The sequence below is a fragment of the Azolla caroliniana genome, unplaced genomic scaffold (assembly GCF_043228905.1).
Source record: "Azolla caroliniana isolate FFs.n. ecotype wild unplaced genomic scaffold, voAzoCaro1.0.p SCAF_3, whole genome shotgun sequence".
NCBI classification, from domain to species: domain Eukaryota; kingdom Viridiplantae; phylum Streptophyta; class Polypodiopsida; order Salviniales; family Salviniaceae; genus Azolla; species Azolla caroliniana.
The window spans coordinates 3,034,461-3,105,561 of NW_028230438.1; the positions used below are offsets into that span (position 1 = coordinate 3,034,461).

Here is a 71,101-nt window from a genome sequence, read left to right on the forward strand (position 1 = left end):
CTTGTTGCGATTGCCGAGATGTTCTTGCTATCTGAAATCTTTTTTGGTTGCACAACATTGGCTCCCTGTTTTTCCTTTCAAAAATGTCTACAATTCTTTTGGAAGTGCCCCAGCTTCCCACAATAGAAGCAAGTAGGCCTTCCCCTTGACTTCAACCTCGTCTCTGACTTATCTCGATTTTGGGGACTTCGATTTCGGCCTCTTCCTCTATTCATGTCACTTTTCGTGACAAGGGCCTTCAGGTCGGTATTGGACTCTCAATCCTTCCAGCGAGCTTCCTCATTCAATCAACTCGAGTTCACTTGCTCTAAGGATAAATGCTTCCCTTCCAATCCGGTGTTGCCCAATGTGACAATGAGCGTTTCCCAACTATCCGAAAGGGATCCCAGCAACAATAATGTTAATACATGGTCAGCTAGAGGTACTTCTAGAGAGGTGGTTTGGTTCATCAGTCCTTCGAAGGCATTAATGTGATCCGCCATGCTGGAGCCATCCTGATAACTCAGTCTTACAATCTTTCGAAAGACTGATACTCTGTTAACGACGTTTTTGTTTTCGAACATTACACCTATCTTCTTCCATAGGACATCCGCTTCTGTTTCTTCACCAAAGTTTTTGTATAGACTCATGTCTATAAAACACCTTATATATGCAGCCGCCTTCAGATGCAACACTTCCAAAGTCGCTACATTGATCTTGTCTGGCCTTTTATCTCCGAATTGCACCAGTAGCTAGAGGTCTTTGCACACGAGCATGTCTCTCATCTTTGACTTCCACACTGAGTAGTTGGAGCCGGTTAACTTGAACATGCCGCGAATGAGTCTTCCATCGCTCTGATGCCACTTTGATGAGAATCGATCGGCCACAACTGGTTACTCGTTTACGTATTCAGGTGCAAAATGAAAAATGATAGTGCACAAACATCAAGAAAATAGAAAGTAATGGGATAAAGTGACACCGGATGTTTTACGTGGAAAACCCAAAAGGGAAAAAACCATGGGGGTCCATAAAACCCAAGAAACAGAATCACTATAATGAGAGGAGAAGCACAATAAGAAACTCAGAGGCAATGACCTCGACATCTTCTTTGTTAATAGATCGACAATTGCAAAGTTACTACTCTCTCTCTCTATCTATCTCTCTCTCTCTCTCTCTTACACAGTTACAAAGGCAACTACCTTCTTTAACGATGTAACAATGGTCACAACTACCCTATCATAAAGTTTGCCCTAGTTGTTTATATATTGAAACAACTTTCAGGTTATTTACAAAATATAGCCCACAACGGGAACACTTAGACTATTTACAATTATAGCCCCTCAAATCAGTCATAAATCGATTTTCGGTTTCGGTTTCGGTTTCGGCCTCGGTCGAGCATCCCACTTACTCCATCCGATTCAGTTTGTACTCTCCTTCCCATTTGGAGGGACCTATTTCCCAACAACGAATACTATGAAGGCCATTGGACAAGGAGGCAGCCGAAGACGACGTCGATACAGAGGAACTGATAGGTCGAGGGGCACTAGTACCACGACAACGATAGAGCTGAGAAGGTCCTGAAGAGTAGATGCACCGACCATAGGAGCGTTGGACCAAAGGGGTCGAGGAACATGGGACCAGACCGGACAAGGAGTGTGAGCAAGGCGTGAAGACGATAGGAGGAGCCGGCAGATACTGACACAAAGAGCCAACCTTGAGTTGAGCTTGAGGGGGAGTGTTGAGCGAGCAAGCTCAACATGGGTCAGATCGGCTGAAGAAGCCGAGAGCTGGATCAGATGGAGACCGATCGATGAGGCCCTGATCGGCTTAATAAGTCGGGAATCAGAAGGTCGTTGGACCGATATTCCTCGAAGGAATAATTTTGGGAGTCAATGTCAATAGCTCACTTATGAGCATTAAAGTACTTGTCAGTACTTCTATCAGTCCGTTAAGGACTTGTATAGAAAGTGCTCACTGAGCACATTGTATGTATAGAGCACCATTATTTTGAATGGAGTTTTTGTTGTATGCACTATTTGTCTCTCTGGCCTTAGAAGACATTAATATTTCTTTCTTTCTTTCTTTCTCTCTCCGTATTGTGTGTCTCCATTCTTTGTGTATACCTAATTGTTGTAGTGTCAAATAACCAACTATGTACTCTATTTCGCATAAACTTTCGCATGTAATCTTTTACAAACACTATGGTTAGGAAGACAGTTGACCTATAAATGGCTTCGTATATGCGGATGTGAAGCTTGTGCATTCATCCCATGGGAGAAAGGGACGAAGTTGGCGCCCCATTCAATGAAATGTATATTTCTCAATTATGGAACTGATGAGGAATTTAGTTATTGGCTATGGGGACCCGGAGAACCGGAAATTGATCCGGAGTGGTGATGTGGTCTTCAATGAAGACTCAATCCTCTCCAACCAATCCCAGCCGAACATTGGGAAAAAAGTCACATTCAATCTTTCAGACAAAGAATCTGAAGCGGACATGTCGATTACCAAACACGAATCGGCCATCTAACAAAATGCCAAAACTGAAGCGGCAAAAGGTCCAACAACTGACTCCAAATCGGCTAGAAATTTGATCAGAGCCGAACTAGCTAGGATGTCACATGGACGACCCAAATAGCCAAGGCATCTACTAACTTGTCAATTCCCAAGGAAGAAGAGGTGGATCTTACACCAACGCAAGAAAAATGCTAATATAAAAAGTATGGACAAGTGGGAAAATGAAGCCACAAGACTATTTCTTTCATAGAAGGTAGGCATAATGATTATGTAGGAATGTAACTACTCTAACTTGAAACTCATGATAGCGATAGAACATGCATCATTCCCATAGTGATTGAGAGTCCACATTGTGAAAATAGGAAAGTTGCATGTAAGGACAAAATCAAATTATGTTTGGTAAATAAATGTGAATCTCGTTGAAGGCAAAGCATGGTATCAAACTATGATATTGGGAGTTAATAAAGTTATTCAAACAAAAATATGCATAGACATGTGGATGCTAGACAATCTTTATCATTTGAATATTGACAAATCCACATACACATGTCTATGTTATCCATATATTAGTATAATATTTAAAGCTGGAATAAACCAGAATTGGGATATAGGCTATATCTTGATTGGAATAATTGTTGCAGACCCTGAAAATGGTTATGCAAGTACGATAACCTATATCCTTATTTATATACTCACTAATCTCATAACTTTTGCTTGTGTTACTCTATTTAGTTTGCGAAGTGGAACTGATAATATTCAAGATTATACGACATCATATACGAAGGATCCTGTTCTAACACTCTCTCGGTTTTCCGTTCACCATCCCTCGGAGGTATTCCTCCACTATCTGGTTTTTTTGGTAAACTTTATATTTTTTTGGCACGGATGGAAAGCTAGTTTGTACCCATTAGTTTGGGTAGCACTCATCACAAGTGTCACTTCTATTTATTATTATTTAAAAGTAATAAAATTGATGTTCATTGGTAGAATTAAGGAAAACGACATTTCTACAATGAATATAAAAAAGTCATCACTTTTGTCAATCTGGATATCCAAGAGTTCTGCTGAAACAGCTATGTTTGTTTGTGCATCAGCATCAATCCTATCATGTATATTTGTAGACCCCATTATCAGTATCACACGCAAAACACATACTTTTCAGTAGTATAGTGGGCTAAGTGGGGTATACAACAAGGAACAATTTATTGAAATAGTGCTTATATATATGGTAGAAATTCAAAAGTACGTTTGCATATTTTCAAATCAACCTTTATATATACTTGGTTCACATCGGAAAGCCCTTAATCACAATAAAGTACTTAACGAAAGTGAACAACAATAATTAAGAATAATCATCCAAATTTAGGGCTCTCCTTCTGCTTCCCTTCTTCCTCCTCTGCTCCTCTCCACCCTTCCTCCTCTGCTGTTGACTACATACCTCTTTCGATCTTAGCTCTGCTTCATCGCTCCGCCCGCCCTCACATCGCCAGATCTCACGAATGTCTCGACGTTTCCCTCCTCTGCTCATTTCTCGCTGCTCACCTATTGCCTGTGTGTCAGCTCGAAACTCAACGATTTGCGTGTGGGGCTTCATACTCTATTGCCTGTTGCTTTAGCAATATCAGGTACCCTACTGAATCATCATGAAATTCATGTCTAATACTGTTTCTTGAGTAAGTTTTACCCTGTTTTTAAGAGTTCCATTTTTCGCTTGTCTGATGCTGTTATCTCAAAGTTGTACATCTAAGGGTGTGGTAAGCTCTTTGTATTGTGTTAGGTACATCTTGTCGAATGTCATATGATGGGTGGCTCCGGTATCTACAAACGGTGAAAGGTCGAAACCTGTTGTGTTGGTTGAAGTGGTATTGAATACATTTCTTCGCCTGATGATGGTGGATTTTGTTGAAGTTGTGCCATCCTAGCTTGAGACCGTTGGCCTGCTTCACGTTGTTTTGTTGGACATTCCCTTTCGAAGTGTCCTTGTCTGTTGCAATTATTGCATGTCATTGCTTTGGTGCTTTGATGATTAGATTTGTTTCTTTGCTTGGTTCTACAATCTTTCTCCCACTGACCTGGTCTGTTGCAGTAATTACAAAGAGATGTTTTTATATTTTGGTGGTTGTAATTGTTTTGATGATTGGTTGGTGTCAGTTCAACGTGGGAATGGTGGTTGTCATTGCGATCAGAATTGTTGATTGGTTGAGATTGTTGCTGCTGAGCTTGGAGAAGGTATATTCTTGGCGCATTTTGTTGATGAGGATTGGGTTTGATAGGATTGGGTTGTGACGAAAGGTCACCAGGTTGATGGTAGTGCCGCTAATAGCACAAACTACATGTTGATTGTCTGTGAATTCCAGGCCTGTGATGGTGCCTTGTTCTAGTAGTGAGCGCCATGATTGTAGAAATGTTCCAAAATCATCACTGTCTTGCATGTGGAAGGTTGTGCGTTGATGAAACAGAGCGATAGCATGAATTGTATGTTGGTCTTTTCATATTGTTCGCTTAGATATTCCCACATTTCTTTGGCGGTTTCTTGGTTTGCGATGAGGTACATAAGTGAATCTGCTACATGGAATAGGATTTCAGATTGTTATTCTCAGGTTTAGCTTTGCTTCCATCTATGTATGCCCATAGATGTAATCTGTGCAAGTACATTTTCATCTGTATTTGCCATTTACGATAATTTGTGGCTCTGGTTCATCTGTCAATTCGGATAGATCTAGATACTGATGTGGAGGAGAGTATTGTAGCAGCAACAATGTCTGGGTTTTCAACTGTGGCCATGATTGGTTTTCTTTTAGTTTTGAAGTAAAATTTGAGTTTATGAGGTTAGTGTTTCTTATTTTAGAAGTAAAGTTTGCGTTTATGAGCCTTGTGTTTTTTATTATTGATGGCTTCTTTAATTGTCGTTTCTGTTTGCTGTTCTTTTGTTCTTGTTTTTGCTGCTGCTGATTTTGAACGTTCTGGTACCATGTGATAATGAATGTATATGAATAGTAACTGATAGAAGTGTTAGTTTTGTTAATGAGTATGAGACTATTAAATAGTCAGATACAAGATATGAAAAGTTATTTTGGGCAGATACAAGATATGAAAATTTATCTTGAGATATGAACGGTTATTTATTGTTCACAAGCATAACTAATGTTGCTGTGGATTTTGCTCTTATTTTTAGTGTGCCAGGAAGCCCTCCTGACAATCGTGCTGGGAGGAGAGCATTTAACGAGGGCTTCCTTGCTTTCGTTAGGTTAGGCAGTTAATACATTCGGGCCCTTCTGATTACACCATTTCTTGCTATTGTTCAGGTGACGGGATGTGTATTCCTTTCTGTCCAGAGGACGCTCAATTATTGCCGCATGATGATGATCATTCAAATTCGAGTGAGCATTTTGAGGGTGTGGAGAACAAAAGGCTACAAATTGAATTTCAACATTATGTCCCTAACCTTGATTCCTTCAAGGGCTTGCGAAGCATATCTAAGCGTGTTGTTGAACGAGTAGCTTCAGAAATACAATGCGTCATTTTGAAGACTCTAAGCAACGATCAGGTTGATACTTATCTCATGTCAGAATCTAACCTTTTTGTGTATAGTTACAAGATCATCATCGGAACATGGGGGACTACTAAACTTCTCGATGTTGTTCCTGTGTTGCTTGATCTGGCTTCTGGGCTGTCTTTGAGATTGAAGGGATGTATATATAGCCGACCAATGACTGATCTTCCAGAAAAACAGCCGTTTCCTCATGGAAGCTTTCGTGACGAAGTTGAGTTCTTGAATGGTTTCTTTGGGGAACTTGGATCAGGTAGTAAAGAGCATGAGTTGAATGGTCCCTCCATACCTCTAAGTTGGCACCTCTACTCTTCATATGTGAATTTTGATGATGATTTAGATGGTGAAGCTGCAATCCTTTCATTGGAGATGTGCATGACACAATTGAGCCGAGAGAAAGCAGCCACATTCTTCAAAAACATGTGTAATTCAGCTACGGAGGTGACTGAGAAATCAGGCATTGATAAATTGTTTCCAAATTCTAGAATTTGTGACTTTGCCTCCCCTTCACATGGGTACTCCATGAACTCAGTGGAAAGAGGAGCTGTGTCGACTATCCATGTAGCTCCTGAGAAAAGGTATAGTTATGCAAGCTTTGAAACAATGGATTATGGCCCAGAAGATGTGGATTTTCCTGTTCTAGTTAGTGATGCCCTCCGATGCTTTCAGCCAGGGGTTCTCTCCATCGCTGTTCGTTTTAGTGATTTATCCTATCTTTGGAAGAAGACACGCAAGTGTTCGTGTGTGCCCGCTTATACTTGTACTTCTACCACTTTCAAGGAATTGGTGCGTGGAGGTGGGGTAATTATGTACCGCACCTATATGAAAGATTGATCATGGCAAAGGAGTCGAAACATTAGAAAGGATATTTGAAATCGATTATATGATTATGGTGGAAAATGAGGCCTAACTTTAGAAAGGTTATTTTCAAAAGTGTTTAGGGTTTCTCAATTTGGAAACTTACATGAAATTTCTGTTGGAAGAATATTGAGATGGCGTTTGTCCATCTTTGTATGTTGAATTTTGAGAATTGCAACACAGTGAAGTGCTTGTACTAAAAAGTTATCTGTAGCTTTAGCAACATCTTGAGTAATTTTTACTGTGTTTTTATTAAAAGAATCTGTAGCTTTAGCAACATCTTGAGTAATTTTTACTGTGTTTTTATTAAAAGAACCATTTTTTACTTGCCATGTCTATGAAATGCCCAAACAAGAAATGGTTGGGGAAAATGTAGCTTAGAAGAGGATTCTTGTATGTTACTTTACAGTTTTCACCACAAGAAATGTTGTTTCAATCTACAAATCAGTATCACAAGGCATTAAGACCTTTTGGTGTCATTTCACAATGCATGTGTCACCTCATTTATTTGCTGGTCTCCTACTGCCTTGCTATGTCACAGTGCATCTTAATTCTCACATGGATGAGAATGCATGGAATTGTGAGGAAATAGCTAACAGCTTTCTGAAGAGTGTGAGAAAATATAGTCTGTCACATGGATATTCACACATCCTCATTCCTTATCTGTATAATTTTCTTACTAAGCATCACTAATGTTGCTGTGGATTTTGTTTTTACTTTTAGTGTGCAAAGAAGTCCTCGGGTTTGGCTAAATCAGTTAAGCTGAAATTGGTTGAGGATCTACTTTAGCTAAGCTGATTAAGTATTAATCAGCTTGGTAACTGGTTTTGTTTAGGCTTAACCCAAGCCATTGCGCATTCTTAGTAACATACTCTAATGCATTAGCAAACATTCTTTTTCATATGTTTGCAAACGAGTGCATATGTTGTAAAAACATGCTTATGTTTTTTCTTTGTTACATTTTTCAGCTTAACTTTCTTACCTTAAAAAATGTTTTAATCTATAATAAATAATGAATACAAAAGTATGGTATTTACCATACTTTGAGAGAGATTTACCATATACTCAAATGATCAAAACATACTCGAATGCGAATACACATAGGCTACGGATGGTTCATACTATGAATGACACAAAGGAACCTCAAGGATGTTAGAAAGAAAATGTGTAGTGGTTGTTGGTGTCAATTCTCTCTAAGCATAGCCAACTAGGGTTTAGGATTTATCATGGAAAAAAGAAGCTTGGCTCCCAAATCAAGTAGCTTGCATATCACTTGATCGCCAAAAGAGATTGTGCATATTTTCATTCCTATCTCCCCCCAATGTTGGGCGAATTCCTAAGCACAATATTAATCATGCCGTCTAGGGAGGGACTTTGTCAACTAATATGGGGGAGGCTAGGAAGAAGTTCTAGCTAGAGTTTTTAAAATATTTTGAATCTAGCTGGTCCACATTCTTCAAACTAGCTATTTTAGCCCCATTTGACCTATTTTACAGGAAAAATTAACATTAAAAAGAAGTAAAAGTTTAGAAAAAAAAAAAAAATCTCTAGTCCCCCCTCCTCTTGTTCTCTACATTTATTTGATAAAAAGGAAAATTGAATGTTACTAAATAGATTTATGGCTCAAAATCTCCCAAGACTCTTCCCATGTAATATCCCAAAATTATGCCCAGAAACTTTGTTGGGCCTATCTGTTTCCAAGGGTCATATACTTCGAATACTACTAACAAATACTTATTCGCACATTTGAAGATCTATATGTCATTCTAGCATCAACCATAAATCTCTCCTAACAAAATTCTTAGCACCACTTATACAAATGTTCGCATAGATAATTCACATCATTAATGGGTTGATCTTCCCAGAGGTGTATTTAAGGTCTAAAAGTTTGCCCAACACTTCTCCTCTCTATCCATTTAAATCTCTACTAATAGAAAGATGGAGGTATGGATTGTGTTATCATCTCTAAATCTACATTTCCATATTGATATATCTTCTTCTAAGGGCAAGAACCCATAGAAGTATGAAAACTAGAGGAGAAGCACTTGACCTACATGAAAGTATCAAGTCAGTGTCCACAGAAGAAGAATAAGAAGTTTAAGATATGGGTGACAATACCAACAAGGAAATCAATCCTACACTTCAAACAGATATGGCAAAGCTTACCTCTTGTAGCCATACAACTTCCCCATTGGGCAACTTCATCAAAGATGAATGGAGATATTGCATGAAGGAAATCATCAATAATGCTCGTAGAATTGCACGTGACAGAACGTGGATAATTTCAAACCCTCCCCAAATATCTGCAATATAAAGCCAAGATCATATTATCATCAAGTCCTAACCATCCTCCAATTGTGTCAAAAGCTAGAGAGTTTCCGTAATAGTTGTAATGCATTATGTGTGAAGAGATTCATGGAAACGCATGGGATATCAGATGTGATTGAACCCATGCAACACCTCCTCCCTTACAGGCATGGTTTAGCAACAACTATTTTGGCCTCCCCGATACAGCTTGGATTCGCACCAACTTCAGTTCACTGCCGATACCATCTTCATTCATGATTTCTTGCTCTGTGTAAGGAATCATTGCAACTGCCAACATAAGACAAGTGGGCAACATATACATTTTTTAGTTCAACAATGACTTCACATACAACCAAGTATGGAGGGACTTGACTTTGATAGGCAACCAAATTTTCAAGTCATTTCGAATGAAGATTTCAGAGTTTCCAAAAGAACCCGACTTCCCATCAGGTAATCCAAACTTTTCCATGATCACTACCATTCTTGTCACATACAATCCATTCTTCAGGAGCCAATTTAATGCAAACTATTGGGTGCCAAACAGAAATTTTCCCAATTGCATGCATCCACTCGATTCACTCTATTTTTCCTGCACAAAAAACATTCCTGCAAGAATCTAGGAAATGATCTGTTTCTAAAGAATCCGCAAGCAAATCTGTTATTCCATGTTTCTCTATCAGGACAGACTTCCAAAGGAGGAGTTGAATTAAATATGTGTGTGATCATCAGCATACATCGAAAGACCAGAGGATCTCGTAATCTTGACACGGGGTGCAAGTCATAGAGAACCACCAGAGGACCGACATGTGCATCAATGCCAAAGATCGGTCGAGATGACCCATTGGCTTGTCTAGTATATGGAGTTTCTGCGCACAAACTATTTTTTCTCGGCCATGGCTATGGATTTCGATCCATGCGGCGCCTCTACTGCTCGCATTGGCGTTACTGCAGACAATCTACACAATCTTCGCCTCTATTGCTTGCATTGGCATTACTGCAGACAATCTACACAATCTTAGGTTACTACCGAAAGCCCTAAATTAACATTACCTTAAACCCTAGAGAAAAAAATTAAGTAGTTCAAGAGTTAAAAGCTTTGTTCATGCATTTGGGCTATATTTATTTAGGGCCATATGTGAAAAAATAAAGTAGTTCAAGATTTAAGAGCTTCATAATTTTGGAGGACGAAGTAGTAGAAGTAGATTTAAGTCACAAGTTGTATAATATTCTTTTGGATGACCAACCAGTCTTCATTCTCAACACTTTGATGTTTGGTGCTTTTGAAGTCTCTAACATCAATAAAAAGACGAGACGAAAGATACTGAAAACCTTTCAAAAACATTAGTTGTTGAGGCACAATGTGAATGGATAGCCTTTATGCACTACATAATCATGTGCTTCTCAGGTTCTCACAATTCCATGTTGTCATATATGCAAAGTTACCTCATGGTATGTTACATAAGAACTTGTGCTTTTAAACTTATATTTACAAGCTTAAATCAATGGCGTTGACGTTGTATTTGCTATAAAAATTCCTCGCAATTTTAGTTTTAGGTCACCTAATCTAATCATTTGCTTCTTAACAATGTCTTTATGCCATTGAAAACTTTTACTCAACACTTGGAATGAAAATGATTCTATTGCCCTTTAAAAGCAAGGTTAATATGATTATGTTCATTGGTTGCCATAAAAATTATGGCTATTTTCACATTAGTGAATGGTTCGAGAGAAAACTTATAGTCATTGCAATGCATATATGCTTTTATGGCCCCTTCATTATAAAAGCTCTTCGTGCTTTTAGTTTGTGATCATGCACTAATAGTTTCCTCCTACACCATTTGTATTTATAACATTTTCATTTCTCATTTTTTTCATAACACTCCATCAACCCTAGTAAGGAATATGGCTTCCACCCCCTATAAATGGTCTAAATTCATCCTCACTAGGGGAACCCCATATATAAGCCTAGCACACCAACCTATCACATCCAAGGTAAGCTTATCAAAAGGCCCAAATGCAAAAAGTCGTAACACGATGTCGTGATATGGGAAATGCATAGGAGGAATTAAGTTAAATCAAGGATATGGAAAAGGTTGAGTGGTAGATCGAGGGTGTAATAAGACAGGTACATTGTGAGTTGGAGTTTACTACAACAAAAAGGTTTAGCTCAATAGGTAAAAGCATGTGCTATGAGTGGGAGGCCAGATGTTCAAGTGGAACCATAGAAGATTAAGTGGATAAATTAATGTGATTGTAAACATCATGATAATCTTTTTGCTAAAATCAAACCAAAAGGAAAGGTAGGCCATGCAAGTAAAAAGAAGACAAGTGTGGATCACGCAAAAATAAAAAATAAAAACACCCACTTTTATTTGGGAGAGAGCCTCTTAAATCCTATATAAGTTTGAATTAGGGAGGGAAACAAAGTTAGAGACGCGAAAGTGTTGCCGAAATCTAAAAAGAGAAAGTTGGTGATCTTATCCTTTCTGTTTATTCCCGTCTTCTTCCTATCTTTCTTCTATTGCTTGTTCACTCCATGTAACAAAATCGAGAGATTTTCTCGTTGTATTTCCACCCTCATAAACTTATTCATGATTACAAAAAATGAATATAATATACTTTTCTCTTGTTTGTGTAAATCATTGTTTGAGTATCTAGTACAAAAGCTTCGCCATGAGGATCGTATTGGGATGTTCGGCTTAGAATTCCGAGCTCGGGAGATAGTGTTATGCGAACTTTGCACATGTACATGTTTAATTTCGTGAAAACACAAACAAAAATAACAGCTCATGAATTGAAAGCCAAGTGTTTGAGCATATATGTGATCGAGTCATGAACAATTCAACAATCCTAGATCATTATGAAAAGAATCTCAACATAGATCTCAAAATAAGCAAAATGAGAACAACTACAAGTGGTCTAGCTACCTAATGGAAATTCCCTGTGATGAAAACCAATTTGCAAATTGCTGCCCGTAGGAGTGTACAGGGCAGTGTAAGGGTCAAAAACGATAAAGGGGTTGTGGTATATGTGTAATGTATACGAGTGTGAGTGAGGATAAATATTATGTCATATTATGTAACCATTATATGATGTACTATATAAACCTCTTATGGGGCATGTAATGAATATAGAACTTTTCCCTCTCATTTCTATGTCTCATTGTTTCTCTCTTTCTCTCTCTCTCCCTCATGCGTAACCTCCTTGGGAGGGGGGTGGGGTTGTTCTTGGCTCCAACCCCACCCATAAACATTGGTACGCCCAAAAGGACGACCCTCCCTTGAGAAGAAGTCTCTCTCTCCCTCTCTGCTCCTCTGTGTCTATGTGTTGGTGTAGAAGGAATAGTGAGTGTTCCATGAGAGGAGCTTCTTCAATTTCCCCCACCCCACCCTTCCCTTGAGAGGAAGTACTCTGATCTCCCTGTGTCCTCAGAATGCCTTATTTCAGTACTCTAATAGACAACTCAAAGATGTGGTTTTGTCATCCAAGGCTTAAGGAAAGGAAAGCTAAGGAGGAGGATCAAGAAGAAGAAGAAGAAGAAGAAGAAGAAGAAGAAGAAGAAGAAGAAGAAGAAGAACAGAAGAATGACGACATGGATTAAGAAGTATCTGTAGAGGAATTAGAGCTTTGATCAAGTCATTCTCAAAATAACATATCTTAGATCTGCTTCACAAAGCAACAATGTCTAATTCTAGGGTTTTGTCAAAGATAAAGACGCTTCCGGACAAGGATATAGCACACATGAAGCTTTTCATTAGAGGATTAGGTTGGGAAATGACACCCGAAACCCTTAAATCGGTTTTCGCATAGTATGGAAACATTGAAGAATGCTCTATGATCAAGGACAAGAACACAAGCAAGAGCAAAGGCTATGGTTTTGCCATGTTTTCTGACAAGTTCGCAGCTCAAAGAGCTTTAAAAGAACCTAGCAAAGTCATAGAAGAAAGTGTTGTGAGATCAAGCTCAAGTTAGTTTAGTTAGGTAGTCAACCATGTAACTTCATAGTTACCTAGATAGAATCTAGTTAGAAGTGTTGACTATAACGCCTTAAATAGGACCTTGTACTTAAGTGGGATATTCTAGATCCTCCACTCCTAAGTACATTTAATATAGGACTTACACATTAGTACCTATATTCTACTTACACACACATGAGATGTATATATACCTCATTGTGGGTATTTTTGTATTTGATGATAATGATGATTATAATGCTAATTTAATATAGTTACTCATCCCCCATCTTGTGGTGTTCATAAGTGTATCTCTCTCTCTCTCTCTCTCTCCCTCTCACACACATACACACACATATCACTCAATCTTCCGCACTTAACTTAATCACATAATTAGGTACTAATTAACTCTTAATTACCTACCTAATTCTTAACAGGAAGAGTAATCGTATCCATTAGCATCAGTGGGGCCTACTACATCTTCCGATGGAGGAGGAAGTGATCATATAGGAAGAAAAATATATGTCGGAAATGTTCCACAAGATGTGAATGCAAAGAAGATATTATCAATTTACTCTCAGTTTGGTGAAATTGAAGAGGGACCAATCGCATTCCTAGAGTCAAGGAAATCAAAAGGATATGCTCTCATCATATACATGTCATCGGCATCAGCCAAAAAGACTCTGGAAGGGCTGGCCAGACGGCCACACAGCCGACGTTTGACAATCAATCGGACAACTGGTAGAGAGACGGTCGATGAAGGGAGACATCCTCGGACATACGGATGGCCGGCTGGACAACCGTCAAGATGACAACGATCGAGGTCCAGACAAATGGCGATGGTCATTGTTGGACTGACGGTGACAGCTGACGTTCGACATCCGGCGATAGACGGCCACAGACAGAGCCGACGTCTGACAATCAATCGGACAACTGGTAGAGAGACGGTCAATGAAGGGAGACATCCTCGGACATACGGATGGCGGGCTGGACAACCGTCAAGACGGCAACAATCGAGGTCCAGACAAATGGCGATGGTCACCGTTGGACAACTAGTTGGACTGATGGTGATAGCCGACGTTCGACATCCGGCGATAGACGGCCACAGACAGAGCCAACTAACCGGTTAGACAGCTAGCCGGACAGGAGATGGTCAGACACAAAAATGGTCAGATGAAGAGCAAGATAAAAGGAGAGGAAGGAGAAGCAACAACAAATGAAGAAGAAGAAAGTAGTAAGGAGAAAGAGGAAAAGAGGAAAGAGGAGGAGGAAGAAGAAAGTGATGCCGAAGAGGAAAGAAGAAAAAGAAGACAGACTCAACTAGACTACAAAGAAGAAGAAGATAGGACGAGTTGATTGGTGTGTGATCCAATTGAGAGGTGTGATGACCGAACAAGAATGTTCGGGTCAAGCAAGCTCTGATCGAAGTTATCGATTGTAGAGTTGTGATCCACTCAAGGGATTTCCGACTAACGAGACTACTGATGGAGTTCTGATCGATGCATTGTCCCACATGCGTGCCATGTGTGCCCGTAGGAGTGTACAGGGTGGTGTAAGGGTCAAACATGATAAAGGGGTTGTGGTATATGTGTAATGTATACACGCGTGAATGAGGATAAATATGTGTATGAACACATGCACAATTATGTGCATGTGTACAAGAATGTAACGGTCATATTATGTAACCGTTATATGATGAACTATATAAACCCTCTATGGAGCATGTAATGAATAAAGAACTTTTCCCTCTCATCTCTGTGTACCATTGTTTCTCTCTCTCTCTCTCTCTCTCTCTCTCTCTCTCTCTCTCTCTCTCTCTCTCTCTCTCTCTCTCTCTCTCTCTCTCACATGTAACCCCCTTGGGAGGAGGGTGGAGTCGTTCTGGGCTTCACCCCCCACCCACAACACAAATGACACTCCTAACATAGTTGGCACTCGTGGAGAAACTCGTCGCAAAAACGAGAGAGTGATGTATGAATTCAACAATGGGTAGAGAATGCCCATGCATGGCCTAGTATTACCATGGTTGGTAACTTGAACACTCCCCCCCCCCCCCCCCCCCCCCAATGAAGCCAAGCATATAACTAATATTGTTGGATGCATATTAAAATCTATATGGTTGACCCCGCACTATAACAATATTGGGTGAGCATGAGTGCCATATATTTATCATGAGTTCTTGGTAAACTACATGCGAGTATGTAAGAATGGTGAGTACAAAATATATATGTGGATTGAAGTAACAATATCTAAATACAAACATGATTTGGTATGTTGTTACATTCCTCGTATACAATCCAATTATTATAATTTGTATGAACTAGATCAAAGCGATCCTTTTAAAAAATGTGTGTTCTCACATTCTTACATATGAGAAGATTGAAAAAGTATTGCTTGTGAAAGATTTTAATACTAGAGTTGGAACTTATCAAAATATGAAAGTTGATAATAAGGTAATGGTGTCAACTTCAAAGCATGTGCCATAAGATTGATAATCTAAAGATTCTCAATGGCACTTTGTGTGTTTTCAATATGGCCCATCCTCAATAATTCAAACCACGTGCCCTTATACTTGCCCATTGCTACAAAAAACTCACACATTGACCAAGAGATTAGGATACACAAGGAAAAGAGGTACACTACAAGACTTCGCATATCAAATAACTAAACTCTATGAAAATGAGGTTGAGAATCATGTCATGAACCTCTCCGTTAGTAAATATGTGAAAAAATAAGTTGGCAGCAATTGGCAGATGTCTTTCTCAAGGTAGAGTATCTATCAAAAGTGCACATGTAGGTGGACATCAAGTGCTTGTTTTCCTATACGAATCTTAATTAACGTTAAAATAAGGAAGAAAGGGTGCTAGACCACCCAATCACCCCTAGCGAAGATGAGAGACGGAATTGAATCCTTACCCTTTATTCCTTGTGAACTAAGCCCACACCTACTAATGTTAAGATTAAAGAACTACAGTTCATTATACCATACGATTTCGCTCAAAACATTTCCCATGTAATACTTCGTTCAAAAAATAAAACATACATACACGTTATTACCCTCGTTTTTTCCATATGCCATGAAACTCAAAACATTGTTGTTTTGCATGTTGGGTGTCACCCTTGATGTTATCCAAAGAACCTCCCTCGTAGATTATGCACAATCTTTGTCAAAATCACGGTAATTGTCCAAAGGGTTATATAATAATTTGATGATTATTCTACATCATCATCAAAGTAACCCAATAGAGTTAGTAATATCATGCATTACAAAAGAATCTAAAAGATCATCATCATAAATGCATGTCCATTTTCAAATTAAATCCAACTATTCACAAACTTTCATGATTGATGAAATCTATGGCAATATGATATAGTGACTATTTCTAGTAACAGGTAAGTACTAAGGACTTTTGTGAGTTAGCCTTCTAGAAATGTTTTTCAAGGACATGTACTCATCGGAATTACCTCCAAGGTTACACCTAACACTAAGTAGAAAATAAGTAACATGAATCGTTGTCAAAATAATAGTACGTTGAAATTAATCCAATGTTACCTTGGGTTAAAGCTTTTCGATGTTGCCCAATTTTCTTTATTAGTGATCTGAATGAAAATTCATAAAAATGTCTCCAAAGTCAGATTTGTATTTTATACATAATAACAACTAACGACGGGTTTAATGGTGTGCTTGTAATAAATTTCTCCATGTTTGTACTTTGATATCAAAGTCACAACATTAGTTTAAGATCATATTCACTAATACATTGCTCCTAAACGATGTACTTAGACAATGACAATATGCTCACTATTTGCCATAAAATTCATAACTCTTGTTTTGGCATTGTCCAATGTTTGCATAGTAAACTTATTGTTATTGCATTGCATAATTTGGCCCTTTCATCATAAAATCTCATGATTCGTGAATAATAACAACGCATTGATATCTTCTTCATTTTTCATTTCTCCCATTAAAGACATTGCTAATAAAGATCTTAACTAAAGCCTTCATTGTGCCATTATCCAAAGTTTGTTATCACTAACAATAAAAAGCAAAGTCGAATTTCCGCAAGGTACACATTACGAATCCATATGCATACAATAAATAAGATGTCAATACTCAATACCATCAAGTGCACATATTTTCGAAATTTAAATCTTATTAATACTTTTTTATAAATGTTTGAAGATAGACAAATATATATATGGCAAAACTTCCACTTTGTGTTTGGAAATCTATAGATGACAATTCCTTTCGTAAAAGATAAAAGTCACATAAGCGCGCGCACAGGTACAAACTTCTATGTAAAAGAACAAATTCATTGGTTAAGCCATGATATCTAGGAAAAAGAACCACAACAATGTCTAGAAAAAGATACCTCGGTAACATGAGAGTGAAATACATCGGTATTTGAGGGAGGTTCAACATATACATATTCATAGTTAGTTGACTTAGACATTCCATGTCGTAATAAATAGAACATAGGTTATTTCCGATGGTGTATAAGTAGAGTTGACAATTTGATAGTTTTGAGCACTAATTATAATTGCATAGTGTTATGCCTCTATGTTATTCCCATTACCATTGTAGCAACATGCGGTAACCAACTTATATAGATTCGTATTAATGTTCTTGATTAGCCTATTAGAGTGGGTCTTGATTGAGAATTTTATGTGTGAAATAGTATGGTTTATATGCATACCACCAAACTTGGATTTCATACGAGTTAGATTGGGTGTATCATGCACGTCATTGTAAGTGTACTAACTATGATGTTTCGCTTGTCTTGAATTTTGAAACTTCCATTATGTAGGATAATGCATGTAAGTGAATAGTGCACATCAAATGCATGTGTCCCACTCTCTTAATAGTTTGTGCATGTAAATACATGGTTTAACTATCCATCCTCGTTCATAGATGGCGTAAATGTAAATTATTAAATTGCAAATACAAGAAGAGACATACCTTATTATGATATATCAGCACGACAATGGATTCTATTCAACATTTGTATTAACAAACAACAAATTGTTTTGTAGCATGCGAATTCGTGCATATGACAAAATGGTGTGCACTATGTTTGCCTCTTACTTGTGAATATGTTGATTAATTATGGATCAATGTACAAAAAAATGTTGCTAATTATCTACATTACCTCTCCAAGTTCTCACCAATGTGTAGGGATTTTTAGGAAGATTGGATATGTAAAGAAAGCAAGAAAAAGAAAGGAACCGTAAATAGAGAAGAGATCCAATTTTGGCGAGAAGAGTACTCTAAGAATTTCATGAGCATAAAGGGTAATTTAGTAAATTTTAACTAGAAGTAAGCATTCAAAATAGTCTCAACATGTTGCATACTAGTGTCTACGAGTGTTCTCTATATATACAAATATAATACAAAATAATTGGTTCTAATTTCAAACAAAGAATTGCGAGACTAAACTGTCCATTGGAGGTGAATGTCCCTGGTTTCTTTTGCAAAGATGTTCTATGAGAACTTTTGAATAAATTCTTATACATCCCACATAGATGACACATTTTCTACACTTGACCATTTAGTTTATCTCCCTTTGGATTAAACCTAGGTTTTCTTTTTGTGGTTCCAAGGGAGATAACCCAATGCTCCCCACACTATTCTCACTTTCCTTGTTTGGATTGCTGCCAATGGTTCTCTTAGGAGGAAAAGCCTACAAGAAAGCAATGGTAGATGTTCTCTTTTCCCATTTCATCACAGAACCAATGGCAATAACCTTGTTGTTCCACACAAGGCCTTTTCCAAAACGACATCTATTTACTCAATTGCCCTCTTCAATTCATCAAGTTCTACCATTATTGATATTGTTCATTTGGTATGTGTACGTCGCAATAACTAGCTCATGTGAAGGTCTGGCTCCATTGAGTCCCCTCTCATAAAGGTGAGAATGTTTTATCTATAAGTAATTTGTAAGGTTTCACATTGCGCTTTGATACTTACTATGTGTGGCAAGGTCTTTAGTTTGTTGTGGGTAGGACTTGTTGTCATCATTTTGCAAAATTATTTGGCCTCATGGAAACTTCCTTACCTTCTAAATTTTGGGTGATTGTTTAAAATGATCCAATATATTTCATCCATACTCAACATTGCTCTATATTTGACTTCATTGACATTAATTGTTAACCAAATGTTGGGTCCATACCAAATAACATTTCACAATCCTAACATAAACATAAGTATTTCAAAGGAACATGCATGCATTTATTCATCTTTAATTAGTATACCATAGGAACAATTTAGAACACATGCATAGAAATTCAAGTGCATGCTGGTTGGAATTATGAACAAGTAAATCTCATTAGTATATCACCATGCCCATTAAATGATTTAATTTTGTATTTGTGACTATATCATTGCATCATGGTGAGTCGTGAGAATACTCAAAATAGTTTTTTCTTCCTAATGAAGAATTAAGGATCTAGCACTCTAGCGCATAATGTGATTTGTGACATTATTCAACTTTAAAAGTAACATCTCCAATATCTAACTACATACAACCAAAAGTGAGACCAAGTAGCTCACAAAAACGTATTGGTTATCCCAACATAATAATGTCTAAAATGTGAAAAGTACATATTGCATGAGCATTTGCATGCATTAGTTTACAAGAGAAATGACAGAGATATTTTGTTAGCCAAATGAAGGCTTAAGTATGTGTATGTGATCAAACCTCCATTTCACAAATAAAAAAGACACAAGAATCAACCAACATATGTGAGATCATATTGTATTGAATCAACATGGCTTCATTGTTCGATAAAATCGTCTTCCAAAGCAATCATCGTTTTAATATTTGAGAATGCACACACATAAACAAGTATTTTTGCTAGTTTGGATTCCTAAGACTTTGAGACAACATGCAAAAGTCTGAATACTTTCTATTGTCCGTTGATAATATCGAGGAAACAATCGTAGCGTATATGCTTAGATCAGTGCTATGAAGAGGGGCAGAGGCAAAGTGATATTTCAATACTCGTTACAAAATAAAGGAAAAGCGAGAGTCTTGTATGCAGATACCTTGATTTTGAGGCCTTACGACTTACAAAGTTGATCACAATACCAATGGAGAAAGCTCATGGGGAATTGAACCTGCTCCACAATCTAGACTAAACTTAATAACAAGGTGTTAGCAATACATAACATTTGAACATAATTATTGAATCATATTTTGATTAGTACTAAGCGAGCATTCCGACATTTCCAAAATGGAAACTACAATTGATTGAAGAAAACATTCAAATTTTGAAAAAAATTACCAAATTACCATTTCGTTTTTCGCAAATCCGATTCAAATCTGGACTAGCGCAGTTTTAACTGTCATGTAACCACTATTATTATTTGATGGAGAAGCATGCTTAGCACCCAAGCAACCATAACTTATTGCTCTATAATCAATGTCAATGTGGTAATGTAATGTAAGATGATGAGTCATTGAGTTATACATGTTTGATAAAATAGTGGTGTTTTTCACACAAGTACTAGAATTTGGTTTTTGATTAGGTTTTGAGAGGAAAGATGAAGGTTATTTGTATGGGGGAGGGTTTTGGATAATTTTAAATTTGTTCATATTTTCTCTCACTTTACGTTAATTACAAATATAGCCTTCCATCACTTAGAGTCTCTTTGAAGCAACAAGGAAACAGAGTTTCTGTCTCTCTGCCTCCTACTTATCTTATTCTGTTTCTCTTATGACTGTTCTTCTATGACTGTAAAAGCTCTCCATTTTAGTTCAAAATAAAGGTAACCGAAAGACTCTTCGTTTCTTTCCTTTCTTATCCTTCTTTTCTTTTTTCATCCCTTCATATATATATATATATATTGCCATAGTTCAGAACCTCTCACAAACAGACATTCTCTGTTTTTTTGAGGCACACATGTATTTACATATATTTTGGGCGGCTTCTATCCGATGAGCTCAAAGAAGCTGAATGAAGAAAGGCAGAAATGTGGCTGTATATAGGTAAGAACAAAAGAAGAAAGAAAAGAAAGGGGAGAAATAGTATGTGATGCGATGCCTCATATGTATTGAAAAAAGCATGAAAGACCTGAAGTGGTTATCCACAAGGTGGTTCCTTGTGAACTTCATGATTGCATGTATATATGTGGGAACAGGGCAATTATCAGACACTCTCTCTATACTCAACTCTCAAGCTTCGCCCATATGGGCGCCTTCGGGAATAATGGTGGCTGCAGTCCTCATATTTGGGAACAAAGTATTTCCAGGAATCCTCTCTGGTACCATAGCCATCAATATTTGGTATTTCCAGAAGCAAGAGGTCCGATCGTACCTCCCAGCCTCAATTGCTTTTGGTATATTCTCGCTGGTTGAGAGCCTTTCTTGTGCTTGGCTCCTCACACACCCACTTTGCTACACCAATGGTTGCTTTACTTGGCAGGTATGTCTTATTCTGGTGATTGACTTGGTAGTTTACTCTGATAGTATCAATGATATAAAATTGAGAGGACCCAAGTTCAATCCTTGCCATTGCACTAGGCTCTGTTCCATAGATCATATTCAGTCTCCGTGGGCATTACTAATCTATTGGCTTGTCCTCTTTTATTGCCATTATCAACTTTCTTGTGTAGCCTTTTGTTTTACCAAGTAGTCACTAATCTTGAGGAGTAGAAAACACCTTTGAAGAGTAAGGTTCGATACTTATGTGATTGAAATGGATGATTGCAAACAGGATGCTCGTGAAGGCACTCAAACGGTTGACACATTACATGATGCATTATGGCTATTCATTGTTGCTCCGGTCACTACACTTATTGCTGGAACTGGAAACGCTCTCGTTCTTTCACTATCTAGGATATCTACTTGGAGCCATTTCATGCGAATTTGGCCAACTTGGGTTCTTGGTGACCTATCAGCTATTTTATGCTACACACCATGCATTCTTCATCTATGGAACCTCTTCCATGAGGATTTCAAAACGTTTTGTTGGGGAAGAAGCAAGCCCATGAAAGCTTGTCAAAGGCTCTGTAAGCTTGGAATTAATGGAAAACCTTCTTTGAGCACTTGGGTAGAAGAAACTACAGCTGATTCGTATGTAATGCAATCCGATATTGAGAATGTGCTTCACAATGGGAGTTCTTTGACAATATGGAATAGCACAGATTCAAATATTGTTCCCGGGTATTGCCAATCGTCTAATAGGGTCAATGTTGATGGTTGCAATGAGTGTATGAGAGAAAAGTGTATAATGGCGAACACTTCAAGGAATATCTGTGAAAGAATGGCAAAAAACGATCCAGGCTTCTCAATCCGGATCTTTCTCATTAGGCTTTTGGAATGCATGGTTCTATTCCTTATCTTAACTGCACTGTCTATGTTCATATTCTTCAACCTTGGAGCCCCGACGAATGAATTCGTGCAACACTTATCTTACTTGGTATTTCCTGTGGTCATTTGGGCATCATTTCGGTTCAATCGTGTTGGGCTTCCTTTGTCAGTTGTGGTAGTAGCCGTGATTGCCAGTGGGGGTACTGCAAAACACCATGGGGCTCTTTACCATGATGATAATAGTGACAATTCATTGCTCCAGGTGAAACACTCTGCAGAAATCTCAAGGACTAAAAGACTATTTTTTTAAAAATAGGAAAACAACATGCTGAAATACCCCTACTGGAACTGGGCTGTCTGATGAGTCTGAGTCAGTTTTGGGACAGTCTCCCAGTTGGGACAAACTGAGGGCATTACTTTTGTAGTACTCGATCGCAAAATTATTACTAGAATACAGCTAACAAAGAATCATCTCTCTGTTTCATAGGTGCAAATGTTTGTGAGTGTATTGGCCATGGTAGCGATAACGTTGGCCGCAATAGTGCACGACCGGAAACAAATGGAAGGGGAATTGAATGAGATGAATTTCACTCTAGAATCTCAGGTAGAGTATATTTATATATCCCATTATCCTCTAGTTGGAGTTTTGTTCTTATGATGGCTTTATGTGCTAAAATAATAAAATTCATTTTTAACCTATACATTACAAAACTATGTAGGTTAGAGAACGCACAAAAGAGCTGCGACAAGCAAACCTGGAGTTACAATCTTCACAAGCAGCAGCAGAAGAGGCCAGCAAAGCCAAGTCTGAGTTTCTTGCCAACATGAGCCATGAAATCAGGTAAATATTTATATATATTTGAACTATCATTCTTGTAATTAAGATTTTGGTTCTTTGAAAAGCATGAAAATGTATGCATCTATACTATATGATGACAGGACACCGATCCATGGCATCATTGGCATGACTTCTTTAGCTCTTGATACAAACCTCTCAGATGAACAGAGGGAGCATCTTGAAACTGTTTCTCAGTCTGCCGATTGCCTCCTCCACATTGTGAATGCGATACTTGACCTTGCAAAGATTGAAGCTGGGCGATTGGAACTTGAGCATATTCCATTTAGTCTTTCTGCTACCATTGAATCAACTATGAAGATGCTTCAAGTAAGTAGAGAGTGCCACTCTTATTGTACGAAAGGATGTTTCTAGGTTTATCATCATTCTGAAGGAAATGTTAAAGCATTCGTCCACATTCAGCATCCATATTTATTGTGTTGAGCTGAGAAAACTTTTCCATTTATACAATCTCATCATGACCCTGTGTCTTTAATGCAGGTTAGAGCCACACCAAAGAACTTAATTTTGTCTTGTCATATATCTCCTGATGTCCCAAAGTGCTTGATCGGAGATGCTGGCCGGTTACAGCAATGCATACTTAATCTCGGTAAGTTGATGTTATTCCAAATCAAAATGAGCCATCTACTGAATTTAATAATGCTTTTAAATCTTGTAGTTGGAAATGCCATCAAGTTTACACAAGAGGGATCTGTTTCAGTGTCGGCAAAGTTGTACACAAGTGAAGAGACTGTACATCCAAGAAATGTTGCCCAAAGATTATCTTTTAAGAGTTCTTCTAGCTCTAGCGCATTTGGGTCTTCAAAATACTTACTCAAGCATGACCTCTGGCACTCTATTTCTTTGGGTGAAGATATTGACTTGTCTGGATATACTGATAAATCCACCTCAAAAGGTACAAGGAATACAACATCATCATTTGAAGCTGACCGGTTATGTGGGACATGCCAAATCTCAACACTGAATAATGAGAATGGAAACTTGAAGTCTGAAGACAATTTAGAGAAGGGGAAAATACAGGTGTTGTTTTCAGTGACTGACACTGGGATCGGTATAAGCAAGGAAAATCAAGAAGAGATATTTAAAGCTTTTTCGCAAGCGGATAGCTCTACGACACGGTTGTATGGAGGAACTGGCTTGGGGCTTAGCATTGTTGAAAGGTTTGAGAAGATTATCAATCTCATTATTATTTTAGCAAAGCTATATATATATATGTATGTATATGTGTATTTATATATGTGAAATCTCTATCTAATTCAGACGCGTTTTGTATGTTTTCCCCTTTTACCAGGTTAGTCGGAATGATGGGTGGGTTCATCTGGCTTGAGAGTGAATTAGGGAAAGGTAGTTCGTTCTACTTTGTTGCTTCTTTTGAGAAAGGTGATCTGTCCACTTTTGAACCATCACCCTCCCAGAAAAGTGGAGTTGGGGAAGTTTTCCTCAATCACTCTCTCATATCTCGACCTTCTTCTCTTACCAAAACTAGCGATGTCAAGAAGAAGATGGCCAATACTTGCAAAGAAACAGAGCAAACATGTGCATCTGATGCTGAAATATTGAATTGTGATTACAAACTCATTCCTCACGATCCTACACGAGAACATGCAACTGTGAAATATTTGGATGAAACACTCTCCGAAGCTTCCATTATCTCTGAAACACTAGAAAAGAATTCATTGAAGCTGGAACTTGATAACCCATTTCTTTTCTTCAAAGGAATGAATGTTCTTCTGGCAGAAGATAATGTGGTAAATCAAAAGGTTGTATGCCAACAACTCAAGAAATTCGGAACTGTTGTCGAGGTTGTTAGTGATGGACAGCAATGTCTTGATGCCCTCGAGACCAGTCGAGAAAAATACGATCTTATCCTCATGGATGTTCAGGTAAAGGGGAACAAAAAAACAAGCACGTTATATTCCATTCTTTTGCTTTACATAAAAAGGTGTTTTCTTTTGTTCAGTGTGTGTTGTTAAATAGAATATTATTTTTGCAATAGATGCCAGTATTAGATGGTCTTGAAGCAACAAAAGTAATAAGAAGAAATGAGGAGGAACTTGGATATCCACATAAGCCCATCATCGGTCTAACTGCACATGCCATACAAGGCTATAAAGATAAATGCTTGGAGGCTGGGATGGATGCATATGCATGTAAACCTTTCCAAGCTAAACAACTCATTGAAGTCATTCAAACAGTGATGCGGCCAATAATAAAGGGTGATGGTAATGAGTAATGATGATGGTGATCTGATGCCGATGCCAATGAGGACGACGGTTACAGTGACAAGAACAAGGACAAGCATGCTGATGATGTTAATTATGATGGTGATGGTGAAAGCAATGAAGATGAAGATGAGGATGATAATGATGATGATGGTGTGCAACTATACAGCCATTGCTCAACATTGCAAGCAACATGATGACAGTGACAGTGGCAGCGACAGTGATGGTGATGGTGATGAGGATGATGCCATTATACAATACAGCCATTGCTAAACATTGCAAGCAACGCAAAGCCATTGCTGAAGCCAAAGCCAAAGCCAAAGCCAACACAAATACTGATGGTGATGGTGGTGATGATGATAGTGATGGTGACAAGGATGATGATGTGCCCCATATACAACACTATACAGTCATTGCCCAACATTGAAAGAGACCTAGAACATCATTGAAGTCATACTTGTTCAGCTTCTTATTTAACAAATCAAGAAAAAAGGCTTGTATGCAATGCCGGATCAGTTCTTTTTTGAGGAGAAAATATCTTCTCTAATATCAAATAAGGCTTAAAAAATTTGTAAACAATACATGATGAGCCATCATGCTTGTTGAAATGGTTCTTTATCACTAGTGACATATTTTCCTCCAAGTTGATCACTTGATGGAAAACAGAGGGGTTTATGCCTCATGGCTAACCAATAGGTTGCAAGTTCAATTCTCATGTTCTGTCAATTGATGGGATTGCAGTGTAAAACTCTCCATTGTATATTTACCAAAATACCCTGAGACAGGATTCCAAAAAATACCCTTTCATGTCTCAGTCCTACAATTTCCCTTTGTCTCTACATTTCATCTTTTCTCTATATAATTTCCTCCAAGCCGTAGTGAAACAAAGAAAGATACAATACTTGTCTCTAAGAGGTCATAATTCACATGTTCCATGCCCTTGTGAAAATGGGAATTGAATCTTGAAACAGTTTGACTTTAGAAACAAAAAACCAGAATAAATATGCAATGCATTCAGATGTTCCATGACCTAGAGAAAATAAAACAATACTTGTTTGCTAAGCAGTCATCTCCAATATTGGCTAGTTGAAGATGAAAAGAAAATTAAATGGAGAAAACACCATTACTGCTGGTTGATAATGGGTTTGATTAGTTGATGATGTGAATAATGATATTGCAAGTGATTTGTGCATGAAATTGAGCTATTGCTCAATTGGTTCCAACTCCTTTATAATGTTGTGGTAGTGACGTTACTTGTGTTGTACTTGATTGATCTATAACATGGGAAGGAAGGGTGATGGTGTCAATAAAGGTCATGAGGGTTGTTCGCTACTATGGTTTATACACTTAGCAATATCTTTTGAAAACTTCTCTCATCTCTTGATTTCTGACAAATATATAAGATCTCAAAAGTTTCTTCTCTTCACATTTGATGGTATGAAGTGGGCTAGCCAAAATGCCTTATTGGAAGAGGTGTTGGTATCTCCTCTATTTCATTACAAATAATACAATGGCAAAAGGTATGTTTGTTTGGTTGCACCTAGCGTGGAGTGGCATAGTTCCTCCTTACATTTGCATGTTTATATGTTTGTCTCGATCTTTAATTGATGTGAAAAAGGTCATAAGTTGCCTTATCACATTATGATGTAGTTAAGATAGATGTGTATCCATATCAGATGTTGGGAACTAGGTTTGCATATTGTTTCCACACGTCAACCTAGCATATTCTACATTTTGCCAAGAGTATAGTGTGAATATAATTTGATCAACTATTGAAAAGTCTAAAAGAGGCGGTAACAAGTTCCATGTTGTAAACATCATGTCTATCAAAATTTATATCATTACTCAATTGTAATTTAATATATTTTTTAACATTTCTCACTATTATTTTGTTAATTAATGTAATTAACTTTAGAACAAGCAGAGAAGTCTTGGTAATCTACCATGACTACGTTTCCAACTTGAGAGGACGTGCTCACAAATCTGTTCAGGTAGCTAATGTTCTTAGTGAGCCATCTCCCTTTCAAATGGTTTGATCGATGTCTTCTTTGCATCCACTTTGATGATATCGATTAGATAATTTGATTCTTCTCTTGTTGAAGGTGACCAAGGGCAAGTTAAGATGTATTGGAATGGGGGAGATGCATTCATGTGAAATAAAACATTCTTTTATATGAGGATCCCTTTTGAGCCAAAAGTTTTGATGGCATAAGTTCCACTATTGTATACCTTTTAGGTTAAGCAAGTTGGTTATTGTGGTTCTTGCACAAGGTCTCTCTTTGTCATAGGAACCCATTGATTTAATTGAACTCCCAAGATTGGGATCCCCCTATGAATGGTCTCATAGTTGCAATAGGTTAAATGGTCTATAACACGTCACCGATCCTCAATATATTACTTGCCAATCATTGTCAATAGAGCTTCTTAACCTTTTCATGTGATCTTAACAAAATAAGGCTTCGGTGAAACTGGATGCATTACATGTCCGAATTGGGAAAGCCTTTTATTGTAGTAGGCCTTTCTTGGTGATGGAGCTTTTGTAAGTTATTCAATTGCAAGACTCTTGTTGCTTTGGCATACAATTTTTTAACCTTTTTGAAAGAGGCTATACAAAGGGTCTACCACATGTCTGAATTGGGGAAGCCATTTATTGTAGTAGACAAATGGTCCATACTTTTTTTGCACTTCCATAATTTTGTAATGTGTCTCCTTCATACATTGTATTGCTTCCACTTTAGTTATACAAGGCTTCCTTAGATATGATCCACATAAGCGACTTACAAAAAATACTTAATTGACACCAAATATGCTAATTTGTCTCGCAAGCCTGAGATTCAAGTCCTCTTAACCTTAGAGATAGCCCTACCACATACCACAATCATGATTGTCCACAAGTTGATGACATGCTTGAGTGCCATTTCCTTGGCAATTAATCAATTTTCTTATTGTTCACAATTGTTGGGATTAAATGACAATTTGTCAACTTTCTTGCCCTCCACAATTGTGGGGATTTACCAACTTTCAAAGAGATAAATTGAAATTGGTCGTAGGTGGAAGATAGGCAACCCATGGAAATCTTTACTACTCTCCCCAAGGAAGAGTTTGCAAATTCCTATGACCCAATCAAATCCCAAAGTTTCATATGGGAACCTTATTGACATGTTGCATATAATGAATGACACCATACCATCCGATCCTTCACTTCCCTCATACCAATACAGTGAAGCGTTTTGACTCATGAGTAAGAGTATGGTTGCATAGGAGGGTCACAGAATCCCGAGATCTCGGAATGGTCTTTACACATGGGAAAAGTTATCTTGAATGAAGCGATACCATCTCATTCTTCTTTTCTCTTGTACTGGTCCGAGGGACCGTTTGGATCGGGATCTCGTGGAGACAACGTTAGCCGACTGTGTACCCATTCAGATTCCCCCCTTGCCCTGGGCCCTTTTGACACAACACACACACCACACACACCACAGGCTTCTGCTTTACATATAAAACATTAAAATTCCGTTTGTTTTTTGGGTTTTAATAAACAGAGGAGATCCCCTGTTTTGCCTTCTTGGCATCACCATGTCTTCTGTGATTCATTTGTTGAAGAAGGTGGATCCCTTCTGCTAATGAATTGATTCATGAAGATGGGTGTCACCAAATGGATCCCAAGATTAGGGTTCATTAGCTTCGTATGCGCAGACATGGCTATGGCATTCCTTTGGGTCTTTTTGAACTCAATTCTCAGTGTCTCAATAGACATAAATTTGCCCTATATTGGAATGGCAACGAAGAAACTCGTCAAGAAATCATGTGTTGTGGCGCTGCTCTTTATCTTCTATGGTCTCTCAAAGCTTACCAGAGGAGCTACATATAATCCTCTCACTATCATTGCTTATGCTGCTGCAGATATCTCCCATTTCCCACTCTATCTTCTTTCGATTCGAGTTCCGGCACAGGTACATGATGAATTATTTTTTTATATTTTTTTCCTCTATATTTTGTTTAAAAAGAAATGCTTTTGCTCAAAGTCACCACCATCTTCGTTTTCTTCTTCTTCTTATGTTACCTGGTTTATGAAGATTATTGGAGCTGTGTGTGGCGCATTTGCATCGGTTTCATGCATTCCGAAGATGTACAGACATCTAATGACTGGACCATATCTTCGTGTTTCACCTCATGTAGGAGCTCTCATAGAAGGTGTTCTCACTTTTGGGGTTGTGTTTATTGCATTGGCATCGAACATCCGAGGACCCACTAGTGGTATCAGAAAGACTTGGATTACGAGCATCTCAAGAGTCTCCATCAGCATTCTCGGGGCAAACTATACTGGTCCTGCTATGAACCCAGCTAATGTAACATAATCTTAGCCTTCACTTTTGTTTTATGTCTTCAATCATCAGTAAATTCTTCTTCGTCAATGTGTCAAAATTTGGTGCATGAAAAATGCAAAAAGAATTATGTGCTAGAATAGCAAGAACACGAGAGTAAGAAAGTTCAGTGTCATGGAACCAAACTTCTGTTGGTTTTATGACAGTGATAAGACCCATCAAAGAAGGATAGAATTCTAGTGATTTCTTCAAGTAGGCCAACTCCCAAACCTAATGCACTTTTGTGAAGTACACCTTGTGAAGAATTGCCGAGATAAGAATGGGCTATATATAACGTGGTTGAGATGTACTAGTTATATTGATGAGATGCATGATGTCAGTGGGGATTTATATAATCATGATTGGGGTTCAATTGCGTATTGTTTTACAATAGTTCATTTTAAAAATATTATTCTAATTTAATTCAGAATGTCTTCTCTTCTATGGATGTTATGGAGATGTAAGTACAATGTTTTGGACAGATCTATCTTTTACAACATAGGCTTAGAATAAATTAATTAACAAGGATGAGATTTTTCTCTGAAAAGTGGCTTCAATTGTGATGTGAGCTCTTTTAATCACTTGGAAGAATTTGTTTAGAATATATCTTTGAGAGGGCATCTCTACTTCAAATTAACATATATGGTACCTAAAAGAGCCAGAACCTATATCCTTGGGGATATCTCTATCATCCATTTTCTCTTTATAAGAAACTTAAGGTTGCCCTAGCAAGAGGCAGTTTGATTCTAAAGAGATGTACTTGAGAATAATATGTTATCTTGTTAAGGATTTGGGATATCTGCACAGTTTTGCATAGATGCATGATGTGATGATGGACTAGATTGCATAAACATTTTGGATGATTTTATAGCACAAGCCTTGTTGAGGGTGCCAAAGGATCCAATCCATAGAAAGCCTAGGAGTACCACTTGAGGTCAAAAGCATAGGAGTACCACTTGAGATCTAAAGCATAGCAGTACCACTTGAAAATCCAATCCGCAGAAAGCAACTTAGAACAAACTAGTAAGCATATATGAATTTCTGTCCATGCATGTATGCATTCCTAATCATACTGATAATGAAATTGATACCACTCTCAATACTCTTCCTGGAAGCTTTCAATGTAAGTAGTTTGAAAGCATTCCACCCGGTACAGAGCACTCACATCATAGTCACAGAATGCTCACTCAAAGTCCTGTACAAAAAGCCTCATATGCTAGCGTAAGAAATAGGAGTAGAAGAGAAAGAGGGGACAAAGGAATGGTGAAACTATAGCAAGGGACATGGTGATAAACACCACATCGTGTAATAAGAACACCCTGTTGTAATCAAGAGAAAGACATTTATTAAGGGTGGTTTGTATCCCCAATATATTGTTAATTGTGAGAGGAAAGAAGGGTACTCTGGAGATATTCCATTCTAGAGAGCTCCAATTTGAGAGTTTGCAAGACATACATTTTATTATTGTCTTGGAGGTCAAATATGACCTATGGGACCCATTTGGTACATTTTCACATAGTATGTGTAGTTGGTCGGTGACTCTCAATGTTTAATATATATACTACTGAGCATTGCAATTGAGAATGTACATTAATAGACTACAAGAGAATTGTGTGTAGGGATAGGACTAGATTGACAATGTGAGATGGATGGAGGGAGGGAGAGAGAGAGAGAGAAAGAGAGAGAAAGCTATATTGATGTCTTTTTTGAGGCCAAAACAGAGTATAAGGCAAAAGTGAGTAACAATTCTCAATCTTCAAGAACTTTACTACTGAACGTCGCAATTTAGAGTGTGCACTATGATTGAGAGAATTTTGTTTAAGGATTGGACTTGGTCAAAGATGTATGGAAAGCATAGTCATGTGTGATTGAAGGCAGAGTATTGTAGTAAAGTGTGATCCTCAGACTGCCAAACTTGTTCAGGGAAAATTGTGCATAGTTGATTACTCTCAGCACTTGTTCCTCAACATCCTGTTTCACTTCAAAACAAGTGTGAACTAAATTGTATGGCAAACAATAAGATGGGGGTTAACATGTATGGATGTTTGTGGTTTTCCTGTTTGGTGAAGAATATGGTTTTGTAGTTAGTTGTTCATAAAAGAAGAGGTATAAAATATTGAAATGAAATTATACGTAGAAAACAAGGAGAAAAGAAACAAATCGCGTCATAGTGTTATGTGCCTAGGAAGGCACGTTCTGGGATGCGGGGGTTGAAAGCCATCGCTCGGATGGACTCCCTAACTGGCAGGGATCGGACTGCTGCCAAAAACCATAACATGGGGACTATCCGCTCGCCGCAGGGCTAGTCGTACACAACAGGAGCAAGGTAACTCCCCCAACATAGGTATTGTAATGTGTTGAACGTGAGGCTTGACATTTTTCTCATGTCATGATACATTGGCATTGCAAAAAGACCTCGTTCATAGAAGAATCTATTGATGCATCATGAAGCAAGTGTGTTGCATCGTATCTTTCAAACTATTTATTCATTTCTTGCATTTAATTGGAACACAAAATATTTCTTTGAAGTTTCTTTCGGATCTTTTTGCTTGCTTCCCATGTGATTCTAGGAAGTTGATGTGAGGAACCTTTTTGAACCTTGAGCAACCCTTTCATAGACATGATCTCAATGGGAGGTAATCCCATCTTAAGAAGTAGGGATGACTTGAAGAAACTTTGTAAGACAATGCTTTTGTACATTTTGAAACTCTTTTAAAGTGGACCAAATGCCAAACTAATCTATAGAAAACAAGACTGGATGGTGGAGAGGCTTGCGAGAGGATGCGGAGTTTCAAATTCCATTTGATGGCAATGTGTGTTGGCATTCTCATCTTCCATTAAGAGTTTAGATATTCATTTGGAGGGTTATGGTTGTGGGATTACCCTTGAAGATGTGCTTAGGTAGTGGAATATTAACTCAAGGTTGTGTTTCTTTTGCACATATTTCTAGAATATAATATACATCGTTTTACCACTTGCTCAATGTCCAGATCTATTTGGACATTCATATCTGTTTTGTGGATTTCCATTCCCAGGGTTTCAAAAACCTGATTTCCAATGGGTCTTTCTAAATCTTGAGTGAATATCGGTTCCATTGCATTTTGAGATAGTGTTTTGTTTCTTGAGCTAATGGAGCTAATGGAACGTTTGGAGGATGCAGAATGCTCTGTATTTGATGCACAAGCAAGAGTGCAACATATATTAGATGATTGAAAGGTAGTTTCCTTTGGCAGTTCTCATTTTGGAAACTTCAGGGTTGTTTTTCATCCAAATATGTGTTTTAGTCTGGCACCATATTCAAATAATGCGTTGGCTCCTTTTCCTAATTGTCTCATAGGTGTATAGGAGCCCATAAGGATCTGTATGGTATCTTGGCGTTGAGTTCTTTGTAGTTTCCATTCTATAATTAATTAAGAAGAGAGAGAGAGAGAGAGAGGCGTCTCTAAGAGGCCAGAATGGTCTATAAGACCAATCAAGAGATTACATCTTAAAATGTTCTCTCATTGAGAACAAGCCAAATAAACATATCCAAGTAAGAAGGTAAATATAAATATATTGTAATTTTGTCTCTGGAATGGAGAGTCTCCGAAGCAAGGAAAGCACCTGCGATGGTGAGAGATAATGGCCTTTATCTGTCGATGATAAGGGTGATGAGATCGTGATCCATGAGACCAGGGCTTACATGCATGATAGATTGGTATTGCCCGATTTATTGTAACCCCTTTGAAATGTCATGGTTGGGAGCCCAGTCGTGTAACCCTTGATTGACTTGTAGCGTAAGTAAGAGTAATGGGGCTAAAGAAAGTTGTGATTGTTCTTTGTTGATGAGCTTGTGTGGCTGAATTGTTACCTTCAACAACTTCTTCCCATGGCTATAGTTTTGTAGCATGTTGCAGCATATGTAATAAAAAGTGTGAAACATGAGCCTCTACATCTTTCTGAAGCCAAGATACATTGACAGTATAAAAAAGCCTTATTCATATATAAATCTGTTGATGCTTGACAAATCATGAAACAAATATAATGTGTCCCATTGGCCAAACCATTTCTTCATACCTTGCATCCATCTGGAACCCCAAATTTTGTTTTTATGTATTTTTTGAATCTTTTTCTTGTTTCACATGTGGGATTCCTGGAAATCAATATGAGGGTCTTTTTTAACTTAAGTATGTAATCAACAACCCTTTCCATGGTTGGCAAGTGATTTTGTCTCGAGGCGTAGGAGCGTGTATGGCATTTGACCAAAGGGATCGACATATGCCTGTGACTGATGGCCTGTTCTTGTCAGTTCTAACCCAAGGGGTGGCACTTATTTGACTAGACAAGATGTAGTTTGGAAACTTCCTGACATGATGGATCCATTTCAAAGCTTCATGTTGAGGTGTTTGAAATAGCTGTACTTTTAGCTTTCATTTTTTATGACATTTATTGTTTTATATTATTGCTCAGGAATTATCCGAAGCTTATAATTATCTGATTTATGTATGTATGCATGCAAGTTTGCTATTGTTTTTCTATTAGTTTCAAAGGTTTGATTTTGTTGCCTACTGCTGGATGATGGTAATTCTGAGCTTGACTTAATGGAATGATGTCCGTAGCCATCAACACTATTTGCCTGCAATTTGTAAAGATGTGTGTTTAGAGGCTAGAGGGAGTCTGGATATATCGCATGAAGATACAAATGGCTACCATAATACGAAAGTGAATGGGTGCCCAAATACTTTAGAACTTCTTCATTTCACGTAACTGATTGGGAAATTTAACATGTGGAAAAATAGGGCCAAGAATCACATTCCCTGTTAGGGGCGATTTTGTGAAAGTGATTAATTTTTTATGAAATTGAGTACCCAAATATATTTTGAGCTCTCGCGGACAGGTGCTATCTCTTTATTGGGTTTGTCTAATATCCCCAACAACATAACATAGTGTCAGGAATCAACAATGGGATACTTACATTGTATTGTCTATACTAGGAAATAAGTCATACTTTTAACATGGCTTGTTTTTTACTGTAAGGCAGAAAAGTACGTGAACTTGAGGTAAGGAAACTTTGTAATAGATAACATTGATAGGTATGAAAGGTTCATTGTTAATGCATATAAATTGATAAAGGGCTTTTAAACGCATTAAATTCTCGCTTTAAAAAATTCAAGCCAAAAGGTTGGATGAGACTATTGATCTTATGCTATTACGAGAGTTCATGTGTATGGCTTTCAAAAATATTTCAACAGGGTTTCATTGACTGAGTATTTGTTTTGATACAGGCATTTGGATGGGCGTATCTGAAAAACCAGCATAACACATGGGAACATTTCTATGTGTTTTGGATTGTCCCATTATTAGCTACATTACTTGCTGCTTGGCTAGCTCGTGCCATCCTTGTTCCTCGCAAGATTAAGGAGAAACAAAGTTAAATGATGGTTTGCAGTGAACTCTGCCACCATAGAGTTTAATCAAACAATTCATCAGCAACAAAATTTGTAAACCTTGCACAAGGATAAGGATGTATGATGGTTGTAAAGTAAAACTATAATACCCTAGTCAATGGAACCAATACAACGAGAGGATTAAATGAGGTAAATGACAAATTTACTACTAGTGATTATTGAACTCAAGATTATATTTAACAAGATTCATTAAATTAACTGAGCAGTCTTTTCTGATTAGGAATTAGATCAGAATTTGAAGAATTTGAAAGCAAAACAACATTGAAAATAGACAACCTTGATTTTGTTGCTGTATATTCTTTTGCCTCCGTGAAAAAACATATGAGAGATTTTAATGTTGATCAAAGCAGCCTGTTGCTTGTTGTATATTGATTTTCATCAAATAATTATCATTAAGTTATGAAAAGCTAAACTAGGTTGATGAATTCGTTATGGAAACTGGTATCATCTTAAACATGGATGTGCTGACAATAATGAATTTGTAAACATGGATATGTTCAAGGATGGAGTATATTCGAGTTTCCAGTGAGGGATTATGCTTCCAGACAACACTATGGCAGCAAGAAATGTATGCTAGATGTTTGAAGTCTATGTGCAATACCAAGGCATGGCACAAATATGAACCTCTAGTTTAAGTATATATACCTCTTCCTATAATCTTGTCACTTGACTTAGAGACATTTCTTTGAAGCTCAAAGTGAAGATATGAACGGAAATAAATGCAATGATTGTCTATCACATGATAACCTGAGTATTAAAAATATGATCGACATGCACCTACATATCAAAACCTATGTCCAGAAGTTTGCTACCGACTTTGACAGCTTTATGGAAAACATAGTCTTATAAAACGAATTGTAGGTATTTCACATTATCATCATTTTTAGTTGATGAAGGACCTTGTTCACATTCAATATTATATGATTGACTTTTATGTTTTTCATTAAACCTCACGTGGTTAGCAACTCATTCCCTTAACAAACCTATAGTTTTATTTCAAAATGAAGATCTGAACAGTACATGCCTCTTCTTGTATTCATGGCCTTTTGTCATTCTTATCTATAAGATGGTAATACAGCCCTCGGTGCTTTTGGCTATGTTCATGAAGAAACATCCAACCATTACGATTAAAAAACAAATTTTAACTTGATCTATCTAATGATAGAGGATCATAGGTTAATCTTTGGAAAAGTTTTCCAAATTATCAACACATTAAAATGCTACCCCAGAAGAATCTATCGAACATCTAAAAGGATAAGATCACTCCCAAAAGGTGAGATATGAATTGGATGAAATGCTTTTGCGAAGATGTTCATTTTCTCTCAATTGGACATGCTTTCAGTTTCCAGAAGATTGTGCTCAAGTCCCAACCTGAAACATGAACGATGTTGGACTCCTGAACTGTTTTTCTGTAATGAAGGTTAGCTTTGATAATAAGCTAGTACTGAATAGACTGTCTGGAGAGCTGACATGATTAGCAGTAATACGGCGGCGATGCTGGAAAGCCATAACCATGGCCGAGAAAAGAATTTAGCACAGAACTCCACATACATGACTCGCCAGTGGCTCTTGTAGTGTCCCAATATACTTTTTGTAATCGCTTCCCATCTTTGAGATGAGCATTCAGATATATTGATGCACATCTCATTCCACATTGTGACCAATTTTTCATCACTCCCAAGATGATTCTCTAACACTCCTGACCTATACAAGATTGTGAGATCTTCAGGGGTATCGATGAGTGAATCCATCATTATGGCATACCCACAAAAGTCGCCTCCTATTTTTGATGTTAGCTCATATGCAACAAGATTCCTTAAGATATCCTCTGTCTCATCGAACACCGCAAGTCGGGGGAGATCAAGCCTAAGTTTTTTCCTGTGATACTTGATTACCGATATATTACCTTTCCGAGCCTTAAACTTGATGCCGACCTTCAAGAGCTCTGATGCTCTTGGGAGGCGACAAGTCGGGAAACGGACGGGATCTTCTGGCTTTTCTGAATTCGCCTTTTTACGAGAACATGAAATATAGAGATAATCAAGTAGATGCTCGCACTCGAGAACTGATATTCCTTGTATCAAGTCAGTGAGATCCTTGTGGTGGCTTTCACTCTCAGGGTGACTTATCATAAATGGATTTCTCCTCCAAACAATGTATTGTAAGCAATACACTAGTTCATTCAATTCAATGTCAGCTTCTGGAAGTTCAGTTATCCTCTTTAGAAATGAAATGGGGAGTTGGTTGCCCATCAAGAATAAATCTCTTAATGTTTGTGAGAATGTGATCTCGTTATTGATGAAAGTGAACAAGTAGCCACTAGTCTCATCGTCAGGGTTACAATCATGGATCACAAAGAGCAAGAATTCATAGAAGAAGATGGTATCAACACTCACCAAGAGTTGGAGAGAATCAAAGTTGTATGTTGGGAGGCCGAAATAGATGTTGCTAAGGCCATGGGGGTTGGGGATGACCAAATCAACTAGCTCTTTGAGGTTTGATATCTTCTTTCTACTCATGAATTCCTTCACACATAGTGCTTTACATCGATCTATAGGGGAAGGCTCGAGCTTCCGACACAAGGGGCCAATAGTGACGATCCGGGGGCAATAACATTTGGGCTTCACCTCGAAGAGGGCACGAGGGATCGAGATGATGGCTCGACGCTTCTCAAAAGCAGGTCTCCGCGCATTTTCTATCTTTCTCTTCATGTATTCTTCCCACTCCTTTTCATTGAGTTTGGGTTGAGGAAGCTGTTCGACGGGAACATTGTGAAGTTCAGATAGCGGTATACCTCGGTCTCTAATACCAAAAATGTCGTAGTGAAGTTGTGATGATGGCGATGAGTCCATGAAATTGTTGTTGTTATTCTCTATTTCTGCTCCTCCTCCATATGGTGAAGAAGGTCGTGTCATAGTAGGAACATAAGGAGAAATAGGTTCATATGGAAATGCCCACTGTGGATCACTCTGATTGGAGGTCCTTCCACTCATCATGTCTGTTCTAAAGATATGTTGTTAGTAATGATCAAGATGCCCTCCCCCTGTTCTGCTCTGCGAGCTTTCCTGCTAAGCTAATCCGATCACATGATGATGATGCATCATGGTCCTTTACAGCAGTCATGCAAAAGATCCTCCCTGGTTCAAGGCCCCACGAGTCAAAAGTTGGATTCACATTATGGGCTCGTTATGTCAAAAATCTCGACTCGGACAAAAATCACTACCGCAAACCTCTCTGTACCTTCCTTCAGCCTCTTTGCGCATCGTCATCCACGGTTTCTTGGAAACTTAAACCATGCTTCGGATGGACTCAGATTTTTTCCGCCTTTTTGTAGAACAGATTCGTCAAATTTATCTCTCGTGTAAATTATCCTCGATCCCATTAGCAACACAATGCAAGTGGAGTGGATGTGTATGATCATAATGCATGCATGGTGCTCATTGGAATGTTGCTCAAAATGTGAGAGTATAGGTTGGTCTAAGATCCTAATAGAGAACCAATGGTGTCACCAGAATGTGGGCTTGGGCTTAAGGTATTTCTTGAGGACCCAACTAGTAATCTGCAACGGCTCAGCTCAAGCTTGAACTGAACCAGTAAACCAATTTTAACAGTTTGACGGTTCGGTTCAGTTTAGGCTTGAGCTTTCTTAACCGGTTTGAGCTCGGTTTGGGATGGCTCAAGTCGAACCAAACCCGATTTGGGTCAAACCAGTTAAGGCTTAATCGGCTTGGCTAAACCGGTTTAGGAACCTGTTTGTTTCAAGTTTTGAAACTCCCAAACCGGTGAAGGCTTAACTAGTTTGGTTTGGATAAGGCCAAACCCATTAAGTCGAAATTGAACTGTTGCCGATTCCTAGACCCAATGTTTATGAGAGAGAGAGAGAGAGAGAGAGACCTAGTTTAAGCCTTAAGCATGAAAAGGTCGACCAAAAAGTCACAAACATGACCTTTACAAACTTTTAAATTGTTTTTTCCCTTTTCCCATAAGTGCGGTGAGATGGTTATAGCTTTTCCTCGTGCTTGCTTCTCTTGCACATAGAAGTGCATCCTTGTTGCTAATGCCTAATTTATTGTTGATGATGAGTGTAGATGTGAGGTGTATGGTAGTTATTTAATATCCCCCCAATTTTATAGTGCATTCACTCTTTGGTGCACCATGTCAAACGTTGCTTGGTCCTAGTCCACGTACAAAAATCAATAATTTGGTGCCTAGAGTGGCCTTCACTAAGGCCAAAAGAGAGGCCCCAAATAGGACGATCATACTAATTGAAACATGAATGTGTCAAAGGAGGGCAAGTGAAGAGAAGTCACAGTGTTGTCACGAGACAAATTGTCACTTGTATATTGGGATCAAGATATAATAAAGCAAACCCCTAGACTCAAGAGGTATGATTGTAAACTATGCATGTACCTTACCATTATAAAGCACTAAGAATGGAATTAGGTTAAAATGTTGTTCAACTACAATCATTGGATAAAAAATATATAGAAGTGAGGGGCAATTCATAGAAGTAAAAATGCCAAGGGATCGAGGCTATAGTTTGGTTATCAAGCCAATTGGTTGGCCAATTATTTTTCTCTATTCTCTTAAGTTCATCGTGGGTAAGATGATACGACTAAAAATGGGTCATGAAATAGGCATAAAACTTGAGTTGTTGGTGTGGAGTAGTATATTTTTGTGACTAGAAGTGGCAACAATTGGCGAAGCATGACACACCAATGAACCCTAGAGATGATATAAGATAAGTTTAAGGTTTGGATAAATGAACCTCCATTATAGGAATAACCTGACAAACGATTCCTATAGCTAATTTTAATGGGTTAAGGGTATGATAGTTGGGAAACTAGTTATCCTAGCAAATGGGATAAATCCCTAAGATCACATGTGGGAACATGTGGTGGCCCAGGAACCTTATGTGATGGGCTATTTAAAATGGATTGGCTACCCTCTTCATTAGGACATCTTAAGATGTTGTCAAGACTATTGGTGAGGGTAAGCTCTCTCCTTCGAATCCTTTATTCAACTAAAAAGGTATAACATATTTCTATGATTTGGAACACCAATGATATTTTACGTTTATCTTGTGTCCTTTGCTTGAGGATGGTCGGTCTAATTAACACTATTAATCCATTCTTCTTTCAAATCTCTTACTCTTTTTTTGCTCATTACAATTAGTTAAATTTGTAATAACCTCCAACAAAGACAACATAAAGTTCATGAAGCTAAACTAGGATTTGACATATTTGAAGAATGAGCTTTCCAACAAGTAGAGGCCACATGAAACAAACTCTTGGGATGATGGTAATGCCAATGAGTTAGCACTTGGAGGGTGAATTCAATGTCACTTTATTTGAACAACTCCACATGCCCAAAGCCCAGGAAGTGTGTTTTATGGTTAAAGGTTAAGCACCTACACATATTGAGCTCATCGTCTAGGAGATGCTATGGTTGAACCCAACACCCTCATACGATGTTCTAGGGATAACTATATATCAGATACGGGTAGCCCATAATAATTGCACCAAAACACAACTAGGTCACCACAAAACCTCAAACAACAAACTTTGGTGATGCATGAGAGACAAAAAACCTTCACCACATTCTACCCACAGCTATTGCACCACAAAGCAACTGGTTGCTTGGAAAACCCTTGAAAAACAAACTTTGTTCACTTCTTTGATCTTAATTCAAGAGCCATGACATTGGCTTCATTCTCTCAATAATAGTGAATAACACCAACATTCTCACAATGCTAGAAATTACTAGGAGTTAGTATCATTAGTCATGATTATTGGTGGATGTGGGACAACCCTAAAATGGTCCTGTCTTACATTAATTGGCCAAGAATAAATGATGGGTTCATCCAAACAAGAGGATGCTACTTGTTCATGAGGTCAGCAAACCAAGTGGTTACAATTGTTTGTTAAGAAAACATTTCATGGGGCTATTCAATTGCTAATGGACTTTGGAGAGGAAGAAATTTAGATGAAAAATGATAATATTGTGTTCAAGTTTACATCCAATCTCACATTTGTTTACTCTCTATCAGAAGGGTTCGTCATTGTATATAGTGTGAAAGTACGAAAGTGAGTAGTTGCAAAACCTAAGAACAGACATCAAAACAAGGAAGATAAGTCACTCAAAGGAGCCAACTCTAGATGAATTATCTTCAACATTTAAAAGCAAGCATTTTGCCCACTAGAGTGTCATCAACCAACAAGGAAAGGGTCCCAAGTAAAGATTTTTCCCAAAAAAAAAAGAAAGATACTACATTAGTATTAGAAAACCGCCATAAGGCTAAACATACAAGCTATACCGATCCCCTATATTTTTCTAAAGTCTAACCATTGGCTTGAATAAACACTTTGGTGTTGAGTAGAACCACTCCACCTTACCAAAATACCGTCTATAAAATATACCTATGTCCCAAATGGCATGAAACTCCACCCGCCTAAGCTCCGCTTGATGCGTATTACCTTTTATACCATCCAAAATCCCTCTAAGATTATGTACAATCTCTATCCAAATTCCGGAGATTATTTGAGCAGGTCTTTCAATCATATTTTGAAATACCTTCAAACATCGAGCCTTCCAAATATACCAAATTGTAATACTGCTTACCAATTGCCATATTTGAGGTTTATCAGTTTGTATTTGTGGATTCGGAGGGATCAAAATTTTTTCCATCATACCATGCCTCACCATAATAGCATCCGCAACCTCCTCATGTTCATATTCCATCGGTTTATCATGTACCGCTGCCCATAATACTGCACCCCATGTGTACACTGCTCTAGGATATATTGGAATTAAAAATTTTATAATTTGTTTCCATATATCCATAGCAAAACCACAACTCCACAAACAATGTTTAGCAGTCTCTATTACATCTGTACAAAAAGGACACATCTTGTCTACATTTCCTTTTCGCCACCCATTAACTGGTATAGCATTATGAACCAACAACCATCGAAAACCAACAATTTTCCTACTCATCTTTATACCCCATAACCATTTCCAAAATTGTTTAAGATGTTGTGGAGAAAGTTCATTTCGTCTCCAAACAATATTTGCAGTTGGTTCTTTCCATGATCTAGCAGCTAATACTTTCCTACCAATCCTCACAGAATACTGAAAAAACGGCACATATTTGATGTTATCTTGCATCCCCACCTTCCAATACAGTTCTCAAGGATCCCAAGTTAGTGTAGATATTGATCTCCTTTCCAAAATCCAAATCCTCCACAAACAATTCACCTTTTGAGGATCCGGGTCTAATACCCAATTTGATCCATCATTTGCAATCACCCTCACTTCTTTATGTAAACAAAAACTAAACAAATCATGTTCCATAGATGTACAGATTAACCTACCATCATCTTGTACATCAAAAGTCATGCATTCTTGTTCCCCAATATAGGCTTTCAGTCCAATTAAAACATCCAATGGAGTAAATAAACCCATCCACTTGTGTGTAGTATATCCAATTTGCATTTGAACATTAACAAGGGCATTCTGGATCGCAGAATACATTATCTTCCCACCCCTTATATTACTAATTAATAGCATTTGTTGATCTATAGATTTAGACAAAAAAGTTATCCATGCACCTATAGACTGTGCTGGCCCACGATCTAATTCTGCCCATGCACATTTAGTACGCTTTCCCAACATTTGTCCTCTTAGGTCAGTCAACCATGAATTCCAAATCAGCGGTTGCCTACAGAATTCAGATTCTGTTTTTGGCAATGTCTTAACTAAATCACGAGAAATATCTTTCCATGCTTTAAGAACACATCGAGCAAATCTATCTTCCCAACTTGTAGCAATAGCCAATTTATTATGTTCCATAAAAGCCCATCTAGCACTAGGCGTCCAATCTCCACCCGTCTTGGGACAAAACCTTTGCAATTCATAAAACAACAATTGTTTCCAAGGTTCCGATCCTGGCAATAATCCTCGAATCACCAATTTTGCCATTAAAGCTTTCGATTGTTGTAATGGATCCACAATCCCTAATCCTCCTTGATCCAATGGCTTAACAATTGTGGACCAAGAGACTTTTGCCCTAGCATGGCTTCCATCATTACCAGACCACAAATAATTTCGAATCAATCTTTGCAATTGTCCCATACATGATCTCGAAAAACTCCAACATGACATAATATACCAGAGACTAGACAACAAAACATGATTAACGACTATCACTCTACCCGCAAATGATAGTTTAGCTTTACTCCAAAACATAAGTTTTTTCCTAATTTTCAATAACAAAGAAGCAACCTGAATTTCTGAAGAAATATTCAACCCTACTTGACATCCCAAATATCTAACTGAAGTGCCCTCGGGAACCCATCTGAAATCTGGATGAGGACTCCATTGTGGAGTTGTGGAATCGGACGACACCCAAAAACCCACTGATTTATTCCAATTAATTGCTGCACCTGCAGCTATACAAAATGTTTGCATTGCTGTGTACATTTTCTGCAGATTATTATTGTGACAATCCAAATACAAACTTGTGTCATCAGCAAATTCTACATCAACCACATTTGTCCCATCAATGGGCATTGCTATTCCTTTTAATCCAACATCTTCAGCAGTCAAAAACAAACTCATTGCTTCAGCAAAAAACAGAAATAAATATGGTGCAAGTGGACAGCCTTGTCTTACACTTCGGGAAATTTGAAACTCATCACCTTTAACCCCTCCAGCCAAAACAGAACTGCATGCTGAATTATACAAAGAAGACACTCCTATCACCCATTTCTCCGGAAAACCCAATCTTACAAGAGTACCCTGAAGGAATTCCCAATCAACACGATCATATGCTTTTTCAAAGTCAAGTAACAAAATCACTAAATTCTCTTTTTTCTTCCTAGCCAAGGCAATGGCTTCCCAAAAAAAGAACAAATTATCCAGTATACTTCTTTCCTGAATAAAACCTGTTTGGGTGATATGAATCAAATCATGCAAAAAAGGTTGCACTCTCAAAGCCAATGTTTTTGCAAAGACTTTATATATTGTATTTAACAAAGTTATTGGTCTCCATTTTCTAATATCATCTGATATACCTTCACCCTTAGGTATTAAATAAATCAAACCAACTGCCATACTACGAGGCATATACCCAGTGTCAAAAATTCTTTGATAAGCTTTTGTTAAATCTTCCCCAATATATTCCCAATAATTGAGGAAAAAATGTGGAGTAATTCCATCCTCCCCTGGACAAGACATAAGACTTAAAGCTCTAAGTGCATTATGTATTTCCATAATGTCAAAGGGCTTAACTAATGCAACCTTCATTTCATTTGTAACTTTTGGCTTAATTTGATCCCACACCCGTTTCCTACTTATGTGGACAGATTCTGTAGCCACATCAGCAGTCAACAATTTAGCATAATACGTAGTAGCAATTTGTACAATTTCTGACTCATCTACTGTTAAGGAGCCATCTTCCCTCCTTAATTGTTTAATTCCTATTGTCGACCATTTCGGTGCAACTTGGGAAAAAAACATCTTGTTTACTTTGTCACCTACTTGTGTCCATTTTGAAGCGGAAGCTTGATATTGAAAGTTTAAAATGTTGTCCTCAATCTTTCTTAATTCCCATTTCGCATTATGTAAAGCATTTGCTGTCCATTCACACAATGGATCCCTTTCTTGAAAATGTTGCAACGATGCCAAGGCACGATGCATACTATTAATTTTCTGTGTATATGTTTCCTTTTTTCCCTGTACCCAAGAGATTAAAAAACTACTAATATGAGATATTGCCAAGGTCACATTGTCTTCCACATTTCCAATTTGCAATAAAGTTTGTCTCCATATATACATAACTTGTTCAGTAATTATAGACTTTGTAAACAATTCTGGTGGAATTCTTATTCTCCCTTGCTGCTTATGTTTTTTCCCAACCTTAAGTTGTAATACAACTGGGGCATGATCGGAGAAAGTCGTACCTGGATAAATGCCAACACTCCCTCCTATCTCCGCAAATAAATCATCAACATAAATCCTATCAATTCTTGACAGGTTTGCCCCGTTTACTCTTCTATCAGATCTAGAAAACCGTAACGAATTATGTAGTTTTCCAAATGATGGTAAATGCCAAACATCCACCAACCTTCTACTTATAGTAAATCTTTCCCATGCAGATAATTCTAGACCATGCACTGTTACTCCACCCTCACCACTCCTATCCTCAGGGTCCTCAATCATATTAAAGTCTCCTGCTATACACCAATGATCTACAGTTGGCAATGATCTATCCAATTCAATCCACATCTTTAATCGTTCTCTAGAAGAATTAGGAGCATATAAATTCAAAACGCCAACCTTTTTATTATGAAATTCCATGATAACATATTGTGCTCTTCCCAAGAACAAATTTCCTACCTCCAACATCTTTACTTGCCATATATCCCGAATAGCCATACATAATCCACCTTTAAGTTGTGTTGATCCATATGCTGGAACCCACACCATTTCCCATTTTCCAGGCAATAATGAACCATAGACTTTAGTACGCCTTTCATTTAGGTGATGTTCTTGTAACATCACTATGTCCACTTGCCCAATTATACATTTATGTAGCTCTTGCCGAAATCTCCTTTTATATTGTTTACATAAAGATCCCCCAAGACCTTGAACATTCCAAGAAATAATCTTCATATTTACACAAATTTAGATAATAATCTTCTTTCTTTCAAACATCGATTCCTATCTTCTTGAGACATGTCTTGAGACTTAATCATTCTTCTAAAAGAGATGTGATCTTTACTAAATGCATTAGTCTGCTTATGTACTCTTTGAGAGGAAAACCTACTATCACTTCCTTGAAAATGTTCAACTAATGATTTCGTGAAAGTTCTCCAATCATTAGCATCCCTCATGAAAGGATTATGATCCTTTGACAAATTCTTGGACATGGATCTTGTCCACCTCCCTTCAAAAGAAGGCAAGAACCCAATGTCAACTATCTGATTTTTATTTTGTAATTCTCCTACAATCTCTTGTCCATCCATTGTTTCTGATGCACTGATCGGAACAATAGCATTCTCATCATATAAAACCATTTCATGACTACATCCTTCATGATGTTCTTTATTATATACTTGAATGTCAAGTTTAGGATCATCTGGCCTTGATTGTATTCCATCCACAATCTCCTTGCCAGGACGCCTATTACTAGGTACATCCATATTTCCTACATCTTCAATCATTTGTGTTTGTCCCAAGTAAAGATTTGATTACAAAGGGGAGAAGAAAACTAAATGTTCAAGCAAAAAAGGCACAAAAGTGATTTTTATAGCTCACTTATAGAAAGGTTGTCCTGTTCAGGGTCACTATTAGGCTCAAAGCTCTTCCCCATTCTTTTGGTCTCACATATGGTCTTTAGTACCAATGTCAATGCCTTCATGGGGTGTGCTATGTATGGCATGTTTTTTACAATTGGGAATTGTGTCATACTTGGAACATGTGCACTTTCTTTGTCTTTGATGGTAGGCATGGAGTTAGAGCACATCTACAAAATTAGAATGGAGCATTGTAATTGGAACAAATGGAAATTCTTTCCTCAATGGATTGCTTTTATTTCCTATCGGTAATTCAACATGTTCCACTGCCTATGTAGTAGCATAGGCAACACCACTCTATTTTATATCATTGAAAGTTTTCAAAAGAAAAAAATAAGTACAAATTTCTAGCTTAAGACTTCTGCATGAGGAAGAAGACCCAAAAGGCACAAAAAGGACATGTATAGTCTTCCACATTGTTTTGGCCCTTTTTGCACTACTGTCACATGGGTTTAGATTCTAGCTTTTCCTATTATAACGTCTTCACTTGCACATAGACTTGACATCCTTAATGTCAATGTTGATATCATTGTCATTGTCCTTGAGCAGTGCAGGATGTGAGGCATAAGTCCTTAACATCTAAACCTTAATATGAAATTATTGCTTTTATATGTTAATTAAGACATTATCTTAAAGATATGGGTTAAATTTGAAGGCATTATGTTTAGTATTATATATTTTTTGACCTTGATATCATTCCTAGACTTCATACATGGTCACAATAATGGTTAATAGACATATATTTCTTTAAAAATAACTTTACGAAATCTTTTTGTTATCCAAAGGAGTTTGTAAATAAAGCATGGCCTTGTTAGAGGTAATGAAAACAATTCAAATACTAAATGTTCAGGAGAACACTTGTACAACAATACTAAGTTGGCCCTTACGACCTTGGAATCTCCTTATATAAGTACATATAGTTAACTAAGACCCTTCACCTATAAACAACTTTATTTATAAATTTTCTATGATCGTTAAAAATGATAAGTACAATGTCTTAGATTACAAGCCTTCACTATGGCGGAATGTCATTTTGATAAGGTAATATAAACAATTTAGTATTTGGTATATTACTATAAATTGTGGTTTCATCCGTGTTTTTTTTCATCATATTACTATTCGAATATTATCATAGGACATTTTGAACTAAACATATTTTAATGTTTTCAATTAAAGTGTCAATAACGAACCATTGAAATTAATTGAGTTTGTGTAGACAATATTGTATCTAATGTTACATGACATTCCTTATTCTCTCTCTCTCTCTCTCTCTCTCTCTCTCTCTCTCTCTCTCATCATATTCGACCAAGCCCAATCCTTGCACGAATTTCACTCACAAACACAATGTGCACTCTTGATTGCAACATGCATTGGTAAAGTTCTTGAACATCGAGAGTCTCTACTCACTTTCACATGTATCTTGTGAAATGTGATGTTTTTGGTCTCACGGGTCATATTTGACCTCCGAAGACAATAATAGAATCTATCTCTAAGAGGTAGATGGCATGAGAGGAGTTTTCAGGAAGTCATCATCGCAATTGACTTCTTGAAGAAACAAAATATTTCAAGATAACAAAGTTTTGAATCGCAAATGAGTTGCCACCATCATAGCTCAAACAAAAAGAACTAAAACTCAAGAAGAAATACTAAGTGGATGGTGTACCAAGGTAGTCAAGCCATCACTCAAGAGTTTCAAGCTCCCAAGTTGTCTAACTCTTCAAAAACCACCACCACAATATGAGTTTCCTACCCATGCATTGCACTTTCCCAAGGGACCATATTTTGGCCTCTAATGACAATAAAAAAGGTGTTCACATGGCATCCAACCACCTTTATGTGACTTTTGTTTAGGTGTGTGAAGGTAAATTGGGTTTGACAGGTTGAGAATTTCATTGGATCCTGCATAACTCATTTGTAGTATTTTCTCTATGCAGAAGCATTTACACACTTTTTATGCTTAGATGGCCTCCCCTAATGTTTTGCAATGAAGAAAATGGCATCAAAATTGATAGTATGCCCCTTCTTTTTTAAAGTCTACTATTGGTCACTTGTGAACCCAACTTAATAATCTCTAATATTCCATAATTGATTTCCTTGTGACTCCTAGTGCGTGCATGTGTGTGTGTGTGTGTGTGTGTGTGTGTGTGTGCGCGCTCGCGCGTGTGTGTGTGTGGTTTCCAACTTATATTTAGGGGCATTTCAGGAAATTAAGCAAAAGCCAAGGGGGTTATTCTCTGGACTTTTTTTTTAAGAGGCAATCTTTTTAACATATATGCTTCATTAAAGTTTGTGTAGGAAGGTAGTTACAATAGTTTTCTAGTTACAATAATAAGAAACACACTATTTTGATATTTATGCATACCTTCAAAAAGATATGGACAGCTCTCATCCCCATCATGTGCAAGTTATACCCACCCACACACACACACACACACACCCCTCTCCCACTCTCTCAGTTATAATGAAGCCAAGCTTTTCTTCATGGTCTCCAATGTCCATATCCATAGCTATAAAAAGAAAGAGAAAAAATAAAATTTGTGTGTTTGTTTACTTCTAACACTTTTTGGGGTTTGGGGATGTTTTTAGTTTCTCACAATGTTGTAGGTTTTTTTCGTTGCAATAACAAGGATTTTTAAAGTGATCATGACAAATCACTAACGTCTCGTTGTCATCGATGGTGACAAACAACATGAATGAATGAATTAACAGTGACTTTGTACGTTACAATGACATTGAACTCACTAATGTCTCCTCATCCTTGTCATTGATGGTGATAGACAAAATGAACGACTGACCTTTTCGCATTCTCACTAACTTTCTGATTTGTTTATGGTCTAAAAAATGAGTGATTCATGAACCAACCAATAAAATACATGTACTCATCATCGATGTGATATATGAACAAAGTTGAGAGAGACTACCAAAACTATGTGCTTCGTTGTTCAATGTGCTTTAGGTACTGTAAAGGAACAAACATAACAACAATTTAACTTCATGCAGATATTCTTATCTATAATTCTCCAACAAACTCATCCTAAGGAATGTCAAAAGTACTATACATATAACGTTTGCATGGAAGTAAAAATCTAAACCTCTCAAACAAATATTAGACATCACATGAAATTGTAGCAGCTTTTGGGTTGTGCATCATCGTTATCAATCAATACATACAATCAGTTTAGGGCATCACCAAAAAAGAATCTGACAAACAAAAGAAAAAAGACTGTATGTATCTGAGAGATCATTGAAACAAATGGAACCAAATGAACAAAAAGACATTTTAAGCACATATCAGTACTAACAACACTCGAGAAAATAACGAAAAATAATAATAATAACAATCTTTTATATCTTTCAGTAAAAACAGAGCAAATATCAAAGTTTGCTTACAACAATCTCTATGTATTGTTTTTGTTTTTAATTATGGGAAGACACAGGAAAGAATGGGTTTTTTATACTTGGAAGCATAGCCTTCAGCCTTCCACAAAATGTGTGAACTGATTTGACTGAGGGAACATTGCCTAGGGACTTGCTGGGGAAAGGTCAGAGGTTTGTAGCAGGCAAATCAATGCTTCCATTTTAAGGAATGGAAACCTATGTGAAGAAATCCTTCTTATCAGTTATATAAGGCCTATAAGACCGAACACACATCAATTTTGTTTTTTTGTTTTTGGGTCGTCTTTTGTTTTTGTTTTTGTTTTCTTTACTCATTTAGTCGATAGATTTCTCTCGCTTGAATTGAACAAATGTAGCAAATAGATCTTCATACTCTGGAAGGTTGGGATGAACATGCTGCTGCCGTAACTGATTTGGTTCCAAAATCTTCGAACCTTGAGGTAAAACCAAGGGAATCTGAGGTTCCATTGTCGAATGGTTTTGCAATGGCCTCATCCTATGAGATGGAATCGGTGGAGGAGGACGATCTGGAGGTTTTGATGATTGGAAAGTATGGTGACCATTGTTACCTTGTGATGAATAGCCATTGTTACCTTGCAAGGAATGGTCTACGTTCTTTGCTTTATGCAAGAGTTGGAAAGAATTGGCATTGCTCTCTTCAAAGAAATTGCCATTGTTCTCTCCTTTAAGATGTGTATCATATGGTCTATTTGAAGCTAAATTGAGTGTCACATCTTTCTGATTCAAATGAGACTTGCCTCCACGGCTATGCCCATTCAAAGTCTCCATAGAGACCTTTCTCTGGCGTGAACCATGCCTAGACTCTCTTTCATGTTCACCATCATAGTGTTGATTGGAAGCTACATTATGTTCCTCATCTTTTGGTATCCTTCGAATCTTACCCCCACGCCCATGCCTATTTGCATTCTCCATAGACATCTTCTCCTCGTGTAGCCTATTATACATCGACTCTTTTTGAAGATCGTCATCATAAGTAGGCTTCAGCATGTCTCTAGCTGCCGAGTGCTTCAATTCATGAGAACTAAGCTTATGTTCTTTTTCTAGATCATCATAAGCAGGTTTTGAAGTGTTTTTACTTGCCCCCTTCTGCAAGAAATGGTCATGGTTATTTTCAGATTGTGGTGGTTTTCTTCTGTATCCCAAATCCTTGCCTTTCCCACCCTCCATAGAGAGATTCACCTCATTCAACCTATGGCTAGCTTCATCACGTTCATGCTTACCATCACAAGTAGGTTTCAGGGTGTTTCTGCTTGCATCTTTCCCCATGACATGGTAATGGTTCTCTTCATATTGTGGTATCTTACATTTATATTCAAACTCCTTCGACACACCACCATCTATCCCATCTGTAAACATCTTATGAGGAGATGCATCTCTACGTGAATGCTTCTTCCGAGTACGCTTACTTTCTTTCCTCCTTTGGTGAGTTGACTGAATGAGCTCATCCTCCACGTATTGTTGCTCATTTGTAACCCCTTCTAGATTCGCTTCATATTCTTCATAATGGTTCCCTTTTCTGATTTCCTCATGCGTGCTTTGCACAGAATGATGATTATTCTTTTTACTATGCCATGAACGAGTTTCATGAAATGCTTCTTGAACCTGTACACTTGAATTTTTGTTTGGTGTTCCTTCTGTAGCCAATCTTTCATCAATAAAACCATGATTCCTGTCTGGTGAGGCATCAAATTGTGCTCCAACCTGATGCTTCTTCATCGATCTCTTCTTCCCCTTCTTGGACCAAGGAGACTCAAGCTGTTCTTCATCATAGAGTTCATGTATCTTACCTTGAACAGTTCCATTCCTCTTTTGTGACCTTGATCTTCTGGTTGATTCATGGAGAGCTTCCATTTCAGCTTTATCGTGATCATGTATCTTTACAGAGTGCTTAGGCCATGCCTGTACATCCTCAACATCGTATTTAGATCTTTCAAGCTTTGGTTTACCTCGCTTCGAATGTAACTTTGAAGGCGAAAACTTCTGCAGGGCATTGAAATCTTCTGAGCCAATCTTCGAATTCACATATTCTTCCTTGTCATAATTTTTTTCTTTGGCCTCCCTTAGCTCAGGTATTCTGGCCTTTATTTGTTTACTGTCTACCTCTTCAATGTAAGGCTTTTCATGTAATGGCTCATGCAATCGTACAGATATTACTTGCCTAGAGATCTGATCTACCGTCGCAACATCCATTCCTTTTCTTTCTCTCGTGTTCCCAGCTAGCTGCACAGTCACATCAGTGTATGCATCAGACATAGCTTTAGAAGAAGATCTAATCTGCTTGTGATGAGATTTTCCTTCTTGCCAACACACGCCATGGGTATCCAAGCTCCCATAAGATAAATCTTGCCCATGAACAGACGCACTATTTTCTTCAGGAATAACCGATGAAGTTGCTTGTTTGGAAACCTTGGAAGAAAGCTCCACCTATACAGGCACACACAGGTAACATGGAAGCATAAACCTCCCATTAGTCATTCATGAAAGCTCTCCAGCAACAAAGGGTCGCATCAGTTTAGAAGCAAGATAGATAGATACTCACTTGTGGAGGATATTTTATGTGGAATTCTGCACATATTTCCTTCATCAACGCTTTCTTACAGTCTTCAGATGGTATTGTTTCATAGAACGCTTGCAGAAACTGCAAAGGGAACATGGAAAATAAGTTCTTTGAAGTACAACCAATGCCTATATATTAACACAACCAGACTCGCATGTATGAATGTAGCTAAGGAATAGCTTGTGAATTATTTCTACCTGTTTACTGACAAGAGAACCTGCAGAGAATTCCTTCCCGTACTTGTTCGCCATGATCTCGCGGACATCTTTGAGCTCAGGCAAGTCTGAACAATGAGAGGCAGCAAAATACAAGCTCTCCAGAGCCTCTCTCAAATCCGTAGGGCATTCCCTGCAATAATTCAAAGATCAAGACCAAGAGCAATCCATCACTGTATCTCAGAGTTCTGATAGGTCATTCTACTGGTAAAGCTATTGGATTCTCTTATATAAGGCTGGATTCAAATCCTCAACTTTGCACATTATTATATTGGAGATTGGTCTCTTTCTTGATAACCCAAGTACAAACCTTGCTATGGACTAGGCCTATTCTCATAGATCACAATCAATCTCCTGTAGATCATTATCTATCGTAACATACAGTGGTAAGCTATTAAGCTATCCACACAAAGTATTGAGTGTTTGAATCCTTTGATACAGACATCTTTTGTGGTAAACTATTCAGGCTATGGATGCAAGGTCATAGGTTGAAATCCTTACTTCCACAAAGATGATACAGTTCTCCTAATCTACAGGACACAGTGACATCTCATCTGTATCCTACTACTGTATGCACGCGAGTTCAAATCTCAAATTATGCAGTCCTTTACTAGATGCCACTGCAATGAAAGAATGAACTTACTTCTGCCAAGCAACGTTGTAAAGATTAGCCTTCAGCAGATGACAGTATTCTCCGACTTTCACATAAACAGACAGAAGGCTAGCTTCTTTCCATAGCCTGTCAAGCTGTTTCAAAATGGGGAAATAATGACAAGGATCAAGCAGGAATGAAGAAGAGAAAGAATAATAAAAGAAACAGTTAGACGAAGAAAGATGAATAATGGCTTAGGTTTTATACCCGAGCTTCTGCGTCTGATGTCTTGGCACGGTGGAGGAGCTGGGCCACATCGATGCGGAGCTGTTTCACCTGTGATTCTCTCCTCCTCCTCAGGAGTTTCACCCTGGACATGGTGAGCTTCAGGAGCCTCTTACTGTGTGACACAATCCAACAAAATAGTATGATCAGTGAAGATTCAGAGAGAAGATGGCTATGGTGAAGGAAAATGAGATTTACCAGCTTGATCTTCTAAAACCAGGAGTACATCCCAGGTAGTAAGCAAACCATAGACGGCGAGGTATGGGGGCCTTGTTGGTGGATCCCATAGCCAGAAGTTCGAAATCAGACGATGAAGAAGCAGAAGGATGATGGTGGTGATGATGATACAGGCTCACCAGTGAGATCTATTCCTGAAAGCAGGGATTATACATCCGAGGATGTAGACGATTTACCAAATGCCGAAGAGGTAATGGGAGCTTGCTGACCATAGCCATAGCCAGAAGTCTCAAATCTAGCAGAAGAAACAGGACGAGAGAAGGAAATATTGCTGTTGAATGAAATGAAGCTTGGTGTGCCGGACGCCATAGCCAGACGCTTTCAAAACTCTAGAGGGAGGGAGGAGGGAGGAGAGGTAAGAGAATGTGGGTTATCTATATAGAGGGGAAGGGGAGCGGCGCCATGGCCAGGAGAAGGCAGCTTCAAAGCCAGAATACGAAGGAAGAAGAGGAAGAAGAAAATGCAGGTAGCTATGGGGAGAAGGGGAGCATCCTGGAGGCCATAGCCAGGAGAAAGAAGCTTCCACACCAAGCCACAGACAAAGAAGAAGAAGAAGAAGAAGAAAAGGTCTGACTGTGGCTATGGCTATGGCTATGGCTATGGCTATGGCTGTTGTGAGAGATAAGGAGGAGAGAGACAGACACACAGAAATATGCAAAGAAAACAGAGCAAGAGAGAGAAAAGAAAGAGAGAGAGAGAGGAACAGAGTACATTAGAGAGAGAATATTTTTAAAATTATTTTTATTTGTTTTTTCTTTTTTTTTCTTTTTTTCTTTTTTCTTTTTTTCTTTTTTTCTTTTTTTTTACCTTCTATTTTCTATTTATATTTATTTCCTCAGAGACCAAGAGATAGAGAGAGAGAGAGAGAGAGAGACGAACGAATATGAGAAAGAATATTTTTTAATTATTTTAATTTTTTGCTATTTGCGTTTTTTCAATTTTTCCGTTTTTTATTTGTTTTTTTTTATATCTATTTTCAATATTTGCATTTCCATTATTTCAATTTTTATTTCTAATATATATTTTCTATTTTTATTTTTATTTTTATTTCTACTTTTCAGTATATGTCTTTTGTATTTTTATATTAGAGGAAAATAATTTTACGTCTTTTTATTTCGGATGAGTTTTCTTATCACCCTCGTTTTTATCTATTTATGTATTTATGTATTTATTTATTTATTTATTTAGTTATTTAGTTATTTATTTTTTTAGTTATTTATTATTTATTTATTTATATTTTTCTCCTAAGTTTTTGAGCATTCTATATAAGTGGCTATTCGTTTTCCTTCTTGGTTTTCCATAATTAAAATTAAGAGAAATATTGTTTTTTTAAAGAGAAATTCTAATTATTAATTTAACAATAATAACAAAAAAAAATGAAGCAAATGGAATCAGTCAAGACTCAAAAACAAAAGAGGGAACCAAATCTCTCTCTTTGCGTTTTTGCGTTTTGCGTTTTGCGTTTTGATTTTTGCTTTTATATTTTGTTTTTTGGGAGGCTCAACGGACCTCTCTGTCTCTGTCAGTGTTCTTAAGGTGAGGGGCCACCTTCATAGTTTCCTCTCCTTAAGAGAATAAATATCCTACTAATCATCTTGATAATTTAAAATTCAGGCGGACAAATCATCACATTTCCGAAGGTTTCCTCTCCTTAAGAGAATAATATCCTACTAATCATCTTGATCATTTAAACTTCAGGCCGACAAAACATCACATTTCCGATAGCAACTACAATATTTTGTTTTGTGAAACATTGGAATATTTAAGACAAACGTTGCAATCTTTGTGGAATGGATTCAACTAACAATCGAACATTGTCAAAAAATTACTTTATGCTAGAGACGTTTTGATGAGCCTTACATTTGAGCTAATTTTTATTCTATCATGTAGAGGTTGCACGACATGGTATTTGACAGATAAAGTTTCTCTAAAATGAAGGAAAATTCAAGGAACCACGATGATTTATCACGATTGGGGATGCTGAAATGTTGTATCAGAAACATCCCACATGGAATTCATGTGACACGAACCATATTCATAATTGTCTTTTTAATTACTTTCTCTCGTCTCTACTTGAAACTAGAAATTAGGATAATTGTAGGGCTACTTTTTATATTACTATGTATCTCAACTTGCTGACCTTGAAATTTTCAATATGTTGGATCCTTGTTGATTTGTTTTCCACATTTAGAATTTATTATTGCATGAAACCACTCCATGGCTTTAGATGGAGATGTCTTCAAAAAAGTTTGGGCATTGGAGTAGGAGTGAGTATATATTAATAAAAGGCTTGATATTTTTATCTGGCCTAAATGGTCGATAGATGTGTATCATACCCTCAGATAATTCCACTCTCAAATTTTGGATCATTCAACGTAGGTTTGTCTTCTTATTGGGATGGACTTTCTAACCCTCATCAATCTCAACGTGTGAGTTTCTTTCCATCTAGATTGAGCCAATCTTTAGGGATAATAATTCAAAAGAAATTAGTTTTTATAAGGTTTTATACTTCTTTCTCCCACTTGATAGAGGTGAAGAATGATCGTAATCCCGTCACAAAGCTAGAAAATCTCAATATAGAATAAACTCACGAGGACGGGATGACTAATCAAAGGGGAACTCTTGCATCTTATGCTTGGTTCATCGATAGTAACGCATGTATTTTATGTCCCACCCATGTGAGAGAACCTAACCCTATCATATTTGTCAATTGGTGACTCAACATTGAATTCCAAGCTCTAGAACAATAACTATGGAGCAACTTTTTTTATTCCACATGGGTCAAGCTAATGTGTAGGTATATTACTGCACAAGATTTGATTATATCTAAACCTTTTGTACTTCCAGGTTATTTTGAGAACATCTTTCTCCTAATCAATTGAGAGTGAATTATATAGTATTAACTCCCCTTCGTGAACCTGGGAAAGGTTTGAGCTAAAAGATCTCAATATAGAACAAGCTTGCAAGGAAAAGTGGATTTTTTTGGGGTCAGGTCTTGCATCAAATACACTTAGAAGCTTGTGAGGAAAAGCGGAATTTTTGGGGGGTCAACTCTTGCATCTTATATTTGTATTCGATGTTCATCCCATGCAAGAGAACCTAAACCTAAGAGACATGCCAAATGGTGAGTGATTCAATATGGGTTTCTATGTGCTAGAATTAGGCTATTTTAGGAGCAACTTTATTCTTTTCAATGTTATTTACGACCTTACTTCTACATATTAGCTAAGAGAATATCAATTGCATTGTAAGAGATTTAATTCCTCCTCTTCTTAGGATGTTGATAACCTTTCTTCTCCCTTTGTTTTTCCCGTGACATATTACTTTTTCCATATGCTCAAGTATACAAACGCATGCTTGGCCTGAGACCACATACACATATGAAAGGTGGACTAATGAGGATTTTCATTCAAACCACATGAAGCCACTATAAGAGTTGACCTAAAAAAGAAACGTAATCATGTTGCATGGACAATGGACATCTCATAGTGATGCATACGATTAAATTTGTTTACATTCAAAAGTACCCATTCCTTGTCCATGTCTTAGTTCTTGGGGGACCACCTTAATCAATCAACATCCTTTTCCAGCGATTTGAAAAGATTGTTTCTTTTTCTCTCTCAAATCAAGTTGAATTAAATGTGACATCCAAAGCTTAAATAGATTGAGTCATGAAACTTTTAAAATTAGGAACAATACGTATCTAACGAACAAATTCATAAAGTGAACCCAATTTTTGAAAAAAAATAGAATTATGATGTAGTGACTATAGCCAATTGGTATAAAGTAATAGTCGAATTCCACTAGACATAGATCTCGCACATTTATTAACATTGTCTTTAGAAAGTCACTTTCACATCGCTATCTTGTGCAAATGATGCTAATGTCAAGGTTGTAAAACCACCTTTGTGAGAGGAAAATATTAGTGTATAATAACTCAAACTAAATTTATGTGAAGATTTAAATAATTGTTGAACCCATTTACGATTGAACCCCAAAGCATATAATCTTGACCAATTCACCTTCTTGGTTATATATTCAAATTTTAGAATTTCAATACCTATAAGAAACTCAAGATTATGTGGTAGAACACAACGTGCAACCATTGCCTTTTGCATCATAATTTAAGTTGTTAGGGTTACTCATCAAGAATTTGGCAACATCCTTATAGACATGTTGATGCAATGTTAAATGTTTTGAAACATTAAGGTTTCCAATTTCAATGTGGAGCAATAGGTTTGACATTGTGTTACTTGTATATTTGGTTTTGCTTATAAAATGTGGTTGTCGATCTCAAGAAGTAGTTTTCACAAGAAGATAATAGCATTAGTGAGGCCCTTGCCACTTAATGCAAGAGTTTTCCTATATTATTGAAAACACACAAATTTTAGACCTTGCATTCCAAGAGATTTATTTAAGACAAAAGACATGGAAAGCAAGAGTTTGTTTTTCAATAATAATAATACTAAGTGAAAGCATTAGGTTGGATCTCTTGTACAACCCTTCAATAGAATAATTTTTTTAAATAATTAAAATAAAGATTGAGTTCACATGTTGAATACAATGGTTCTTTTTTCGTATAGATTATAAAAAAAAGACACAAGTTCGCCCTGGCAATGACCTCCAATGGAAACTTTAATGCCAAAGACTCAGTCAACAATCGTTTTGGACGAACCTTCTTTTCCTTTTTATTGAAATGTCACTCATGTCTCACATATTACTCAAATATTATTGCCGTTTTTTTGTAAATGGCACAAATCATTATTAGCCAAATGCCATGGTATGAATAGGAGGATGCATGGTTGGACATGGAATATAAGGCCATACATGTTCATCAGTATGACATAGATGTGGCAAGGATGCCACGCGTAATGGCATGATTAGGAAACAACATGGTTAGACATATAATGTAATGTTATCAATGTTCATGGGCATGTCGTGGATGCCTCGAGGTCACACAAATAAATGGTGTGATTGGGGGAATTCATGTTTGGACATGAAATGTAAGGGTATATAGATATGGATATTTCAAGGATGTCACAATTAATACTTTGATTAGGAGAATGTGCGTTTGGACATGGAATGTAAGGATGTGCCAAAATGTGTAAAGCATCCCCCATGATCAAGAAGGCATCACTATTTCGATGATCATCATGATGGTATGATATGGAAGTGTCATAGATGGTCACATATACGTCCTCAAGAGTTTAAACAAACTTTTCAAAGCTTTCCAATTCAGGTCAAAAGCTTACCATCACTGGAGGACACTTGCCACTCCAATTAAGCATTTCACCTACCGCATGTTCAACAAATGAACACACTCAATCACCACTACAACACACTAAAACCATTGTTAGGTACCTCATAGCTCATCTTAGACACTTCACTGCAATATGTTAACTAAAACAACAACGATGTATCGTCATATTGGGCTCAATATTTATATGAACTTGAGCATTGTAATTCATGAAAAAGGGGGAATGATGTCCAAATTCTTCCCTTAGCTTTAGATTATGATTACATTACTTTTGCCCAACATCAACAATAAAATCCTTGATGTCACGAAGAGAGATAACATGTAGAGAGAAACATGGATAATATATTTGGGTAAGAGTTATGCAAAGATTATGGTTGACCAAAATGTTATTTGTAATATAGTTGAGTTTAAAAAAAAGAAGTCGTTGGTAATTTTATAGGCTTGTAAATTGTTACTTGAACAAAGTGACAATCATGTTGTGCAACAGTTCAAGCGATGTTTTAGGTACCTTGGAATGTGTAAAATATTATTCTAGCATATTGTCGGGGTCACACGGGGATTAACAACAAAAAACTAGCATTGAATTTAAAATTGTGACTCTTTCTTCAACGTGTTATTACCAAATGCGAATAAACTTCAACCATTTCAAATGCACATAGACCATATTCTCTCACGACTTGGGGTGCGAAACGATTACATACATTTATCATCAAAATAACTATTGATAATTTAAATTATAGTTATCTCGAAGATTAAATTATTGTTTCTCCATTGTACACATGCGTATATTCAGATATCGATGTTGCATATTGCCATTTTAATAACTACTAAAGTTTATAGATATTGGGTTTTTCTATAGCAAGGAAGTTGTATTCACGAGGACAGTGTATTATTTCCACTATTAGTGGAAGGGTACATAGAAGTCTCTCAAACATAAACATTTTTTGCCAATCTAAACACATGATAATGCTACATGATATACTAGCTCACATTAAGTCCAGACAAAAGAAATTATCAAATGTGTAGATCATAAACAAGGCATCACAAATCAATACCACATTATATAGTGGATGGATGTGTTAAAGATGATTTAAATGTTACCTAGTGAATCAGTGATTGTTCGATAAGATTTGAAAAACCTATATGTGGCCTTGGAGGTCTTTTCATGTATTCGAATAATAGGTCAAACATAGAGAAGAAAACATTTATAATAGTCTACAATAGTTACGAATTGCTTAGATTAGGATGATGAAAAATAAGTCATATTTGTTCCTGATCATATAAGTAAAACAAAGGACCGATCTGGGGAGGCAGGCAGGTAGGCAGTGGCCTCCGGGGAAGAGTGGTAACAGAAGAGTGGAGGAGCAGCGAAGCGAGTGCAGGAGGTTGAGCTGAATCGTGCAAAGCTGAATGTGAAGCTCAACTCAACTTTTCGAAGGGCGGTGGTCACCGTAGCCCCCCCTCGCTGTCGCCGCCGTTGTGCGGAGTAGTCAGGATTACAGTGGGTTCGAGAAGTGGGTTCGTGAAGTGCCGCACCCCCCCTCCCCCCCCAAACCTCATAGTTCGAAGAGTGGCCCCCTCCAAACCCACAGTTCGAAGAGTGGGCCTCCCTCTCTCCAAACCCATACCCCCCCCCCCCCCCCCAAAATAAAAATAAAAATAAAATAAAAATAAAATAAATAATAGATAAAGTAAAATTAAAAATATTATTATAAACTCAAAATTTATATTTATAATATTTTAGAAAAAATCTTTAAATAAAAGGGGGGGGGGGTGAAGAAAGAAAATGAAACACGACAAAAGGGAAGGGGGAAAAAACAAAAAACAAAACCATAGAGTGCAATGGTGGGAGAAACTGAACTTCCAGCAAAACCCACTGTGCTACATGAAGAAGGCAGAATGGAGCTTGACATCACCCTGTCCCCAGAAGCCAATCGGCTCTTAACTGAGGAAATCGAACGCCTACGTCGTACTTCCTTTGTAAGTAGGTTCCTTGCAAGTAGACCAAGTCGTGGCATGGTTCGGGACATGCTCCGAGTGGCTGTGATGGAAAACATGCCTCCGATCAAGAGTGTCCAGGGTTTAGGGAAAAATTTCTTCCGCATTGAATTGGGTGATGGCGTGTTGGCGCAACCATTGGTAGAGCTCAAGGTTCTTGAATTGAAGTACGGTAAGGTGTTGCTCCAACTTTGGTCATCAGGCTTCAATCCAATTGAGGAGTTGCAGAAACTTAACAATCCTAGGGTGATCACCACAACATTTCATGGCCTCCCTCCCCAGTTGTGCCATCTGCTTCCTTTTTTTGGCGAACAAATAGGAACGATTTGCCCTAAAAAACCATCCATGGCAGATACAATAGTGGAGGTGCCCAAGCTACGCATCTTAGTGCCTTCCCTCCATGGACTTCCAACAAGAATTAGGCTCTACTCCGAGGAGCTAGGTCTCACAATAATGAATGTGGTATATAAGGGACTCCCTGGGCAGTGTTTCATTTGCAAACAGAAAGGTCACCTAGCTAAGGAATGTCCTCGTAAGACTGGAAAGGGAAACTCGGGACCTCGAACCTCAGGGAAGGCCGCGTCACCCAAGGGCAGCGAGGCTCCTTGGCACCCCGTTAAGAAGCAGGGGAAACTTCAAAGCCTAGGTGTAGCCTCTCGCCCCCTCTTTCAAGACTGTCCCGTAGAAAGAAGTTCTCCTACCTTGTCACCAGCAAGTGTGGACGAACAACCCTTGAAACGGGTGAAGATCCTCTCGGGGAGTGCGGAGGCGCACAACCTACAGGTGAGAGCGTCCAACAGATTTACATTGCTCCAAGGGCTAGGGGATGGCGAGCCAGAAGCATTGGCAACAACGTTGTCCCCATGCGAATCCTTGTCCCCCAAGCTCGTGTTCTCTAGCCCAATGGAGATGCAACCACAATAGGTACCATCCACCTTGGAGGAGATGTTGACAAAGGCCCCCCCTCATGATGGAACGTGAATGTGGTGGTGACCTCAGATTAGTGAAGTTGTGGATCCGGACGAGCACGATCAAGGGCAAAATAGGCAAACCATCACCTAGTTTGGCGACGTCTCTCTAGGCTAGAGGGGTGCAGGATATGCAACCGCTTAGGAGCCAAACTGTATCGCGGGAACTATTTGAAGCGGGCCGGGAACGACAGGCTGGAAATCTCTTAGGGGCTCTCCAATCTACTGTGGAGTTCCTACCCCCAAAAGTAGATGATAGTTTGCCCCCTGACATGGGGGTCGGCCCCTACATGGGCGTCAAACTCACTGCCTTCAAATGAGGATACTAACGTGGAATGTGCAGGGCCTTGGTGGAGGCTGGCAACAACATGAGTGCAAAAGACTTCGGGAGGAGTTGAATCCCCTTAATATAGGGGGCAACATTGACATATTGCTTTTACAGGAACACCACCTCTCTCAAGAGAGAACTCATAGCCTAGTAAACTCCTTGTCAGGTGGATGGACCACGTGGTGGTCCGCTACACAAGGTGACCTCCACCGAAGAGGAGGGGTCTGCATCTCGATTAGCAATCAGGCACGTTACGAAGTAACATCACATGGTACGTTGGTGGCAGGTACATCCTTATATGTGCTTTCAAAATGGAATCGCCTTTAGATTGGGGTGCTAAACATTTATGCCCCTAACTCTTCCCCCGAGAGAGCAATCTTTTGGAGGATTTTAGCGACAACATTGCATGATGCAGAGGCGTGGGTAATTGCCGGAGATTTCAACATGACTGAGCATCTAGGAGATAGGAAAGGGGGGATCCAAAGACCACATCACGGTGCAGAGTTGGATTCATGGGCTTTCCTAATTGGAAAATTTGGGGTGAAGCATACATGGGGCTCTTCCCTTAGGAGATGCTCACATTCGCTACACTTCTCCCAAGCTGTCGTGAATGCTAGGGGTGGTAGTCTTGCACGGCTAGACCGCATATACATCAGCTCGTCCCTCGAAGAGCTGGGGGCGTCCTTCGCTATCTTGGCAGGTCTTACCTTCTCGGATCACAAGCCGATGAGACTAGACCTTAACCCACCCCGTGGTAGCTGTTGGAAATTGACGCTTTCAAAACCTTCACCTCTCGGCCACAACCGAGGAAACGCGAATCAATGCAGCAGTAAATCGAAAACACAGAGAGAGACTCGAATGCACAGGGTTTAGCGTGGAAAACCCTAGACGGGAAAAACCACGGGAGTGCAAGACTCCAACTATCACTATACGCAGTGAATGTACAATGGCGAGCTGCAAGGCGACGACCTTGAGCTCGCTGTCCTCGCCACAGGCGGCGGTATTACACAGAGGCGTCGACCTCTTCCTTTCTCTCTCTCTCTCTCACTCTCTCTCTCGGCTGCTCTCACTTCGCTCCCTCTAAGTGGAAAACAGAAAAATGAGCAACAACTACAAAACTGTTTACCCTAAGTCATATTTATACACATATGACTTTCGGGCTATTTACAAATATAGCCTCAAGGGCCCTTGGCAAACATATTCACAAATATGTCCCCGCATCCGGATCTCTCTCCGGGTACATTCATCATCCGGCTCCGTAGCCGGGGTCTTCATCATCCGGATCCGGAACCGGGTCTTCATCATCCGGCTCCGATACCGGGTACTCCTCGTTCGGGTCTTCATTCCCGATTCCCGGACATCTGACCATCCCATCCGGAGGGACCGTAATCCCAACAGTAGCAAGGGGAGTCTCAATGTGAAAATCCCCACAAAGATCATGAAGAGTGCAAAGGTGAAAGCTGGGTTGCAGAGCATATGGCGGGAGACCATTGTAAGTGAATCGGCCAGTGAGGATTTGCAAAAGAAACTGGCACTCTCCTCCTCCTTTTTACAACAGGAAACCAAGTTGGCCCTCCAGCAGGTTAGAGCCATTGAAACAAAATTACGGAAGTCTGTTGCGGCCGCGCAACAGTTGCTACAAGCAGACCCTAGCTGCAATTGGTCTACAGCTAAGCTAGAGGAAGCAAAGTTGAAGTTGCGGGAAAGGACGTTGGAGAAGAACCGAATGCTATTTCGAAGGACTGTAGCATGGTGGGCTAGAACAGACAACAATGTCAACCGTCATTTCTTTCACTCTAGGGCACCCAAGGGTGGTGGTGGACATATACAAGGGTTGCGCAAACCAGACAGCTCAATAATGGAGGACAAGGATGAGATTCTGCATATGGCAACACAATACTATCGCGACTTGCTTGCACCTATGCATATGCGGCAAAACACGAAGCTAGCTGAGAGGGTGCTGGCTTGCATTCACCCCAAGGTAACCCATGAGAGGGAAGTTGTGCTCGATAGCCCCATTTTCTCTATTAGAACTCTCAGAGGCATGCCCTGGCCCCAATGGTCTCTCACGAGATTTTTTTGAGATTCATTGGGAAACTGTTATCCCATCATTGCGATGCCAACTGGCTTGGCTGAGGGGATGATCTATCTCATTCCTAAAGCGGCAGGGCGAAGCCTCGAGCTACGCCAATGGTGTCCAATCACGATCCTTAACACGATATACAAGATATTTCAAAAGTCCTAGCTTCCTACCGGACGTCATACATGAGAATCAAACAAGGTTTATCAGGGGTAGGTGTATCTTTGATAATGTGTTGCTTCTCTGGGAAGTTATGGCATTGGCAGATCGCGCAGTATCGAGCTTGACTATTTTGATGTTAGACTTTGAGAAGACCTACGACAGGGTGTTATGGCCCTTCTTGGAAAGAATGATGAGAGCTATGGGCCTTCCCCAGCGATGGAGGAATTGCATTTCTGCACTCTATCAGACTGCTACCAGTAGCGTGTTGGTATTTGCTGCTAAGGGGCCCGCCTTCCAACTACATCGCTTAGTGAGGCAAGGTTGTCCCCTAGCCCCATATCTCTATCTATTTGTAACTGAGACTTTCTCTGCCTACTTACAAGCACCAAGCAGCGGATTGAGGGGATTGCCCATCCCCAATGTGACTGAGGATCTTCTATTATCTGAATATGCCGACGATACAGTCCTTTTCTTGCAGGGCGATGATGCAAATTTGCAGCGAGCTGAACATCTTGTTGAGGACTTTTGTCCGGCTGGTGGTGCCAAGGTCAATTGGGATAAAACCCAAGGTCTCTAGTTCAACGAACAAGAGAAGCCAAGGTGGCATCCTCATGCTGATTTTGCATGGGTCCCTGATGGGATGACATTCAAGTACCTTGGATTTATGATGGGGAGGGCAATCCCCAAGGGAGTGCAATTGTCCCATGTGCAAGCCAAACTAAGCAAGAAGTTGAACCAATGAAGCAAGTCTAAACTATCATTCGCTGGTAGGGTTCTTATTGCGAACCAAGTGATGTTCGCCACCATGTGGCACTCAGTCTCCTGCTGGATTATGGACCCTTCAGGTTTGCACGTGATTAAGGCTGCCATCAGGGGGTTTATATGGTCAGGTAAGGACAACCCGATGGCTGTCGCCAGAGTGTCATGGCATTGGTTAACACAACCGCGGGCCAAAGGGGGGCTTGGCCTCATAGACCCCTTAATGCAGAGCCGAGCATTGCTAGCCAAAATGGTGGTTCGATGCCTCCTGTCAGGTAAGGGGTGTTGGAAGGTTCTACTTTGCAATAGGTTGCAGGCAGGGACTCCCAAGTATGGTAGGCCTTGGCCCGACTCCTTGAATTGGTGTTGCACAAGCGGAGTCCCACCCAAGATGGCTTGTCTTCCAGAGGAGAGGGTCATGAACTCCATCTTGCGGGCATGGTGTCACGTACGACATCATTTGGTCAAGCACACGCCGGAGACACTAATTGAGTGGTCTAGACAACCATTATTTTGGAACCCTCAAGTGCGAACAAGTGACAACATGATGTTAGGGCAACTTAAGCGCCTAGCATGGGGAAAGCTGGCGCAAACAAGGCACCACTCTATAGATGATTGGAGATGCACGGTGGCTTTAGGAGGAGCCCAAGAGGTCCCATTCCCTCCCCTCAAGGGAGCCATGAAAATGCGGAGATTGATAGCTGAGGCAGTTGATAGGCTTTCGTTGGGGGAGGTGAGAGAAGATGCTTGGTTCGGTCTCTTTGATGAGGATGGAAGGGTTAAGTTGTTGTAGGGCGTGAGCGGATCGGGAAGAGTTACAATTTTTGGGGAGAGTCAAAGTAGGGGCTCTTGGCACCCAATCCACGTGGTGGCGCAGGTTGGTAACATCTGGAAGACAAACCCGAATGTTACTAAGGTGGAACCCCATTGGATGTAATGGGTATATGGTTGTTGTCCCCTCGTCGAACTAGAATGGAACCCAGGGGATTTCAGGTGGAAACATGATGGCAGATTTTGCCATTTCTTCGAGTACAACACTAAACTGGGCCAGACTTTTTAACAACAGCTAGACGACCCCTTACTCAATGGATGGCGTACATTGGGCATCCCTGATGAGGTGCTCATTACCTTTTGGAAGGGTCTCTGGCGTCTCCACATGCCGGAAAAGATAAAGTTTTTTTGGTGGCAAATCGGTCATAATGTGGTTCCCGTTGGCGAATGGCTAGGTAAACGTGGCGGCCCGTTAGGCTGCCCACTTTGCCATTCACCTATTGAGCGTTGCCTAAAGGTATGTATGAAAAGCGCATTGCCTAAAGGTCTTTCAGGATCTGGTGCGGCCCCCGGAGGAAGTGATCATGGACATATGGTTTGCGCTTATCAGCTGCCTACGAGGGCAATTGGACGAGGTTTGCAGTCATTCCAATGACGTGGTTACTGCTCGTTTGCGCTTCTGGCAAAAATGGCGGAACACGCCTATGGTGACACAAGGAGGAAGTGGCCTGAGGTGGAACTACCAGCCCTCACGTTGGTTGTTTCCGACTCACTTACCACCCTCCCTTCACTGTCGACCCCAGGAGTTGTCTCGTACTAGCCATCACTGAAGGACATCATTTTTAGCTATAGGTACTTACATTAAGTAGTCAGTCCGAAAGGCGATGTAACTAGTCTCAATTTCTTGAACTTGATAGGAGGGAGATTCCCCGATCTATGTATAAGCCTCCTTGTACAGTCTCTTTGTAATAATCCTTCCTAACTAATGGGAAAGTAGCTTCATTTAAAAAAAAAGAAGAACTCATATTTGTTCCCTTTCACCAAAGTTTTGTAATGATCCTAAAGCCTTCATGATATGAATGGCTTATACAATCTTGCCAATTCAGAAAATAAGTGATATATTGCATGTTTGCAGATTCAACTCCTTGTTCTATCTATGGATAGTGGATTAAGCATAAACTTATCCAAGGCTTAACTATTAATGAACATTTTATGGGGGCCTTAAAGAGGGAACTAATGCAATTTCCTCTTAGAGTATATCACACAAAAACCAGAACCTTCATAGAATTTGGGTTTTGGTCTTTTCATCACCAAATGAATCATCAATATACCAGGCATAAGCCAAGGACAAACCCCAAGAATATGTGAGAGATTGATACTAAAGTACTACCAATTCATCAAAAAGCTACAACTAAGATATGTCTAGCTTCAACTTCAATAAAAGAATATGGTGAGTGCTTGTGTAAGAGCCTGAATGAAATTTTTGATGGAGAATCACATGTAGTCCACAAGGATCCAATTCAGGCGGAATCATCAGTGATTGGATTCATTCTTGGAACCATTTTGCATCACACAAAGTTCCCATTGGGCAACACTTTGGAGATCGTGAAACATACATCACATTTTTTCTATGTTCGCTGACATTTTGTATGACCTAGAATCTTGTACAGCAGAATATCTTGCGGATATTCACCTTCCCTAGGTTAGTTTCCTACTCATAATGTAAGATATCTCTGAAAACAGAAATTTTTAATCTAACGACTAGAATTGTATAGAAATGGCATAACTAACTCATATAATGCCTCATTATGAGAACTAGCTTTTGACGCAATAATCTTAAATCAACTGCATTACCATATATGAACAACAATATTAACAAAAATGTATACGCTCTGCCATGGTCATTAAAAAAAAATTGGCGGTATGTAAGTTCAAGTCCGTTTGCAGTAACAAAACGTTGAGATGGAAGACAGCAAAAGGGCTTGAAATTGAACAAAAGAATAGATGACCATGACTTCTCCTGTCATAAGCTAAGAAATATTAGTGGATGGTAAAATCGCTCATTTGCCTCAACTAGTTAAATACAATCCTTTTATAATGATGCAAGGGAAAAGAAAGATCCACAACCATTCACAACTTTATAATCAATTGTTGGTAATATTGTTTCTGCCTCCTACATAGGAAAGCCGAGAAATGAGAGGCGCTTCTTCGTCCACTACCGGAGGAGCTGGGCTCAATGCCCCCACCTCTATTGACCCATCAGTATAATTTTCTGAAGACTTTTTCTCTAGCTTCCGCTCTTGTGAGACAGAGATAAACAAGATATTACATGATAAAGCACAATGTGAAAGCATTTCCTTTGTACATGCTACAACTCAAATAAGGTTGTGGTGTGGGTTTGAGACTTCACCCTAAATCCTAAACTTCCTCACAACTTCCGTCTGAGTTCATGCATTCTAGTTTGCTCCTTTAAAAAATGGCTTTACAGCTTTGACATTTTCACAGTACATAGTGAAAATGATAGCATCGCCCTTTTTAATGGAAACGCAAAATGCCCATAACATCTTAGTCCAGATAACATAACATCTTAGTCCAGATTACATGTTAGTAGATTTAATATCTAGAATCACACAAGGTTTCATGTTTAAAATCACTTATTTATATTAGGTCTCAAAGCATGGGTGTTATTTATTTTTTAACCTTGTGATTTTTAAAGAGCATTTTCCCTAGAGATTGGAATTTATAAAGGTTTACTAATTTTCATTTATGCTAATATTATCTTAGTGGGATATGATCCAAAGATCCAACAGCACACTTGATCTTATTATATTATCATCAGAGCACACAGTATGATTTACCTTCAGAAGAGCCTTTAACTTCTCAGGAATTGCGTCAACTGAGGGCTGGCTGTTAGCACGGGATTCTCTCATTTTGAGGTAGTTATATGTTACCACTCCAGACAACGCTGCATCATAGATCACCAAAGAAAGAGAAGAATAGGAAAAACTCATTAGCAGTTCTATGCTCTTTTGAATACACTCAGCAATAAGAGGGATTCATTTACCTATGGCATAGCCTATTATATTTAGACCTGTTAGCTTAGACTCTGGAAATAATAGTGTTGATAAAGCAATCAATATCCAATCTTTCAACACACCAGCTACTCTCACAGTTATGGCACCAGTTCTTCCGATGACCAAAAACACTGATATATTCAAGGCAAGTGCACATAGTGCATTGCTAAAAAAGATCCAAAAATTGAACGTAATCTGTTGGGTTTCCATCTCTGGCTTCTCGAGTATAAACCATGGCACATATAGAAACAAGAAGCTGTTGTGGAATAAAAGATAAATGAGCATCTACTGCTGAATCTTCAGTGTAAATATAAGTATTAATTTCTCTCTCTCTCGCTCGCTCACTCTAGTCATTACATTACTGCAGAATCATACATATAATGCACGTCTATGGTGTGTGCAAACTGGCATACACATAATTATAATGTCACTCTGGAATGAGAAAAAAGCAAGTCCACCTCCAAAACATAAGAGAATGAATGATTCTTCTTTTTTTTGAACTTAGAAGAGTGATCCTATCTACCAGACCCTAAGAATATGACTCCATTAGGTTCAGAATGAATACCAAAATTGACTAAAACACAGGCATAGTATGAATATATTTTGCAATTAAGTTATAATTTTCTTTTTAAAACAGTATATCATCTAAATATTTGATTATTACGCTGGATGAAGACTCAAGATGAAGCAAGCCAAATCAGCATTTGTTTTTAGGCATTGTGTTTTATTATGTTTCTTCAGTCATGTTTAAATTATGCTCAATGTTGTAATTTTCTCATTTTGCTTCCTCTAATCATGTTTTCTGTACTCTTTTTGCAGGACTTTCTCATTCTCTAAACACCATTCTTGTTATAGATATAATCATATAAATTTTCTGAAGCCAGCATTTACGAATATATGATATATCTGGGTTTCTAAATCCCACCATGTGGACATTATTCCTTTTCACAACTCCTACATATGCCCAAGCATCATGATTAAAAGTGTCATGCTGGCTAGTACTCAGATCTCCAAACAGAGCATGGGTGGTAGATTGAGGGTACTTAACCTCAATCTCCTACACGCATATACAAACTTGCATGGTTAACATGCCATATGTTCATCCCTTAGGCTATTGGCATAATCAATGTTGGGTAGATTATGTGATATATCACACTAGCCCATTTCAAACCTCACAGGGTTATGGATTCCAAGAAATAAACCCTCAGACCACAGTGCTCGAGCCTATCGAAAACAACAGACCTCACCCATTACTCACGAACCCTGTCCACCTACGATGCCGATAACTATTTCCACCGCCCTTCGCAGATGGCTCCTTGAGAAGAGACTGGATGGATACATCAAAGTCGCCGAGGCACTTGCGCATCCGGAAGCCTTAGAAATCGCCAAAAAACTCAACATTGATATAGTCACCAATGCCACCATCCGGAAGAAGCTGGATTTATCATCCACTGGGGAGAAACATTTCGACATTCCCCTTGCGGAAGATCTGCAGAAACACTTCAGCACATATTCGATGTCCGCCAAAGCCTACAGAATGAAGGACATCCCTGACCCCTTTTTTCGGGAAATCGCCAAGTTCTTGTTAGAAGTGGGATGTGTACACGTAAATGCTTACAGTATGCCAAAGCAGAAGGCAGGTATCATCATTGATACCTTTGAAGGGCGCGCGGTGGATTG

At 38.5% G+C, this 71,101-nt stretch overlaps 7 protein-coding genes and 1 long non-coding RNA gene across 8 annotated transcripts; 4 read left to right on the forward strand and 4 right to left on the reverse strand.

Moving 5' to 3' along the window:
• The first annotated feature begins 2,989 nt into the window (after positions 1–2,989).
• Positions 2,990–6,946, forward strand: LOC147865883 (S-adenosylmethionine decarboxylase proenzyme-like). The gene is made up of 4 exons (XM_087316005.1): positions 2,990–3,328; positions 3,950–4,121; positions 5,672–5,743; positions 5,832–6,946. Exons 1-4 carry the CDS (start codon positions 2,990–2,992, stop codon positions 6,878–6,880), a joined length of 1,632 nt encoding a protein of 543 aa, XP_087172131.1. The 3' UTR covers positions 6,881–6,946.
• Positions 6,947–12,680: 5,734 nt separating this feature from the next.
• LOC147865884 (UBP1-associated protein 2B-like) lies at positions 12,681–13,976 on the forward strand. Its single transcript, XM_087316006.1, has 3 exons — positions 12,681–12,803; positions 13,022–13,178; positions 13,624–13,976. The coding sequence occupies exons 1-3, from the start codon at positions 12,681–12,683 to the stop codon at positions 13,974–13,976; spliced, it is 633 nt and encodes a 210-aa protein (XP_087172132.1).
• Positions 13,977–20,855: 6,879 nt separating this feature from the next.
• LOC147865885 (histidine kinase CRE1-like) lies at positions 20,856–26,355 on the forward strand. The gene is made up of 9 exons (XM_087316217.1): positions 20,856–21,588; positions 21,880–22,737; positions 22,963–23,079; positions 23,195–23,316; positions 23,415–23,640; positions 23,812–23,920; positions 23,990–24,491; positions 24,623–25,214; positions 25,328–26,355. Exons 1-9 carry the CDS (start codon positions 21,199–21,201, stop codon positions 25,562–25,564), a joined length of 3,153 nt encoding a protein of 1,050 aa, XP_087172343.1. The 5' UTR covers positions 20,856–21,198; the 3' UTR covers positions 25,565–26,355.
• A 2,720-nt stretch (positions 26,356–29,075) lies between these two features.
• On the forward strand, positions 29,076–35,492 carry LOC147865886 (aquaporin SIP1-2-like). Its single transcript, XM_087316218.1, has 3 exons — positions 29,076–29,506; positions 29,630–29,902; positions 35,182–35,492. The coding sequence occupies exons 1-3, from the start codon at positions 29,189–29,191 to the stop codon at positions 35,329–35,331; spliced, it is 741 nt and encodes a 246-aa protein (XP_087172344.1). The 5' UTR covers positions 29,076–29,188; the 3' UTR covers positions 35,332–35,492.
• Positions 35,493–36,338: 846 nt separating this feature from the next.
• LOC147865887 (putative UPF0481 protein At3g02645) lies at positions 36,339–38,455 on the reverse strand. The gene has a single exon (XM_087316219.1). The coding sequence runs from the start codon at positions 38,358–38,360 to the stop codon at positions 36,786–36,788; it is 1,575 nt and encodes a 524-aa protein (XP_087172345.1). The 5' UTR covers positions 38,361–38,455; the 3' UTR covers positions 36,339–36,785.
• Positions 38,456–50,042: 11,587 nt separating this feature from the next.
• Positions 50,043–54,629, reverse strand: LOC147865888 (uncharacterized). Its single transcript, XM_087316220.1, has 6 exons — positions 53,986–54,629; positions 53,770–53,902; positions 53,554–53,657; positions 52,893–53,043; positions 52,678–52,776; positions 50,043–52,562 (listed from the first exon to the last, which is right to left on the reverse strand). The coding sequence occupies exons 1-6, from the start codon at positions 54,072–54,074 to the stop codon at positions 50,433–50,435; spliced, it is 2,706 nt and encodes a 901-aa protein (XP_087172346.1). The 5' UTR covers positions 54,075–54,629; the 3' UTR covers positions 50,043–50,432.
• A 13,549-nt stretch (positions 54,630–68,178) lies between these two features.
• LOC147865889 (uncharacterized) lies at positions 68,179–68,641 on the reverse strand. The gene is made up of 2 exons (XR_015529545.1): positions 68,475–68,641; positions 68,179–68,367 (listed from the first exon to the last, which is right to left on the reverse strand). It is a non-coding gene; the product is annotated as an uncharacterized LOC147865889 (long non-coding RNA).
• A 471-nt stretch (positions 68,642–69,112) lies between these two features.
• On the reverse strand, positions 69,113–70,672 carry LOC147865890 (putative sugar phosphate/phosphate translocator At3g17430). Its single transcript, XM_087316007.1, has 5 exons — positions 70,664–70,672; positions 70,263–70,478; positions 69,779–69,825; positions 69,412–69,677; positions 69,113–69,312 (listed from the first exon to the last, which is right to left on the reverse strand). The coding sequence occupies exons 1-5, from the start codon at positions 70,670–70,672 to the stop codon at positions 69,128–69,130; spliced, it is 723 nt and encodes a 240-aa protein (XP_087172133.1). The 3' UTR covers positions 69,113–69,127.
• Positions 70,673–71,101: the final 429 nt, after the last annotated feature.

Excerpts from the sequence above, each read along its gene's own strand:
- LOC147865883 (XM_087316005.1), top strand. The coding sequence starts at position 2,990 with ATGTGGATGCTAGACAATCTTTATCATTTGAATATTGACAAATCCACA. Across the intron at positions 3,329-3,949 it reads CCGTTCACCATCCCTCGGAG|CTCTGCTTCATCGCTCCGCC; the intron begins GTATTCCTCCAC and ends TTTCGATCTTAG. Across the intron at positions 4,122-5,671 it reads TGTTGCTTTAGCAATATCAG|TGTGCCAGGAAGCCCTCCTG; the intron begins GTACCCTACTGA and ends TCTTATTTTTAG.
- LOC147865884 (XM_087316006.1), top strand. The coding sequence starts at position 12,681 with ATGTGGTTTTGTCATCCAAGGCTTAAGGAAAGGAAAGCTAAGGAGGAG. Across the intron at positions 12,804-13,021 it reads AAGAACAGAAGAATGACGAC|TATGGAAACATTGAAGAATG; the intron begins ATGGATTAAGAA and ends GTTTTCGCATAG. Across the intron at positions 13,179-13,623 it reads TGTTGTGAGATCAAGCTCAA|CATCAGTGGGGCCTACTACA; the intron begins GTTAGTTTAGTT and ends CGTATCCATTAG.
- LOC147865885 (XM_087316217.1), top strand. The coding sequence starts at position 21,199 with ATGCGATGCCTCATATGTATTGAAAAAAGCATGAAAGACCTGAAGTGG. Across the intron at positions 23,317-23,414 it reads AACATGAGCCATGAAATCAG|GACACCGATCCATGGCATCA; the intron begins GTAAATATTTAT and ends ATATGATGACAG. Across the intron at positions 23,921-23,989 it reads GCAATGCATACTTAATCTCG|TTGGAAATGCCATCAAGTTT; the intron begins GTAAGTTGATGT and ends TAAATCTTGTAG.
- LOC147865886 (XM_087316218.1), top strand. The coding sequence starts at position 29,189 with ATGAAGATGGGTGTCACCAAATGGATCCCAAGATTAGGGTTCATTAGC. Across the intron at positions 29,507-29,629 it reads CGATTCGAGTTCCGGCACAG|ATTATTGGAGCTGTGTGTGG; the intron begins GTACATGATGAA and ends TGGTTTATGAAG. Across the intron at positions 29,903-35,181 it reads CTGCTATGAACCCAGCTAAT|GCATTTGGATGGGCGTATCT; the intron begins GTAACATAATCT and ends GTTTTGATACAG.
- LOC147865887 (XM_087316219.1), bottom strand. The coding sequence starts at position 38,360 with ATGATGAGTGGAAGGACCTCCAATCAGAGTGATCCACAGTGGGCATTT.
- LOC147865888 (XM_087316220.1), bottom strand. The coding sequence starts at position 54,074 with ATGGGATCCACCAACAAGGCCCCCATACCTCGCCGTCTATGGTTTGCT. Across the intron at positions 53,044-53,553 it reads TACAACGTTGCTTGGCAGAA|GGAATGCCCTACGGATTTGA; the intron begins GTAAGTTCATTC and ends GAATTATTGCAG. Across the intron at positions 52,777-52,892 it reads GTTCTCTTGTCAGTAAACAG|TTTCTGCAAGCGTTCTATGA; the intron begins GTAGAAATAATT and ends TTCCCTTTGCAG.
- LOC147865890 (XM_087316007.1), bottom strand. Across the intron at positions 69,826-70,262 it reads TTATATCTATAACAAGAATG|TTTGCACACACCATAGACGT; the intron begins GTGTTTAGAGAA and ends TGTGTATGCCAG. Across the intron at positions 69,678-69,778 it reads ATGTATGATTCTGCAGTAAT|CTTCTTGTTTCTATATGTGC; the intron begins GTAATGACTAGA and ends ATTCCACAACAG.